At 36.7% G+C, this 61,555-nt stretch overlaps 4 protein-coding genes and 1 long non-coding RNA gene across 6 annotated transcripts; 2 read left to right on the top strand and 3 right to left on the bottom strand.

The window, feature by feature from the left end:
• Positions 1-908: 908 nt before the first annotated feature.
• LOC130747232 (serine carboxypeptidase-like 35) lies at positions 909-8,216 on the top strand. 2 transcript variants are annotated; one of them, XM_057600101.1, is made up of 8 exons: positions 910-1,211; positions 3,991-4,095; positions 5,895-6,083; positions 6,201-6,289; positions 6,565-6,846; positions 6,946-7,082; positions 7,473-7,565; positions 7,846-8,216. In XM_057600101.1, the coding sequence occupies exons 1-8, from the start codon at positions 938-940 to the stop codon at positions 8,102-8,104; spliced, it is 1,428 nt and encodes a 475-aa protein (XP_057456084.1). In that variant the 5' UTR covers positions 910-937; the 3' UTR covers positions 8,105-8,216. The 2 variants fall into 2 exon arrangements, with proteins under 2 accessions (XP_057456085.1, XP_057456084.1); XM_057600102.1 differs by lacking the exon at positions 3,991-4,095 and having other exon boundaries at positions 909-1,211.
• A 1,691-nt stretch (positions 8,217-9,907) lies between these two features.
• LOC130747230 (vacuolar protein sorting-associated protein 24 homolog 1) lies at positions 9,908-15,169 on the bottom strand. The gene is made up of 6 exons (XM_057600099.1): positions 14,834-15,169; positions 14,666-14,742; positions 13,760-13,862; positions 10,666-10,787; positions 10,374-10,568; positions 9,908-10,288 (listed from the first exon to the last, which is right to left on the bottom strand). Exons 1-6 carry the CDS (start codon positions 14,943-14,945, stop codon positions 10,208-10,210), a joined length of 690 nt encoding a protein of 229 aa, XP_057456082.1. The 5' UTR covers positions 14,946-15,169; the 3' UTR covers positions 9,908-10,207.
• Positions 15,170-22,444: 7,275 nt separating this feature from the next.
• LOC130747229 (xyloglucan endotransglucosylase/hydrolase protein 31-like) lies at positions 22,445-25,367 on the top strand. The gene is made up of 4 exons (XM_057600098.1): positions 22,445-22,746; positions 23,009-23,109; positions 23,197-23,414; positions 24,428-25,367. Exons 1-4 carry the CDS (start codon positions 22,452-22,454, stop codon positions 24,786-24,788), a joined length of 975 nt encoding a protein of 324 aa, XP_057456081.1. The 5' UTR covers positions 22,445-22,451; the 3' UTR covers positions 24,789-25,367.
• Positions 25,368-28,595: 3,228 nt separating this feature from the next.
• Positions 28,596-31,472, bottom strand: LOC130747227 (probable glucuronoxylan glucuronosyltransferase IRX7). Its single transcript, XM_057600097.1, has 3 exons — positions 30,645-31,472; positions 30,298-30,539; positions 28,596-30,207 (listed from the first exon to the last, which is right to left on the bottom strand). Exons 1-3 carry the CDS (start codon positions 31,212-31,214, stop codon positions 29,727-29,729), a joined length of 1,293 nt encoding a protein of 430 aa, XP_057456080.1. The 5' UTR covers positions 31,215-31,472; the 3' UTR covers positions 28,596-29,726.
• A 1,746-nt stretch (positions 31,473-33,218) lies between these two features.
• LOC130742987 (uncharacterized) lies at positions 33,219-34,387 on the bottom strand. The gene is made up of 3 exons (XR_009021316.1): positions 34,225-34,387; positions 33,781-34,001; positions 33,219-33,492 (listed from the first exon to the last, which is right to left on the bottom strand). It is a non-coding gene; the product is annotated as an uncharacterized LOC130742987 (long non-coding RNA).
• Positions 34,388-61,555: the final 27,168 nt, after the last annotated feature.

The following is a 61,555-nucleotide window of genomic DNA, read 5'->3' as shown; positions in this document are numbered from 1 at the left end:
ACTTTCGTTTCACTTGTTGTTTAAGGATGAGATACTTTCGATACATTACATGTGAACTCACACATGCAATGCATGGTTATTACTGAGTCATTATTGATGCTTGGTCAGTGACTAAAATTACAGCCCTACTAGGACACTTAACAATTCCTTTTCTTAAACATGTTGCCACAAATCCATAAAAACAACATTTATGTTCTGCGTTGTTTTTTTATAGGTAAATGTTAGTGGTTAGGTGTTAGTAATTACAAAACTATAGCTTTATAGTTGGAGTTTTGTGTCAAGATTCTTTAGCTTATATATAATTCCCAGATTCCTATAATATTCATATCATAAATGAGAAAAGCATGCGATTTCCCTTGCAAGAGAAACTAGACATTTTACTTTTTGATTGAACAAAGATGCAAGCTTTTTAGGATTAAATAAGAGTAATGTTACTTACACACCTCTCTTTTGAGGTGGAAGAGGTGGAATGATGAGAGAGATAGGAAGAAAAGAAAAAGTAAGATAGAGAAAGTATGAGATGTGATAGATGGTAAGAGGAGAGAGATAGAAACAAAAAGAGGTGAAAATGAAGTGTTTTAAAAATGAGGTGTGTATATATCATTACTGATTAAAGAATTATGTACATTTTGTTGTAGTGAAAATGATGATCTGAGATGACATTGATGTTGTTATCCTGATTCAACTTCTCAGTTGTGTCATAATATTGGTTCTCTTTGCATAATTTAATGATGAATACGCAAAGCCCTATTTTTATGGAATAATTAAAAATACGCAAAGCCCTATTTTTATTGTTTGTTTACATGTCAATATTAAACTTTATTCATGAGCATGTGCTGTATAACTCTCACTCTAAGTTAATTGGAGTATCCAATAAAGAAACACTCACATATATATAATAACACAACACCATAGCTACTGTCTACTTCACTTTCTCATGCTCCAACATCCAATGGTCACTTTTTGGACCTCACTCTTCTACTGTCTCCTCCTGGCAGCCGCCGACACTGGAAGAGAATACTCCGGTGAGGAGGCACGGCAGCAGGAGGCTGATAGAGTGAAGAACTTGCCAGGGCAGCCGCCAGTGAAATTCAGACACTATGCTGGTTATGTGAAGCTAAGGCCACAAGAAGAGAAGGCATTGTTCTACTGGTTCTTTGAAGCTCAAGAAGCTCCTTCACAAAAGCCTCTTGTGCTTTGGCTTAATGGAGGTATGCTTTCATCACTATACACTCTCTCATATCTTAATTTTCAGATTCAAATTTGTCTTCCTCCTTTTAAGATCTTTGAGTGCTAGCTAACAGTAAAGTAGTTAAAATACTTTTAAAAGCTTACTTTAACACCAATTTTCCAATAATTTCATATTGATGAGTTAAAGTTGATGTAATCATAGTTTCATAAAATTGAAAGTGAGATCAATATTTTTAGTGGAGCACAAATAAATTTCAAGCAATTGATTAAATGATTGGTGAGAGTTGAAGTATGTACTACTAGCATTTGTTATAAACTTATCTTATAAATGAATTATAAGCACAAAGCTCCTTAATTCCTATTGATTTCTTTTTTCTGCTAAAACCTAAAGCATATTCTAAAAAACAACTCATCATGCAGGCAAAGATAACTAAAGTTAAAAATTTACAGCTAGCATTTTCTTAACCTGACATGAGAATTGAGATAATAAACAAAATGGAAGTGGTGCTAAATTTGGTGGCAGAGAAATTGGCGTGGTTACGTAGTTTCAGAGTCACTGTTACCAATGCTCACATACCCCAAAGTTCATTTGTCTTCGTAGCAGCTATCTGATCCTTTTGGACTAACTTGTTTTGTTACTTAAAATTGGGGTAAGTCCTTTAAAAAGGATAAAACTTTAAAAAGGATAAAACTTAGCTGCTACTCCATCCGTTCTAAAAATATAGGTTGTTTTAGGTTATGCATATGTTTAAGAGCTTATTAATTGATAATTTTTTTTGATTAAAATACCCCTATTTAAAGTTGTGTTATATTAAGTAGAGAGAAATGTTATAATTGGTTAAGTGGATAGTGAGAGTTGTGATAAGTGAAAATTGAATGTGGTAATTAAGATATATAACATTAAATGAGGGTATATAAGGAAGAAAGAGAAAAAAAGTGCATTAGTTTTGCAAAATAACTTATATTTTGGAATATAGTAAAAATTCTAAAACAACTTACATTTTAGAACGGAAAGAATATATTTTAGGTGCTGTTTTTTGCTATTTACCAGTAAAAAAACTCAGTTATCCACTAATATACTTATAATAATTTTCTGAATAATTGTTTTTACTCTGTGTGCTATATTCTAATTAGACAATGATAAAAACCACACATATAATTAAAACTGTACTTCAGGCTTTTGTAATGAAAATAGTTTAAAAGTAGCTAGCTAGAGTGACATTAAATTATTGCTATCATTTATCAATTTTACTATAGGCCTTGGTTTTGGTTTGGCATCTGGAGTGTGGCATGTGTTGTCCAAAAAATCACCAATGCGACAAAATCATAAGACCTTTCTTTCTCTAACTTTAATTACATTTACAGACACCCGTGGCCCAGTGTTAGGTCTTAGGACTAAAGACCAAAGGCTCACTGTGAGATGATGTGTTCACGAGTGTCATTTAGTAGCATAATTAATCTTACACACGTGTAAAGACTAATTGTCACCGAAAAATAACGCAAGTAGTAAGAGTTAGAGACATAAGAGTTGGGTGGGTTGAAGGATGAAGGATCCCGGGTTCGAACCCGGATGAGGGACTAATTTACTAACATTTGCCTATAAAAAAAAATGTAAAGACTAATTATGGAATGAAGGTGCTTCTCCTATAAAATTACTAAGACTTTTCAAGAGAAAAATAGAAAATCCAACATTCACTAATGTGTAATTTGGAAGAGCATCTGATTTTAAATACTTATGCAATTGTTTAAAAATTTATGGTTTATCTATAAGCTGTTTTGATCTCATATTCATAAGTTGTTAATATTAACTTATAAATAAAGAATTTATGTTTACCCATAACCTATTTTAAACTTATCTTAAATTAGCTTGAAACGCAAACGCATGTAAGTACAATTTTTAAGTTTTCATCATTATTCATTGTTTCTTCACTAGGACCCTTTTTTGTTGTTGGAATTAGGGGTGCACATGGGTTGGGTTGGATGGATTTTTGTCAAAATAAAATTCGAACCGATCAAAATTGTCTGGGTTGGGTTGGGTTGAATTTCACGAATTTCTTCTTCGGACCCGATCCGAACCAACCCGACGAAGTTCGGATTGGGTTGGATGGATTGATTGGGTCATTATATTAAAATAGTAATATATCTGAAATATTAAAAAGTCTTGCAAAAATTATTATAAATTCAGAAAAAGTTATAAAAAATACTAAATATGTTATAATACTAAATAGCATGAAAAAGACACAAAAAGTCATATCAAATAGGATGAAATAGTACCACATAAATGACATATAGCCAAATATAATGAAAATAAAAAAATTCATTACTAAATGACATGAAACAATCTAACGTAAATAGTACCTAAAAAGTGAAAAACAACACTAAATGTCATGGCATGATACTTAGAACTTAGATAATAGATGTCTCCAACATGCCAAATAACTATATATAAACATGTAACAAATAACTACGAACAAATACTCTAAGTTCTAATATGACAAATAACTACAAATACTTAAGTCTCAAAGTTTCAAAAGTCATCACTCCGACACTAGCACTCCAAGTATAAGTAAAATTACAAAAAAAATTATTATTATATGTATGGATTCTGGGTTGGGTTGGATGGATTTGAACTGAATCCGAAATTCGATCCGAACTTGGTTGGGTTGTAGTAAAATCCATCCGATTAACCCGATTACCCGATCCAACCCGTATTTTTTCTATTGGATCGGATTGGGTTGGACGGATTCATTGGATCTACCCGGCCCATGTTCACCCCAAGTTGGAATATTGATTGAGTAGGACCTGGTTGTTCATCCATTGGCTATGGAGCTGCAAGTGAGCTTGGTCCATTTCTTGTGAAAGACAAACATGGCCTCAAACTTAACATGTTCTCTTGGAACAGAGGTAAATATTGCATTATATTCATTATTTTATTGAGTTTAATAGCAATTAGCAAGTGGAAATATATTTTATGTAGATGTTTAATTAGATTTAGGCTTATTAGCACTTTTGGTCCCTCAGGTTTCATAATTGTGCAAATAAAATCCCTAAACTTTAAAAATAGCATTTTACATCCCTGACGTTAGCCTCCATTAACAATTGTAGTCCCCCACCATAATTCCGTCCAAAAACTAACGTTTTTGGCTGACGTGGATTTTTTAAATGAGTTGGCCACAAATTAGGAGAGAAAATAGTAATTATGAGAGATAATCTAATTATTAAATTTATTCAATCTAATTTCTGATTTTTCAGAATCACGTGACTGAATCCATCCTTATTTCTCCGAATAATGTTATGCTCACACCTCTAAGATGAGGTGAAGAGAGGTGGAGGATGAGAGAGATAGGAAGAAAAGAAAAAGTAAGAGAAAGAAAATATGAGATGTGATAGATGATAAGAGGGGAAAGATAGAAATAAAAATGAGTGAAAATGGAGTGTTTAGAAAGTGAGGTGTGTATATATCATTATTGTATTTCTCCTTTCTCCTTCAGCGTTCTTCTCCATCACCATCTCTTCTCCCCCAAATTCTCCCAAACCTGCAATTTAACCAGATTGATATGATCAAACTTTGGTCTTCTAAATGCCTAATGGACCTTATCTTATGAAATAACAAAATATAAAATTTGTTTCTCCAACAATGCAGAGTGAGATTAACGACAGATTGATATAGTGGCCAGCAATGTTCTTCCCTTTAATCATGATTGTAATATATGTTGCTCATCAATGATACAAGAAGAGAAGCATCTAAATCTTAGATTGATTCTAACAGCAAAAAGTATTCATCTCTTCCACTTCATCTTTATCTTCAAAAGATCCCCATCTCCAATTTCTTGAACCCAGAAAACCTTTCCCCCTAATCTAGTGAGAAACCCAGAAATCGAACCCCAAGCCCAGAAACCCAAACCAAGAAATCAACCCAGAAACTGTTGAACCCCAAAACCCTAAATCCAGAGAAAACTGAAACTCCAACCTAGAAACCCCCAATCCATAGAAGTACTGAAGAAGGGTCTAAAGGGTCGTTGATTTGGGGATTTTCCAAGAGAGAAGATGGATCGAGCAAGGTAGAGGTGGTGGTTGGAGCAGGATTGAGCTCGGTGAGCATAGTTTGAACCCAGGAATGCAGATCGGTTGGGTCGTAGTGAACGGTGTCATAAGCTCCGCTGGAAACGCCATCGACACCCCTGGTGCTCCTCCGTCGCACCCCTCCACCGCGTCCCTTCTTCTTCTTCCCCTGTTCCGTTTTCCTGCAACTCTTCTTCATCTGTTGCATGAATTAGGGATTTAAGAGTTAATTGGGATTTAAGATTTTTTAATGTTTATTTTTAATTAAATTATGTTATTTTATTTTAATTTTTTAATAATTAGATTCTCTCTCCTAAATTACCTTTCTCTCTCCTAATTGGTGGCCAACTCATTTAAAAAAAAGTTCACATCAGCCAAAAACTAACCCAAAAACGTTAGTTTTTTGACGGAATTATGGTGGGGGACCAAAAGTGTTAACAGAGACAAACGTCAGGGTAGCGGAATGCTATTGTTAAACTTTAGGGACTACATTTACACATTTTTGAAACTAGGGGACCAAAAGTGGCCATAGATTTACTACCTTGTACTAAAATTTTGCTTGTTTAAAGATATTTAATTGGATAGAACTTATTAATTTGGGTACTGCGATTAATATTTGTGTGACATTTAAATTTTCCCAGTTGCCAATATCATATTCTTGGAGTCACCAGTTGGTGTTGGCTTTTCTTACACCAACAATTCCAAAGATTTACATGAACTTGGAGATAGAGTTTCTGCCAGTGACAACTATGCTTTCTTGATTGGTTGGTTCAAAAGGTTCCCAAGCTTCAGATCCCATGAATTTTATATTGCAGGAGAGAGCTATGCAGGTATCATCATATAATTTTGATCTCTAGACTCTAAAATGTTCTTCCCCTGTTGTAATTAATGCTTAGTCCAATATTTTAAGACACAATTTTTGTCACTTTTGAAATGATTTAATACAGGGCATTATGTTCCACAACTTGCTGACGTCATCTATGAAGGAAACAAAGCAACACAACAGGGCTCTTATATAAACTTCAAGGGATTTATGGTAATGATCACTATCATCCAATTATGTAAAAGATGATCCAAGAAAACATTAAAAAATGATCCAACTATTTGCATTACTTTTCAAAAATCTCCCAATTTTTAGACACTAAGACAGTAGTAATACCTCACATAGACACTATTTTTCTCTCATGTTTGTTATTCTTGATACATCACATCAAATTTCACATTTATCACTTTTTTTTTTCTATTATCTTACTCTCTTCTTATCACATTATAGCAATTAACAAATGATTTTTGTTTTTGGTAACAAATCAGATTGGAAATGCTGTGATCAATGATCTTACAGATGTAAATGGCCTGATAGATTATGCTTGGAGCCATGCCATCATCTCAGACAAAGTATATAATGGGATAGCAAAAAATTGTGACTTTGAAAAAGAAAACCAAACAAAGGCTTGTGCAGTGCATGTTGGAGCGTTATTAGGAGCTTACAAAGACATTGACATATATAACATTTACTCACCAATTTGCCTCGATGACTCTAAAAGAAGAGTTTCAACCAAACTTGTTGTTGCTCCTCATCTTCTCACCCAACATGTAACTGATCTTCTCACACATTTACAATTCAATTGTTAAATTGAATAAAAAGTCTGACATTCTACTTAAAATTAATGTTAGTGTTTTGTTGAACTTCAGGATTTGTGGCATACGCTACCATCAGGATATGATCCTTGTACAGAAGATTATGTAAGCAAATATTTCAATAATCAGGATGTTCAAAAGGCACTACATGCCAATATCACCAAATTGCCATATCCATATACTCCTTGCAGGTAATTAAGCACGCTATTCATCATTAATTAGTGTTAGAGTTTAGGTTAGGCCTAATTCTCATCTAAAAATTAGCTTGCGGGTAAGGGTTGCTCTACTACAAATGTATGTTTGATGTAATTTTCCATACCTTATAAGCTTTAGGATTAAAACTAAATGTACCTTAACACTCATTTTGAAATAAAAAGGTAACATAACTCTTTTTATGAATTTGGATGAAAATCAGTTCAAGCACATCCAACTGGCATATTTGGCTTTGCAAAACAGTTTTTTTTCAACTGATAAAAAGTTATTAGGATAAGAAAAAACACAATCACCTTTTATCTACAAACACACACTAAATGGTTGTGAGATAGAGCTTATGCTTTAACAAGTTCTTATGTTTTATGAAGCTCTGTAATTCAAAAATGGAATGACTCAGCAGACACGGTTCTACCAATCATTCAGAAGCTCCTAAATGCAGGTCTACGCATTTGGATCTACAGGTACTCCAAAATATATAACTTGTATAATTTAGATAACTTGTTGCATTTCAACTTCTACCAATGTTTTGCATGTTACTATATTTGAGTTAGAAATTTAGAATGACTTCAATCACATTTTCCTGTCTCACTAATCAAAATTTAGCACATAAGTTAAAAAGACATTCTTTATATTGATATGACACATTTTTATTAGTGAGAGACACAAATAAAACACAATTTGGGGTTACAGGATTTCTATCCGAGAAGATTTTGATCTCATTTATATGTCTGATACATGCAGTGGGGACACAGATGGTAGAGTTCCAGTGACATCAACAAGGTACAGCATAAACAAGATGGGTTTGAAAGTCAAGAAAGAGTGGAGAGCTTGGTTTCACAAGCATCAAGTGGCAGGGTGGGTGGAAGTTTATGAGGGTGGTCTCACATTTGCAACCATTAGAGGTGCTGGCCACCAAGTTCCGGTGTTTGCACCACAACAATCCCTTTCTCTCTTCACCCATTTCCTCTCTTCTCATTCCCTCCCATCTTCTCGCTTCTAGATAATTTGAAAAATGATGGATATCCATTAATTCTATCAAGGTTGACAAACTTGAAGCTTTGTAATAATTAAGGTTATCCTTTACCAATAAAGTGTGTTGTTCTATTTCTTCACCCGAGAACATTTTCTACATTTCTATGCCTACTTTCCCATTTTTAAAATTGATTTTTTCATTATTAAAAAACTATTAGCCAACTACCAATATATACCGTCCAACAGAAGATTTGCATGATTAATAATAATAATAATAAGTTATTGATAACCGTTTTATATTATTAGTTGTATTTTTTTTTCTGCTTCAGAAAATGTTATTAGTTGTATTAACTATTAATTGTAAATTTTTTTAATTTCTTATAAAAGTAATTTATCAAGTATTGAATAAAATTAGTTAGAAAGTTAGAATGTTAGTTATCAACCACATGTGAATGAAGCAAGATTTTATGGTTAGTCATTTAGCTCTACATTGAGAAGATTAGTTACTGTTATCAATGTTGAATATCATGCATGATCTGAAAAAAGAAACTATTATCTATTGTGTTTGGAATGAAATGTTTTCACTTTTCACTACGGATTTGATTTAATAGGAGTTGATATTGTTATGGACTTACCTCTTATAAACAACAAGCCTAAGAAGCGTCAACCTCGGCCCACATGCTCAAAGAATCAAAGGTTATCAATCAGCTCGAATATTTTGAGCTAGTGGCCATAGGTATTTCATCGCTAACAACCCATTATCAACTAATTTTTGTTGCCGACAAGTTTTCTTTTAATGTTAGTGTTTACGACAATGGAAGACGTACATTTACCGTAGTAGACAATGAAGACTATAGACACATCTATTACAATCAATGTGAAGATTGTTAGAGTTTTTTTTTTGTTAGAGTTTATTGTAATGATGAAAAATGTTTCACATCGCCTAATATGGTAAATGAAGAGGGGGGTTAAGGATTTCGGCGAAGTGTAACATCATTGCTTAGGATGTTGAAGGATAAATGAAGGCCAAGACAATATATTGACTCAAGTTCTTATAATTTGTTTCCAGATGCTCAAGTTGGAAACATTTTTAGTTTAAATTTTATTTTTATTTTTCTGTTGTACTCTTGTTTTAGAGTGTTGTGAGATAATGTTCAAATATTTGCTTTGAAGAGTATGAGTGTAATAGAGGCCAGCGACAGTTGAGAGAGTATATGTGTTGTAAAGGATGAGAAACAATTAGTCATGAGATCAATCAAAGTTTATAGTTGGTTACTTTAGATGTTCGATACATTACATGTGAACTCACACATGCAATGCATGGTTATTACTGAGTCATTATTGATGCTTGGTCAGGGACTAAAATTACAGCTCTACTAGGACACTTCACAATTCCTTTTTTTAAACATGTTGCCACAAATCCATAAAAACAACATTTATGTTCTGCGTTGTTTTTTTTTATAGACAAATGTTAGTGGTTAGTTGTTAGTAATTCCAAAGCTATAGCTTTATAGTAGGAGCTTTGTGTCAAGATTCTTTGGCTTAATTCCCAGATTCCGATAATATTCATATCATAAACGAGAAAAGCATGTGATTTCCCTTGCAAGAGAAACTAGACATTTTACTTTTTGATTGAACAAAGATGCAAGCTTTTTAGGATCAAAGAATTATGTACATTTTGTTGTAGTGAAAATGATGATCTGAGATGACATTGATGTTGTTATCCTGATTCAACCTCTCAGTTGTGTCATAATATTGGTTCTCTATGCATAATTTAATCAAATGCAGCTTTATGAGCAAGCGATAAGGTTTAAGACTACATGAGAAATCATGGTAGAAAGATTAATGGCTAGTGATGATGAACAATGACTTTTACAGAAAATCCAGATGAAAATCTATATATTGATGATTTGATACACCCCAAGATTTTAGTGTAATTTACATACAAACTGCCATCCCAGTCAGTTTTCTCTTTCCCATTAATAGGGAATTGTCTGTTCCAATCTGAATATTACAAATAGGATACAAACATGTCAACATCTCCCTTGCGATTTAGCGATTTGGTGATTTTGACTACCATGCTTAAAATATACCTGGGTACAATGTAGAGGATGCAAAACTGGGAACTTTTTTATGACCTAACTTTAGCAAGTCTGGCCCTTATTTCTTCCATTTCTTCTTCATCATCAACACCCTCAGCTATAGCCTCTTCCTACAAATTATAACAATGCATTCCATAATTAGTGTACTCTGAGACAGGGGTGAGACTTGTTACAAGGGAAATGAATTGCACATACCTCCTCTGCGGCTCTAACGCTTTGAGCAGGTTGCCTCACCTTCTCTTTCCTCACGGCTTCAGGAAGTTCTGCAGCTGTCTCACCAGCTATAGCAGTTAAGACTTTATCAACTTCTTCTTCTATCTCATCTTCAATGTCCTCGGAATCTAGTGCTGAGTCGACAGCATCATTCACCATTTCCTCAATAACGCCTGCCTGAAAGAGACAACATTCCCGATAACTACCATGCAACTATCTTTTGCAACCACCGAGAGAAGAGAGGAGAAAAAAGAGTGGTCCTATTGCAACATACCTTTGTCATTTCTTTGCTGAATTCTTGCATTGTCACAGCCATTTGAGGAGCCTTCATAAGGTCATTAACAAGCTTCATAACCTCAGCACTCTTAGATAGATGCCCCACAGTACGAGCAATTGCTGCAAAAGCAACCAAATCATGAATTTCCGAAGAACAAAACTGTAATAACTCATCTATCACGATGACTAATTGCAAACGAATCTGAAGCTAAAACAACAAATGATTGATCTAAATATTACACATAACTATTCAATAAAAACAGGTACAGCAAAAACATTACATAATATTTGTCACACTAGAGATATTGTGTCAGACTGTCAGGACAAGTAAGAAATACTGAAGATGAGGAAAGCTGAACAGGACAAAACATGACTTAGCTTAAAACCCTCAAACTCTCACTCCCTTTCCCCACTCTTACTGTTTTCATTTAAAGTCATCACTAAGTTTATAAATTGGAGAATACAATTTCCTCCCGACAGTATACCCATAATGATTCACCACCAAGGGTATGCCAATTACAACCGATATTGTCAAAATCGAGGTTTTACATAAAACTGAGAAGGGGGGGGGGGGGGGTACAAGATTATAATTTGCAAGATCATAGCACGATTGTACAACAATCATAACATAAATTGTAAGGTCCTACCAAGAATGCAATGTTATACTTAGTGTTATCAAATCGCGATCGCGGACCATCGCGGTGAGCCAAAAATCCGCTATTTCGGCCGCTATTTGGCGGCGAATAGCAGAAATAGCGGGAATAGCGGCGTCGCGATTGGCCAAAAATCCGCTATGGCCGCTATTTGATAACACTGTCTTATACTTAACATATACATATGCATACATAGATAAGGAAAATAATCTCTAAATCACATCATTAAATTGAAAAATCATAAGCATAACATCCAATACAACTCATGACCAGTCACAACATAAATTTTTCACCACTCAACTGAAATTCAAGTCTAGCAAATATCTAAGGCCCCAGTCACAATAGTCATCCTCCACATGATCTTTTATCTTGATTAATGGTACCTCCACCTTCATCAACTTCACCACCACCAGCATTAGGAACCTCCAAATCATCCACAAGTGCACCACCTCTACCACCACTAGCATTGACATCTTCAACTTGAACCAAATTGTCTTCAGTTGGAGCATCCAAATTCAAATCCAAGTTTTGATCACTCTACTAACGAATCGCCATTAGAAACTCAATGGTAAAGTTATCTTCTTTCCTAGGTTGCTCCTTCAGCACCAATTTTAACTTAGCCATTACAAATACAACATGGTTTTCTACTTTGTAAGGTTTCTTTTACTGGTGTGGTGGACCTAAACAATTACAAAATGAATAAACATATGATCCCTTTTACTAGGATATAGTTCATTTCATAAATCCAAATATTTTACCATCTCGAAGGCACTCCAATTACCCTTACAGCTGGAGGAATTACATGCCAAGCTCAATACACATATAGTCCAGCTTTGCAGCTATGGATGTTTGTCACCATAAGATTCCCATCACTATGGTGGAGTTTTGTTTTCAAGTCCAAGTGGAGCTACCACACAACCAAAAACCTTTGCTTGACTTTTGAAATCAGTAAGTTGACTGCCAATCTTAGCCACCTCTTGAAAGTGTACTACCATCCTTTCTAGACAATCATCTGGTCCTTCATATAAAGAAATAAACTAAAGGAAATAGTGGAAAAAAAATATGAAAAGGAGGGATGGCAAGTCTCCTACTATCCTTTCTTCTTGAAGACCAGGGAATGGTAGGCCTCTACTTCATTCATGACTTCACCCAGTCTCTATTCTTGTACTCAGGAAACGCAAGCTCCAAAGTCCTTTATTCCTTTCCAAAGATGTTTTGATCAATAAAAGCCGCCTGTTACCTCCTTTTCACAGTATTTACATTTGACTTTTCTTGCATCACCATAAACAGAAACACCATGTTTCTAGCCCACATCACTCCGCACTCTAGGAGCATCCAACATGAACTGAAGTCATGTTTTCTTGAAAAATAAAACATAAACAGAGAGGACAGAGACCACTGAACACTGACAGAGATGCAAGAGTTCCACGCTTTGTTGGGATGCACAGGATGTGAGACGACAGAAGGTGGATGACAGATTTATGCGCAAGGGTACTGTGAGCTGCAATTAGGGCTTTTGATTGGGAAAGACGAGAGGGTGGAGTGTTTGATTAGGGTTTGTAGAATGAGAGGGGAAGATTCTCATCTGAAGGGTTAAGAAGTTCCCCTAAATATCTGGGTTATCAAACGGGGTCATGAAATAAGAACCAGGAATTCAAAACAATGATTGCATGGCATTCCGATTTGGCAATCAAGATCAAAGATCTCAGATCAATCCCACTAAGTTTTGATCATACATGCGATCCGACACATAAGACGCCCCAAAAAACAATCTCATAATCTAGATCATGCAGTGATTAAGTTGAAGTTTTAATAGTTTTCATTTGTGATTGTCATATGAATTTATTTTCAGGGATTTAGTTTACTTGTTTAAAGAAAATAAAATTTAAGGAAGTTGTAGGTGATGAGTCATATCAAAGCTACATGGATTAGCCAAGTCCATGAAGATTGCTTACTTGCTAGTCAAGTTCAGTTATGCACTTATGATTATAAGAAGGCTTGATATTTGTCAAATAACGGATTTTTCTTCTTATTATTCCAATGTTTTGGTCATTCCTTGTAATTTATAAATCCTGGAGCTTCTACTGGGTTACGGTTAACACTACATGGCCCACAGGACAAAATTCAAACTTACCTAAATAGTGCATACCAAAAAAACACCCCAGTCAATTCTCCCCTCCCTACCCTGGGGAAAAGCTAAGGACCATGGCAGCAAATCGTCAGTTGATATTTTCCTCCAACCAAAAAATTGATCATAAACAAATCCAATGTTGAGCAGTTTACCCATACAATTTAGCAAACAAGAGGGATTGAAGCATATCAAAGTTTGAGTTAGGCATCAATTATCAAACAACTGGGATCAGGCACAAGCAGTCATCTTGGACATGTTTAATTTGCTATGTGGCTAAATTATGGTTAATAAAACACAGCAGAACCTACCAACACTCTCTCCAAGATGCATTGATATTGAATTCAATTGTGCCTTATTTTCATGAAGACGGTTCACCGTTTTCCTAGATCTCACAAGTTCCTTAGCAAGTGCCTGCAAGTTGCACAAACATCATAATAAGCCAAAAATTCTCAAAAGACTAACTTCACTCTTTCAAACCCTGATATCTCAAAGGCATAAAAAATAGTTGCCTAAAAGGTCATACACTAGGAAAAAACCACAAATAGCTTTATTGTTAGTTTACCGAGTACTATGACCAATCCTAACAAGAAAGAAGTCCACCCTAATCCACAGATTCTTTTAGCTCCATTACCATTCAATTCTACCTTAAATATTTTGACAACCCCCATCTAAAAATCGCTTACAATCAGCATATTCTAGGTTTATTCCCCCATGAACACACTATCAGCACCTTTTATGTTATCATCCTATCCTGAGCATCTGGGACTTACATTAAAATATCTCATAAGCAGCCAAATAATATCCAGCATACCCACATACACTAAACAAGATGAAAATGTATCCTACACATGAAGAAACCATTAAAACTTCTTCCTGCCTATAGGACCAAGACCAACAAAACTCACAATTGACACTTGCAAGTTCACAAAATCTTAGTTCAATTCCCTATGTTCCCCCTTCTATAAACATGCCCATCATGGCAATCACATTCGACACACATTTACCAATCCCTCAAAGTCAAAATTATTGCACAGCACTCCCCAAAAAAAGGAAAAATTAAAACAAAAAACTCAACCCAACAAGTGCATTCCGTTGGCTGAATGTGCATTGGAAATCGTGATCTCGAATTCCAATGCTTCAAATGGACTTCCTAACTGAAAATCAAACAGACACTCACCCGCACTAGCAAAAAGTAAAATCAAAAGCAAACCAACCTTTGCAGAGCCCATATCATTCCTCTTAGCAGCTTCTCTAATCGCTTTCTGCACACTTTTTTCTTCTCTCTGAATATCTAAACACAAATCCAAAATCACAAAAATCAGACAAAACCAAAAGATAATCAGAACAACAAGAGATTAATCAGGGGTTTAACAGAACATTACCGCGAATTTGGCGCTCAACGTTGCGGCACTCTTGGCGAAGCTTGCGTTGCCAATCCCTCAGCAGTTGCTGTGGATTTGGCTTTGGTTTCAGAATGTTTATCACCTTCTCCATTTACCACTGATCCTAAAACCAGAAAAAAGGGTTTGGAGAAATCGGAAAGATGAAAGGTGCCCAGAAATCAATCGATTCAAAAACGGAATCTTTTTGGGAAAATCAATGAAGATCAGATCGTATTGAGAGAGATTATTCGATTTCGGTGGTGTGCGTACAGAAAGTTTCCCCTTCCACCACCATCTTCTTCCTTTTTCCCCTGTTACGCGTGTTCCAAAAAAACGCATTATTCTCTCTTACAAAAAATTTATTATCTTAGGATTATTTTTTAAAAAAGTTATCTTTTTTTTTTTGAAAGAAAAGTTATCTTAATCACCAATAGGATTTAATATAAGTGGATAAAAAAATTTATAACTTTTTTTCTTTATTTTTTATAAATAATGTTGTTAGTCGATTAGGATTTCAACTTTCAATTTAGTTTTTTTTTTTAAGTTACGATTTTAAGTTTTCAAAAATTAAGCTTAAATTTTTGTTTTTAGTATAGCATTATTGAAAAGGGTTATGTTCGAGGTTCCTGAACTAAAGCGGGAAATTGGTTTTCGTCCATGAACTAAATTTCGTGGTTTTCCATTCCTTAACTTGAAAAACGGTTTGGTTTTCGTCCTTTTAGCGGATTAGGAGCTGAGTTGGCACTAGTGGTCATTTTTAGGGTTGGGTAGTAGGAGTGCGACAATTGTGCGGTTAAGAAGAAAAAAGAGGGTTTGAGGTGGGGGGGTGGTGGTGGAGATGATGGGCTTCTAGAGATGGAGAGTCTGAACAAACCTAAATTTCTAATTATTTATTTTTAATACTCCCTTCGGTCCCTTTTATAAGAAAAACGTTGACAAAATCACACAAACCAAGGAAATTAATATTTTTTATAAAATAAACTACTATGCTTAATTCCAATGATGTCTTTTCCTTTTCACAAAAACATACATGCTAATTACCATAAATGTTGACAATACCTATTGGGTGCTTGCAATTTCCCTCCAAATTTTTGTATGATGAATAGGGCTCTTTGCATTGGAATGAATTATTTGACTTAATTTTGTAAGAGTGTTTCTTATAAAAAGGATCAGAGGGAGTAATTGCTTAGTTTTTTTTTTTTTGGGTTTTAGGCCCTCTTTATATTACAGTGTAATTAAAATAATTAAAAACTAGGAATAAATAACACGTCAAGGTTTACTTACATGCTGGCATGCCAACCTAGCTCTCTATCGGGTAAAAGGATGAAAACCAAACAATTTTACAGGTTAAGGGATGAAAACCCACAAAATTTTAGTTTAGGGACGAAAACCAATTTCCCACTATAGTTTAGGGACCCAAAACATATTTAACCCTATTGAAAATTTCTAACCTTAGTTTCACTTGCTTTTACTGAAATCTAACTATTTAAAATATACAGGGATTGAAGTCAGAAAAAATAAAGAGAAAAACAAGAATTTTCAATAATATAGGAACCAAAGTATATTTAAAGCTAAAATAAATTTAGTTTTCAATTATCAATTTTTTTCCCAATTTAAAAAAATATTTATTAGGGATGGAAAAGTGAGTTAATTGTTGTGATTGTATGTTTGTATCCATCCCATCGATCCAACCTAAGATATCAATATAATAAACTTAAAATAATAATGGGTGGTGAAAGTCTAGGTAGTTGATGGTTAGGGGTGAAGATTGTCCATGCATGGACATGGTGGAGAAAAATAATGGTATATCAATATGCGATGACTTTTTAACACTAAAGTATATTTGAGACTTTTTTTTTGGACAATTGTATATTTGAGACTTGAGAGTATGTAAATTGCAAACCATTCCAAGAGTTCCTTGTTATTTTCAATAAGGGACACCATGTGTTATTATCTTAAAATCGGATTTACCCAGGAATCAGGATCCGATCAATGCATGCTTCTAAGGGGAGCTGCAGAGTGGACAAGCTAAGTCCACATTCTCTGCCCGGGGGGTTAAGCTTTATTCAGCTCAGAAGGGAACGCATAACTAGACATTACAAGAAAGGATGGCCGTATAAAATCAGGTTTTAAGTGTACCTAGAAGCAAGTAGCTATAGTGCTAACAAATAAAGCTTACAAGTTTATGTTATTGTCACTTGCAAGTGTATTGTCAATATGTCATAGATCTAATGGCAATAGCAATGATCTATAATGAATATGAGCTATGAAACGAAAGTAATATAGAAGAAATCACAAACTTGGAAACAAATTGAAGAAAGGAAAAAATGAATCATAAAATGGTGAAAACAAAATTAGGTTGAGAATGTGGGAAGATAGACAAATCATAATGCTATCTATTTCTTTAAATCTCATCCATCCATCGCTTGCAAGTCCAGAATTGCTTAGTTGCATCCTGCTATCCACTATGATTTTCTTGTTAACCAAATTAAAGAGGCTATTACTAGTTATTTTCACTCAAGTGATCTCAATACCATGTGTATCAAGCATTTTTCAGGTAATGAATATTGTTAAGTCTTCCTAAATCAATTCGTACATCCATGTCCTTTTGCTTCGAGGATAAGTCTAGGGAGATCCTTACACATCACCACTTATCAGAAGAATATATAAATGGAAGCATTTCTATCATCTTGCGACCACAACCATGAACCACCACTTCAATATTAATAATTAAAAAAATGGAAAAGAAACCAACCACATTTGTATAGTTATTATTAAACAAAACAAAACTCTGACAAATTGAAATTTTGATGAGAAAGCTATCAACAAAACCTCATATAAGCCAAAGGATCATAGCCTATTAACCTCGCATTGGTTGCAATGGCACAATCAAATGTGTCGGTAGAGTAGCTTGCTATGTGTATAAGTACAAAAGGGCATTTATCAAGTTGTCCATAGCAAAATGGCATGAAATTCTATAGGATATTAAGTGTTTGGAATTTGATCACTACATGTGTTGAAAATTTGCTTGAGTTTATTTTTGTCATAACAAAGTTTAGAGACTAATCTCTTACTCTCACTGTCAGCACACTAAGTGGTATGATGAGTTGATTAAATGATTTTTTTTTTTCATTCACAAAAGTTAAGATTTAATTTGAACATACAACTACATGTTTAAGGGAAGATGTACTAAACCATTACGCCAACTTATTGGATTAATTTTGCTCGAGGTTTTAATGGATGCAATAATGCAATAGCATGACATGTTATAATACACCAAATATATGCATAATCATATGGATCCAGCACCTGGAGTATACTTATTAACATTCAGGACATTAATTTGTGTTCGTAGATTCTAATCCTGTCGCCGGTTCTAGTCCCCAAATCTCTACAAAAGATTATGTGAAAGCAATGTATTTGACACTAACGAAATTATGAAAAAGTATAAATGGAAAATTTTCTCAATGATATATTAAAGTGGTGGTGGGGATATTATTTTAGGTAGGCAAAAAAGATGTATTTTATGTGCAATAATTCATACCTGGTCTTCATGGATTAAAGTTTGAATAATATATCATGGGGCCATGAGAATCAAATGGCCCTACAAGTAGTTAATCTACTTATGCATTAACTATTCTTCTTTGACTCTAAGCCATTGAGAAACCTACAAGATTAAACTGATAATCAATACATCATGAAACGTGATATTGTTATCTTGAAGCTAAAATTTTCATATATTTTGATAACGTAATTTGATGCATATGTATATGATCATGGTGCTTACAAAGTCCTTTATGGAAATATTTCAGGAGTTTTTGTTGCGTTTTTGCTTCAGCAAATGAAAAAGAAAGTTAAGTGAATTGAAACACAGAAAAGTTTTCACTTACATTCATTGTTATTTGGGAGACGGTACGTGAATAATTACTTTCTACTCAAATTACTAAAGTGGGATGAAAATCTTTTGTACTCATTTGCCAATATAATCTATATAAAAACCATCTATCCATGTATACTTATTTACTCGGCAGTAGTATTAGTCGGTCCTTGCTAGAGGTGGCTCCAACAAAGCCTCGCGCGTCTCCTCCGATTTCTCCTCCGCGGGATGGTCGATGGGTTCTGCCTGGTGTTGGTTTGCTGAAGGTGAATGTTGATGCTGCGTTTGATGCTTCTCGAGGTGCTGGTTTGGGGCTGGTAGTGAGGGACGGGGAAGGAAGCTTCGTAGCTGCCTCTTGTGGACCGATCACTGCAGTTACATCACCTCTCATGGCTGAAACGGTTTGTCTTCGTTGGGCGCTTCAGAAAGTTCTTTCTCTTGGCTTCAAGCGTGTGGTTTTCGAATATCATTGCCAAGTACTCGTTAATGCATGGCATAGGATGGACAAGGAAATTTCTTATTTCACTTCTATTATTCACGACTGCAAGATTTGAGCTTCTTATTTTGAGTCTTTTTGCTTTCAGTTTTGTTAGGAGGAAGGGTAATCAGTCAGTTGATTTTGTTTCAAAGTTGGCTTACGATTATTCCAATGTTGACGGGGTGGAGAACGCTCCCTCAGGTTTAATTGCTTTTATTCAGACGGATGTACTGAGTTCTTTGAATTCTTAATATAAATTTGTTTTCCCCTCAAAAAAGAAAGAAAAAAAAGTTTACAATTACGTTGTTGGTTTGTTGCTAGTTATAAAATTTTACCATAACGCTCCTGGAATTTCTAACAATATATATATGAGGGTAGTGGTCTACGTCTACACCCATAATTTTAGTATTTGGTTTTTTATGACAGACAGAGTAACGTGTTATAAGACTTGCAGATAGCATCTTGTTTCTGACCAGACCATAAGGATTTCTGCACTAAATTCATACTCTACACACCACAAGCTTCCAACAATAAGCCGATAAATACGTATATTTGATTCATCTTTCAGCAGAGTCCATAAAAGGGGCTAGTTGATTTCAAATAATTCATTCAAAATTAATTTTTCTACAAGTTATGGCCGTCCAATTAATTCCAGAATTAGTTGAACAATGAATTAGCATTCTTTTAAATTGGATTAGCATCATCATACTAGCAACTAGTCTTTTCATAATCAGAATGCATTTCCATGCAGGGGGAGGGTTGACAATTATTTTGCTCCACATCCATTAATCATGGAAGCAGAATAGCGTAACATATGCCAGATGCAATTACTTTACAATAAGTTCCTAGCTGAATTGTTTTTCTTTTCATTACTTTTTAAAAAATTAAATCACCTTCAAATTATAATATAGATCTAAACATAATTGATTCACCAGAGGTACATGTCTCAGGTTCGAGTCTTATACCCAAACATGGTATTAATGTTCCCAACTCGAAAATTGTTGTCTTTCTTGAATATCGGTAATGATACATGTGGTTAGACAAAAAATATCACTTAACTTATATATGTGAATTTGCATTCGTCAGGCTAATAAATACTAACTACTTGGCTAATACAACCTACTAATCTTTTACGATGATGATGATAGTTGGACATACTTTTGCAGCAACACTATAATTTGTGGCACTTAGCTATCACAAATTACATAAATTTTGCCGTTTGTGGTGGTTAAAAACACTACAAATTAACATTTATAAAAGTGTTGTTAGTGTCACCACAAAAGTAGTTTCCATCAATAGTGGTTGTATCTTTTACATATGCTTCCTAGAGTGTTAGTCAGTCCTAAGAGGCTAATTATATGTGCTATTTATTTCAAAATTTTCAGCAATCTACTTGTTTTTGTTATTGTTACTTCAAATTATGCATCTGAAAAGAAGGGTGTGCTTCCTATAAAAGAGCAATCTTCCTCGGTTCATGAACTTATAAGAACTTTCTTTTTTAAAAAAAATACAATTGGCTCAGGCACAGAAGTGGTTACTTCTAGATATTGCCGACAGACTCAAGATTTAAATTAAAAATGACACTATATGGTATTTGTCAACGCCCTAAAAAATATACATTGGTAGTTATCAAGTGCATTCACATAACCTCCACATTTGGCTATCTACTTTGAGTCTAGTTGTTGAGATATCAGTGTTTCTTTACCATATCAGCACAAGACCAAGATCAGTTTCATAATAATTATACAAAAAAGAGTCAAAAAAATGAACCTATGGTTAAATAGTAAATTTCCAAAGTTGCTGATATTGCAGAAACACTGAAACACTATGAAGAGTAGATGTGGTTTCAGCCTGATATCCCCAGTTTCAAAATAGTGAGAAAGCATATGTAGAGTGGAAAATCGGTTTTGGTAGTTATAATATCAATTCCTCTACTAGCTGCTAAGTGTTGACTGAAAGAGATCCATCTATTATTATTATTATTATTATTATTATTATTATTATTATTATTATTATTATTATTATTATTATTATTATTATTATTATTATTATTATTATTATTATTATCATTGTATAGTTCAAATACAAGTCATGCAAGGACAGCCATTTTATAAAATCTAAATGCACTTGATTTTGCTTTATTGGGTAGTTATGATATTTAAGTTACTAACCTCACCACTAATTGTGGCACTACGTCTACATGCTAACAAAAAAACTAGTAAACAATAATTGAGTAGACACCTTAAAGTAATAGTGAGAAAAGAAGAAAAAATAACATAACTTATAGATTTATATATGATGTTTGTGTGGGGGTAAGAAAAAGAGAGCAATATGAAGCATATGAGAGGTAGAATTTGGATTCTCTTAGGGAAACCTCAAATTTACACAATTAAAAAATATGAGTCGCTCAATTAAAATTGGAAGCTCAAATTTTGAGTTTATCTGAACCGTTTAATCTTGAGAAAATATGAGTTGTTCGATATTAACTTATGACTTAAATTTCTTGAATACGTGAATTTATGATTATGATTGTTATTATTGAAAGAAATTTAGATCAATCAAAGTAGAGGTACTATTAGGATGTTTAAAAAAATGAGATTTGGCCAACAAATTAAATTACTTTTACCGCCAGCATTCAACACTAAATCCCATGTTTTTATCAGCCTAATTACTTGATATCATCATAACAACCTTGATTGCATAGTTGCAAGAAGAAATTGAATGAAAGTGAGAGAAAGTAGCACAAACATCTCATTCATTGCAAAGTTATCCCTTACCATCACATTTCCCAAAGAAAACATGGTGATACATTAGTTTCCCACCATTTTATCTACAATATATACCTTGTTCAAGTGTTCAATAAAAATGTTCTATGATCTGGTAAGGGTAACCATACATATCTAGATTTATCCCTGCTCTCTCTGTGACAAGGTCAGAGGTAACCAAATCAATGTCATCATTCATCAACAAAACTAACAAGTAGACATTCTTTAGTTCCTCCTCCATGTTTGTTCATTAAGTGATGCAATGGAAGTGTACAAAAAAAATAGTTAATTTACTTGATATGGAAGTTCCTTCCCTTGAAGAAATTAAAAGGAAAAAGCCAAGACCATAGCCTAAACTATTTTCCCTCTATTGTTTATCACAAATGTGATAATTTTTTGTCTTCATGTGTAACTTCCCAATCAACTAACTTATCACCTTTAGGTGCTGTAGGGCCTCTGAATCCTATTATAAATCCAACTCTGTAGCCATACAAGACCATGCATCAAACAACTAACCTCTTATCCTCTGCCCCCACCCTGCATTATAGCAGAGTCACTCTGTTTCCTACAATGCCATCATCATCCTCTTTGCTCAAAATGCTTCATCTCTTCTCTCTTCTTGTCCTGTCACTCACCATTTGTTCTTGTGCTCAGGGTCCACCTTCAACTGGCTACTACCTCAGTTCCAAGATTATTCCTGTTAGCTTTAGTCAAGGCTTTAGAAACCTTTGGGGACCTCAGCACCAGAAGCTGGACCAGGGTTCATTGACAATATGGCTTGACTCTAACTCAGGTATTAATAGCACGTTTGGATCAACTTATTTTTGCTCACAATTAATTCTGGTACCTAGAAATTACTCACAAAAGCTTTTCTCCACAATTGATTTTGCTTTAGAAACAATTTATCCACTAAATCATTATATCTCACACTCACATGTAGCTCCTTAATTTCCCTTAAATTCACCATGTATGGTTTTTTGACATTGCTTAACATCCCATTCTTCATTTTTTACTATCTTGGTCTTTTTGGGCTTAAACCATTCGTGAAATCACAGGAAGTGGATTCAAGTCACTTCAGTCTTATCGATCTGGATACTTTGGTGCTGCAATTAAGCTTCAACCTGGTTATACTGCAGGAGTCATTACATCTTTATATGTGAGGATTACTCAAAAACTTCTCCTAATATTGAATTCTTCCAAGTTCAATTTTTCATTTCTTTGCTATGTCATTTGAAAATTGCAGCTTTCAAACAACCAAGACCACCCGGGAAACCATGATGAAATTGACATTGAGTTCCTTGGTACCACACCGGGGAAGCCATATGTGTTGCAGACAAATGTATACATAAGAGGAAGTGGAGATGGGAACATTGTAGGAAGAGAGATGAAGTTTCACCTTTGGTTTGACCCAACACAAGATTTTCACAACTATGCCATTCTTTGGAAACCCAGTGAGATCATGTAATGTTTCCATGCTCTCTCTTGCTCATAATTTGATGAATTTCAACATCTTCCATGACATACACTTTAGCAGTGAATTTTAATCACTGTAAATATTTACAGCAATTAGAAATCTCTGTTACTGTCAATGCAAAATGTGTGTTAAAACATTATTTTGGTCAGATGCAACTTTCATTTTTTTTACACTCACTAGTCACTATTTTCCAGAACAATATGTTGAATATTTATTTTAGCTGAACCAGTGGTAATAAAATAAGTATATCAAAAATTACACTAACTTTTTTAACTGATTCACCTAAAATTAGGCTATTTAACCTATAAGGTAAGTTAGACACGTTCTTAGAGAAATAAATGTGATAAAGTGTTAGAGAGACACAAAAATGTTGAGTGTAAAAATGGAGTGTGAAAAGATAAAGATTGTTTGGTGCTTTTATTTGTCTACATGCCCATAGTCCATGCCTAAGTTATGGTACACATGAAATTTGTCTTTTACCCCAAAGAATGTACTTTACCCTGATTTCAAGATTTATGTGAATTATGCTTTTGTGTGTGGCTCAACCACCATCACCTATACGGAATTGATTATTAATTGCTCTTTACAATAATTCAGTTGAAAAGACCATTTTATTTTTATAATAATATATGATCCCTTGTCTAATAAGTATATTAGCTTTTTAAGACATCTTTGAGATACATCATACATAAAGTGCATGTTTGAATTGATAAATGGGTAAAACATTACGATGAGTTAAAATCATGATTGATAGAAGTTGATTTTCTTAATTTTTTTAGTTGTTTATCGTAATTTTAGTTTCATCGTATTTTTCCCCATATATTCAAACATGCACATAGTACCCATGTTATGGCTAATAATTCATAGGGCATTATGGGATGACATGACTAGGATTCTTCATGAACACTAGATATTCACGTGATATGATGATCTTGCTTGTGGATATGGGTTTTGTATCTTAGTTCAAAAGTTTGTCTTATAATGTAAATAAATCGTGCAGATTTTTTGTGGATGATGTCCCCATAAGAAGGTATCCTAGGAAGAGTGATGCCACATACCCCACAAGGCCAATGTATGTGTATGGATCTATATGGGATGCATCTTCATGGGCAACAGAGGATGGAAAATACAAAGCCAATTATAACTACCAACCTTTCATTGGTAGGTACAAAAACTTCAAATTACAAGGTTGTACCGCTGAAAGCCCTGCCTGGTGCAAACCACCCTCAGCCTCTCCATCTGGCTATGGAAGCCTGAGCTCCCGACAGTTTTCAGCCATGCAATGGGCCCAAAACAACTACATGGTCTATAATTACTGCCATGATCCTAGAAGAGACCACACACTCATCCCAGAGTGCTAGGTTAAAATGAATTTTATATATATATAAATATGCAGTCAATTTTTAGTCCCGTCTATCTGCAATAAAATAATTTCAGTCACTAGATGAAAATTGAACGGTTCGGATGAAATCAGAATCGTCTCATCTTTATTCTACCGCTGAGATTTTTTAACTGCAGCAGTTGTACTAAAAGTTGACTGCAGACGAGCTAGATATCTATCATTCTTAAAGCTTGATATCTACACACTCTTTAACAAATTGTTTATAATTGGTTTATTTTTCAAAAATGACAACACAATTGTCGCCTAAATTGATCATTTAAAAAAAAACAGGTGTTGACTTTATGAAAAAAATAACCAATTATATAGGATGTGATTAAAAGAGTGTGTTACTAGTATACTTTATCATACTTACAAAATAGTACATTCAGGGGGTGTTTTTTTGTGATGGTCCCAGCTTGCTAAGTGTAATTGCAAGAGCAGTTGAACGTCCAAGCACCCCCACAATGATTGGAATGTTTTTGTTGGTTGTGTGTTAGTGTTGTACTGTCCTATATATATTCCTGTTTCAAATAAATTGATTTGGATGCTTTCCTACAAATCTGAATACGTGTTACATTGAATGGATCTGAAAAGAGAGGAAGAAAGGACATGTTCCTTTACAAGCACCCATTTGAAAGAAATATTTCTTGGAGTTTTGCTGCTTACATTTTTGGACCACCATAATCATTATTGTTCACTCCCCAAAGGCCAAAGAACATTTTTTTTTTAATTTCACATCTATTTTATGCGAACTTCTTTACTAGTGTGTTGTTAAAATAAAAAACATATGATTTTTAATCCGAAGAACTTATTAGGAATTGATATTCAACCAGATACTATTATATATCTAACGATGTTATGGTGTAGGCCTGTGGGGATATCTCTCACGATTGTAGGGCGAAAGTTGCAAAGTTAGCTACTAGTGATGTTAGCGTCTAGAACGACCATTGGCTGGCTAAGGATATTAGGGGAGTTAGGTTTGCGAGCGAAGGTTGTGAAGTTAGCTACTAGTGATGTTAGCGTCTAGAACGACCATTGGCTAGCTAAGGATATTAGGGGAGTTAGGTTTGAGAACGAAGTTGTGAAGTTAGCTACTAGTGATGTTGGCGTCTAGAACGACCATTGGCTAGCTAAGGATATACATAGGGGAGTTAGGTTTGCGAGCGAAGGTTGTGAAGTTAGCTACTAGTGATGTTAGCGTCTAGAACCACTGGCTAGCTAAGGATATTAGGGGAGTTAGGTTGGGGATGTTAGTACAGACTTACATAGTTACATCTACTTATACTCCTAGATAACAACATGGTAGTAGATGAGTTGGATTGACAAACTCTTAAAAATAGCTCTCCTTTAAGAATTTGGAGGTTTCCCATCTTCTAATATTATTCAACATCTCTGTAAGAACTTATTATACTGTAATTTCTTGTGTTATTTTTCTGTGTAAAAAGATTTTAAATTTTGAAATATTTGGGCATTTCTTTTGGAAATTATGATAGTATTTAATATAATGAAAAGTGTAGATAATTCATGTAATTCATGATTTTATATAGTATCAATTATCAAATAACTAAACTGAAAAGATTGGCTCACTTAATAAAGATGAAGTACTTCTCTTCAAAAGATTGTATATTCGATTCATGTTGTAGATGTGAGAGTTGTGTTGGTGAATCATTTGTATGTATAGAAGTTCAACTCATCCAATAAAAAAATTAACCTAGAATAATGTGCCATTCTTGAAAATATTCAATTTTGCTATATTGTATTCCTTATCCTCTTTTTTTTTGGTCGAAATATTCCTTATCCTCTTGTCATTTCGGTGCTTTACGACTTGCACATTTTTTGGGTCGAATTCATTTTTAAAACAGGAAAACATGTTTTTTTCTTCAAAAAAACATATACCTTTTTTTGGTCAGAAAAACACATGCCTTCTTTTGGGCCTTTGGGCCTCCTGAGTATCCAAAAAATAAAGCAAAAATCAATGGGCAAAGAGTGTCCAGATTCAGAGAGGTCCATTTTTTTGGGTCTGTTGATGGAGTTCGGTTTAGAAAAAGGAAACAGATAATCAGATTGTTGATGAAAGAGATTACAAATAAATACACAAAATGAGTGTTACAACTTACGAGCATCTTAAATGTTAGGTTTTTAGTTCTTAATTTTATTACTATTAATGTGGCTTCATACTGTCACATGTGCATAAGCAATTTTTGGATTTTGCTCCAACGTAACCATGAGTTCTTAATTCTTAATTTTTAGCACTATTCATCTGATCTCACCATATCACATTATTTACTTTAATTCGCTTACTATCTTTTACTTTGATTCCTATCACAATATTTATCGTATCTTTTAATTCCTATCAAGTCACCATGACCTATGTTTGAAATGGTAGAAAAGGAAGACAAGATAAAATGCACCATAAAAAACAAACATTCCAATGTCTTTTCTCCAATTTGGTAGGCAATAAAATGTAGAGAGAAAATAAGAATTAAGGTCAGACCCACTCAAATTCTTCTCCCCCGTGATGTGAGAATAAAACTTGAAGAGAGTGTATCAATCAATCAATATATATTAGAAAAGAATAACTTCTATAAGATTGATTTTGTGAGGTGGCAACTCTTGGTTCAATCTCATAAGAAAAAATTCACGTGTTAATTTGTTAGATAGCAAATTCCACGTGTCAATTTGTTAGAGAGTTTATCTTATGTTGTGTTATTTTATCTTGAAACCAAAATTTAAAAGATTTGCCCTTATTACCTAAGATTTACCTAGATTACTCCTTACTAAATTTATTTCCAAAACAAATTTTGAAACCGTTTTCATTATCTCTTTAAGAAAAGTCGCAAGACTAATTTACTGCATATATTTACAGGAATCCCATGTTTATTCTTTTATTCTTACTCATAATCTACAATATATAAATAAATATGTAGTGCTCAGATTATAATTCATTAAAATTTTAAAATATTTTCCCTAATTATCTAAGATACTGCATATCTAATATTTTCACTAATTTGCAAATTGGGGACGAGAGAGAAGAACAGTTAATGGGCAAAGAGGAAAAACATATAAGGAAATTTAAAATTTAAAATGTCAGATTAAAGAAAAGATAGGAACGAAATTAGGGGAGAAAAAGGACAACTAAGGGGGAATTGATGGAGAAAGAGAAGAGCACATATTGGGAACAACTTAAAAAAAAAGATTAAAACATAGATAACTTAGAATTTAAAAAATAATAACTGAAAACGAACTCGCATAACGTTCATGATTAATTGATGTATCAAATACAATAGACATATTTCACGTGCAACGCACGGGAAAAAAACACTAGTTTTATGTAATTTGACTAAAATACATCATCACTTTAGATTAGCAATAATTAAGTAATAATAATAATAAACACAATGATGAATAATTTTAATAGTATCCCTAAAATTATTATTATTTTAAACAAAATTTGATTACCAAATTTGATTTTTTAATAAGGGTATTCATGTCATTCAAAAAACATTCACTTTTCTTTTCTCTCAATTGTTTTCCAATTTCATTTCAATCAAACAATCTAAAAATCCATTTCAAAAAATAAAAAAAAATCTAAAAATCATCTTATTTTCTAAATCTTTTCTTTCTTTTTTCATTATTTCTTTTTTATTTCCTTTTCTTTTACTTTTCGTACATACCCTATGTCCCTATGTGTGAATGTGTTTTGCATATGAATAAGATTATTCCTACTTTGATGCTGAACAAGAACCATTGTAAAAAACACGAGACACCATGTCATTACATTTCCTACTTCTTTCTCTCTCTTTTTATATATTTTGGTGTCTAGACTAAAAACAATTGTACCAGCTTTTGTAAATCAAATTAACTACAATAATGATATATACACACCTCATTTTTTAAACACTTCATTTTCACCTCTTTTTATTTCTATCTCTCTTCTCTTATCATCCATCACATTTCATATTTTTCCTCTCTTACTTTTTCTTTTCTTTCTATCTCTCTCCTCCTTTCACTTCTTTCCACCTCAAAGAAAGGTGTGAAGATAACCCTATTCAATTAACTATGTGCTGCCATCAAACCCCATGGTTGTATTCTCGGTCCATTGATTTCGACAACCATACCGTACCCGTGACCACACACCCCATTACCTTGCAAATATTCAAATTAAACAACCATCATAAATCTTCTGACACACTAGCTAGCACCACCATGCATCTTTCATCCATCTCCATTCTCATTAATCATTTCACCCACTATACACAAAATCCCTTCCATGCACCACTTCCCACATTTCCCCATTTTCATATCTGTTTTTCCAGTCCTTTTGTCAGCACACTGACACAGCCTTTCCCCATTTTCGAGTTAACAAATCCATACAATAGTAAACAAATAGCAAAATTTTGAAATTTGTGTGTATATTCCTCATGAATTATATTATTTTCACAAAAAAATGATTTCACAAAATTTAGCTTAGCTAAGCTTCCACTGCATTTGTACTTGCATGAAGATTAATGCTATGTTTAGTAGGAGAAAGGGGAAAGGGAAAAAAACACGGAAATTGAGAAATAAATTTAGACTAAGGTTTAATCCAAGTTCACTCCTCGATTTCCGTGTTTTCTTTCCCTTTCTTTTCCCCTCCCTCCAACCAAACGAAGCCTAAGATATTGATCAGGCCACAATGCCACAAAGACATTACCCTTTTCCAAACCGTACGGTCATTCAATCAATGCCAGCCACATCATCCAACCACGTCACCATTAATATACTCGAAAAACATCTTTAAGATCCCACCAAACAGCTCCATCGGGCCCCACCATGACCCTCTAAAAATTCCATTTCTGAAGAAAATTCTTAAATTCCAGCTGTACTCCACTAATTACCATTTATTATTTTTGCCAACTTGGCGCCCAATTCAAACCCGCTACGTGTCCACATCCAATTGGCGTGAAACCCTCGAACTCCTATAAGACCTGTCCACCTTTTCACTCAACCCTCGCAGCACCTGCCACGTGGCGTCCCCTTCCTGCACCTCGCTGTTGAATAGCAAAGCCCTCCTCGTCCGCGGGTCCCACAGGTTCCTCTGAATGGAACTCAGGTTCGTCGCCGCCACATGTTCCAGTATCTCCGATAGCTTCCCCACGTCGTGCTCCGCCACCGTCACCGATATATCCGCCCACCTCACGGCGGAGGGGAATGGCAACCGGATGCCATCAGCTATGATAACCGGCACGCAGCCTAATGCAACCGACTCCACCAGCCTCGGACTCCACGGGGCCCACCCCAAGGGACATAAACAGAACACCGAGCGCGCAATCTCTGACTGGTAACCGGCAAATCTATGCCTCCGGAGGTAAAACCTCCGGTCACCGTTGAATCTCCGCCATATCATGGTCCTCACTTTCCTTCAAGGACAAAACAGTAGATTAATAAAAAAAATTAACCAGAGATTAACCTTTTTAACTAAGATTAAAGCGGTAACTAGTTATATTTACTTGCTGTAAAATCTTCCACTAACGTTCTTCGGATGAACCTCCATTTTTCCCCGGAAGAAAACCCATATATCTCGCCGTCCGTTCGCCGGGAAATTCCTCCGGACACTCTCCGGTGAGATGTACGGCGGAATCACCACATGCTCCACCCTCTGGCATGGATGATCGTACTTTACCCCAAACGTCTGTAACACGATTGAGTTCTTCATAATTTCTGGTACCCCATCTTCCATCGCCACGTCCTCCTTCACAAACCAAGCACAAACAAAACAAAAATTTCAATATACAAGAACAGAGCCTTTGAAAGCAACGGATGAAAAAAAAAACAACTCGTGTTCTGTGCTATGTACCAGGGTGTGGAAGCAAGAGCCGAAGTCGTGGGAAGCGACGAAGACGTGGTCGGAGCCTCTGCTTCTGTTCCAGAAGGGGTAGTCGTTGGAGATGAGCTTCACGGCGGAGCTGATGAGGGAGCGGGCGTGGCCGATCGCCGGGAAGCCATTGATGGTGCTGAAGTTGCAGGAGACGTAGACAGGGACGAAGAAGAAGTCAGCGTCGTAAGGGTCAAAGGTGCGAACCTCACTGGTCAACAGGGCTCTGTGAATGGCAACTTCTGAAGCAAACAAGTGGGTGCTGCACCTCTCGTTCGCAAGCCAATCCGTGTTATACTTTGGTGGAAGATCGTAGACGAACACCTTCAAGTTCTTCAGTGATGGGGTTGTGGCGTTGGTGGGTGTTGATTGTGAGAGTGCTCTTGAGACGTGGGTTGTTGTGTCTGGTTTTGGGTGGTACTGGCGGTGGTGGTGGCCGATGAGGTAGGAGGAGGAGAAATAGAGGGTGAGAGAAATCCATAGGACATATTTGTAGTATCTGTAGAAGAAGGTCTTTTCTAATCTGCCATGTTTGTTGTGGAGGAGCTTCATTCTGACATAGTAACCCCTGTTTTTTTAGGGTCTTTTGCTCTGTTCCGCCATTTCATTTAAAAATGGAAGAAACAATCCAGAAGCAGGTGAAAGGAAAGGTAGTTGATGGGGTGCTTTCAGGTTCTGGTGAGGCTGGGAAGAAGTGGAGACGAAGAAACGTAACAGTGATGGGAAATGTGAGAATTTTTGCTAGCACTTCGTTGTTTTTGCAACAACAAGTGGGGGTGTTGTGTATTTTTAATTTTTAATTTTTAATTTATGAAAAATGGGAGTTTGATTGATTAAATTAATAATGGACTTTTTGATGAAAGTGGAACAGAGACAGGAGATGAGATGGATTGTATCTGAGGTCACATGACATGGTGAAAGGTAGTGATGGATCAGAAATGAGATGGGCGATGGTCTCGGTAAATATGCAGCTTTTGACAGGACTGTCTGGAGTCCCTGTTTTGTCTGAAATGGTTTTGAATTGAAAGAATCCAATAATCAGAAATCAGGTTTTTGAATTTTGGGAAGAATCCAATTATCATAAATTAGATTTTTTTTTTAATTGAGAGAATCCAGTTATTGACAAAGAGAATCCAGTAATTGACAAAATTATATTGGAAAAAAATTGTCTATTAACCCTTATGGTTTACAATTTTAATTTAGTGAGACTCATATTCCAATATTTTTATTGTTTAAAGACTTAATAGAAAAAGTTGAGGTTAAATATTTCATCGTTCAATCACATTGGTCATAGGGATAAGTGAGTTAGAATTTCTATATTTTATTTATTAATTTATTTATAAAAAAATTATTGGTTTATTTGTGTTAGTAATCCACATGAGTTATTTAGAAATAAAAAAATTTGAGTGTTGCATGTTTATATAAGTGTTTGGAATTGTATGAATTTTGTGTCAAAAATTAAAATTTTCAATTGAACGTAAATCAATTTCAGTTAAGTTAGAGTAAATATGACTTGAATGAATTCATTAAATGAAATGATACTAGTGTTTTTTTTACCCGTGGGAATATATCTATTGTATTTGATACATCGATCATATTATAAATTATAAAAAAATTTAAGATACTAAGAATGTAAGAATAATCATAATGAAGCAGATCATAAACACATATTAATCATGGGGAAAAAAAATAATGTGTCTATTGTATTTAATACATCGATCAATATTTTAAATTATAAAAAATTTAACATACTAAGAATGTAAGAACAATTATAATAAAACAAATGATAAACACGTATTAATCATGGAAAAAAAAGAATGTGATAGTAGCATAAATTAGGCTTGTGAAAGATAAATCATAAAATATGACATCATTTTGTTTATTTGAAGTCATCCAAGTTTGAGACAATATTGCAGGGTACCTACAAAATTTATGAAATATATCAGACTTTGTACAAAATTTACGAACCTTAAACCGACAAAAATAATTTTGCTTAGATTTCAAATTAGCCAACATAGATTTGTTTTAGTAATAAATTTTAGGTGCATAAATTTCTCCTCTCCATTTATAACTGAATGCATTCGGTTGGTATCACATTTGATTTTATTTGAAATTTAACATAATATCAATCAATTAGTTTATAATATAATGATTGTTTAAAAAAATATAATGATACTTTTTATATAAAACAAAATCTCACGTTACATATACATAAAGAAATCTCTAAAGTTAAAAAGAAGATTTTAATATTTTATGAAAAAGTTTCGCATATTTAAAATTTTTAAATTAGCCAACATAGATTTGTTTTGGTAACAAATATTTGGTGGAGAAATTTCTCCTCTCCATTTATAACGTAACTGAATGCATTCGGTTGGTATCTCATTTGATTTTATTTGTAATTTAACACAATATCAATCAATTAATTTAGAATATAATGATTGTTAAAAAAATTATATAATTATACTTTTTATATAAAACAATATCTCATGTTACATATGCATAAAAAAATCTCTAAAGTTAAAAAGAAGATTTTAAAATTTTCAGTGTAACACGTGTCAAAATAGGAGAAGCATTTACTTATACATAGGTGGCAACACCTTGAAACATCATTACAGCAAACATTGATATTTGCATGCTCTTTTTTGCCACCATTTATCAAGAAGTGTGGTCCCTTAGAGCTGTATAGTAGCCACCAACTGTATTTAGAATAACACATTTTATACTATCATTGGTGTAGAACTCAGGCTCCTTTTCTTGCAAATCCATCACAGATCATCAATCATCGTCATGCTTCTTTGGTATTTGGGAGCATCAATGTCTTTCTTTTATTCTACATTATTGGGAATGATCTTAAATTGTGCAAGATGATGCATCTGTTATAGAAAAAAAAATGCAAACCAAATTGCAAACCAAGCAAGAGCTTACATTGCACATGTGAGATGGACAAAACAGATTGAGAGGAACAATGAAATAATGTTTAGGTAGTGGAAAACAATTGAATTATCGAAAAAAGGTCAGCAACAGACATGCAAGTCCTTAAAACCCGGATAAGAGTTAATAATCTTTTTATACTAAGCAATCAGAATGTGTGAAGGTTATAATAAACTTATTCCCTTACCTAAGTTTGGGATGAGAAGTGATGTCCAAAGAGCTCAACAAAGTCCATATCCTCATTAAATGAACCCAGAACTGTTCATTCTGCCACAAATCTTATATACTAACCCCATTCCACATAAAGATGCAGCTATGAGTACAACTAATACTCATGCATGTGACAGGTATAAGGATGCAGTTTCCGGACCATAACCCCAAACATTCTTGAGCCAAATAAGAAACTGCCTGAAAATCAAATAGAATCAGACCTTTAGTTAAGCAAATTTAGAATTTTAACCCATGTACTAATTGAAAAAAAGCTTCCACTATTAAGATAGTAAAGCAAAATAAAAGAGATTATAGCTATGTCTAAAAGCGATTTACAATTGACCACAAAAAAAAGCTATTAATTAATAAGAAAAATAGCAAAATCTGGAATTGAAAACAATCATATGAATAAGTATCTTACCTAAATCTCATTTCCTTAACTGGGATCCTGAGTCAAATTTGTTGGACGTCCCTTCTTCTGAAAGAGTTTCTCTACCTTCATTTTTATGTTATTTTTATTGAATTTTTGAATATTTTATGTTATTTTTATTGCATTTTCGAATTTTTATTTAATTAAAGATTTTATGAGTTTTTATTGTGATTTGGTAGTTTTTATTAATTAATTTTTAAGGTATTTTTAGTTTTTTATTTAATCTAGGTAAATCTTAGATAATTAAGGCAAATCTTTTAAATTTTTAATATTTTATGAAGAAAAAATTCAGATTTAAAATTACCTTTAAAAAATCCTAATCAAATCTAAAATTTAAAAAAGGTACTAAATAAATATAGATAAAAACTATCAAAATCTAGCAAATCACAATAAAAACTCATAAAATAATGAATTAATTAAAATTCCGAAAATTCAATAAAAATACCATAAAAATTAATTAATACTCTAAAAATAAATCAAAAATAAATTAAGATAAAATCGAGAAATAAAAAACCTAAATCCTAATCAAATCTAAAATTTAAAAATGTATTTTTTTTATGAGAATGACACGTGGATTTTTTTTTATGAGAATTAACGTGGGAATGACACGTCACTAAATCAGCCTGATATGAGTTCTTCTTTTCTAATATATATTGATATTGATATTGATATTGATATTGATATTGATTGATTATATACAGGTTTAATGGAAATAAACTTTTTTTTTACATCAGAAAAATCAAAAATAAAATAAACTTATTTTGTTACCACAAAAAACTAATGAAGTTTTAAACAAATTTATTTTATCAAATCCGTGGTCTAAGAAAATAGTTTGATGTATGGTATTCGATGCTCAATAATGTTTTGTTCACCAATCAATTTCACCTCCACCTTGAGAGGTGGTGAAGAAATGAGAGATAAATAAGTGATATGATATGTGATGTGACTGAAAATGTAGAAAGAGATAAAAAGAAAAAATGTGTGAAAATGAGATGAAAGAGAAATAAGGTGTGTATAAATCATGACTCATTCGGTGCTGGAGTTGTTGTGAGTGCTACTTGTTCCAACCAATTTTTGTGGATATATGATAACAACGAATTAAGATAAGGATCCCTTAAACATGGTTTACAATCAGCATCAGGCTAAGTAGTGACAATATTTAAGATAAAGACTGACAATATCTGTCTGGCGATCATTCTTGAGGAAGATATATAATTATATACAGCTAACTTCTGTACTAAACTCAGAACGCGTGGTTCTGTATTCAATTCTTAGATTTTATACGTATTCCGGAAACATTGTTTATGAGATAACTTGTTTTAATTAGTACTCTAGAGATTCATTTCTTATTTATGGATTGATCTATATTTTAGGTTAAAAAATATTCAATTATCAATTTTAGATCTTTATCAGTATATTAGTATACAGCTAGCTTATTAACTTAATTTAGCGATTAGACGTATTTTACATGTCTTATGAAAAATTCTCATAAAGATAATATTGATCAGTCATCAGTAGTGCATCACATGAAGACAAATGAAGTCATTAATTATTTTTTGTCTTAATTTGCTAAGGGTTTCTCTTCTATAGTGTGAGAGCTATCTATTCCCTAAGTATGATTTTTCTCTTTTTTTTTTAATCTGGTTATTTTTGTTAGAAGCTACAAGCCTACAACTTTAACTTCTGAGAATTCCTTACTAGCTGACTCAGCTTTTTCAGATTAATAATATGATGAGCTTCCCTTAAAAAAAACTTCTGAGAAAGAGTGTGTCCTGTTATATTCAAATGAATTAAATCTTGTAAATGTGAGTTTTAATAGCAATTAAACACAAGTGAATTTTATCACAATTTATAAAAAGAGTATATACATAAGCTATTAAAACACTTTGTGATAAATTAATTACTAACCACATTCAATATGCTTAGTAGTGGCCACAATGAAAGGTGATCATAGCTATAGGAAGATACTATCTGTGTGTGTGTGGGTATTTAAAAAGCGGAAGTATGGGACATGATTTTTCTATAATTGCGAAAGTCTCGTAGACGGCAAGGCAGTATTTACTCGTTTAGAAATTGATTAAAGTTGGGAAAGAATAATGAGAAATAGGGAAAGTGTCAAATTAAATGGTCTATAGATGAGCTCAAATAATTTGAACAGATCAAAGAAGCAGCATTTATACGATAAAGTTGACGTATGGGAACACAAATTTATTCACCGGCCAGGTTGGTTCTATGAATTATATACACGCATTAAAGAATAAGCAATGTGGTTGTATAATGTCTTGAGGTCAAAGGCAAAAGGATTAGTATGCCTCACCTAAATTGAAATCCAACAAAGACATTCTATGATGCCATTGGAGGAATTTTCTGGTAGGAGTTTTGGTCACAGAAGCATTCAAAATACAACTAGATTACTTGTTTGAGCAGCCAGCCACACCCAAAAATAGTCACAAAAATGCTTCTGGCCTACGTTGCCATCATTGTTTCTCTAATCAAAATATAGATATTGATAGACATACTAAGCCACGAGTAATGGCGTGGTAGTTATTCACTTCATCACTTCAAAGTTAAATTTAATCTCTGATCAAGATATTATAATAAATTTTGTGGTCAGTCATTTAAATGCAGTGGTTGATTGATATTTTAGTTTTAAAAAATATAGACGTACCAATATGGTAGCAACAAGTGTCATATACAAAATATTAATCAATATTTAATAGGTACTTATGAATTATGATGGTATATAGTAGAATATATGGCAGCCGCCTATGAAATCACAATTAACCGCCATAGAAACGTCCTTGGTTTTCTCTCTTTCTTTTCCTGTATTACAGGTCTATTTCTATCAAGAAGGATTTGTTTCCTTTTTTATTTGAAAGTTTGAGATTTTGGCTCATAAGTGTTATCACTTTCCGTTCTATATCTTCTTTCTTTGTGTCAAGTCTTTTTCCCTTGCTGATTAAGGAAACAGACAAGGTACAAGGGATAATCTTGTACATAAGCTAAACAAATTAAAGTTTTTTCACGGGCAATTATATGTTGCCACACACGTTGTATTGGCCCACTAAACATTTGTCTATATATCATGGTTAGGAAAAGAAAAAACACCAATGGCGAAAAGTCCTTCTATTTGATGGTTTGTGTGTGTTTACATATTTGGTACAATTTCATAAAGTGAAGTAATTCAAGTGGTAATTATTAAAAGTAATTTTGTAAAAGAATAGGTGCATCTTTGGATTGAAGTTAAAATTACATTAATCTGTGTTTTACAACCTTCTTAGGTTAAGGTTACCTAAGAAGGGTGATTTAACCAAAAAAATTTAGGTTCTTTAAACATCTATTTTTTTCTCAACGTTTATTAAATTGTATATGTTTCCAAATGCATCCTAAATAATTGTGAAAATTTTAACTGTAAAACTATATGGATTTGACGAATTTAAATTTAAATAATGATATAGTAAGTTATTAAAACTAGGCTTAAATAAGTTTTTGGTCCCTAACCTTTACTAAATGCTTGGTTTTCGTCCCTCGCCGGAGTAAAGGTGGGTTTTAGTCCCTAAACTTTGCCAAAATGTTTGGTTATCATCCCTCCGGAGCTCTGGGTCAACGCCGGAGCTTCGGTGGCCCATGTGGCATTGCCACATGAGATTAATGAACATGATGTGGAAATTTTTTTTTTAAGTTAAAGAAACTTATTAATTTAAAAAAAAGAAATCTAATTTAATTCCTAATCCCCTTTGACTACCTGAGCCCTAAACCTAATTTCTCATTCCCCAACCCTTCTTCTACCAAAGCCACCACCACCACACCGCCGTTACCTCCAAACGGTGCAGCCATCGACCATCACCGCTCCTCGCCATCATTGTACCCGTCATCGAACCACCATCATCTTCACGTTGGAGATCTGGTTGGGTTGCAACTCCATAGTCTAAATCCCCAAATTAGGATCACCTCAGTCGCGCTCGGAGGCATGTCTGGAAGCCTTTCTGGCCACCACTTGCACCGCTGCACTCGCCTCCTTCTCAGGTTTCCAAATCTGGCCTTATTTTGTCTTTATCAGATCTGTGGTGTTCCAAATCTGTGGCAGAGTGGCTTGGAAACCCAATTCTTTGTCTGCAGTGTCTATAATTCTGGATTATTGCTTTGCAAATTTTCGATTCTCTGTTGGGAGTAGTGCTTTTGGAGGGTCTCGAATGATTTCTGATTGTGTGATGGGAATACTTCATGTGCCTTTTGATGTGGTAGAGTGCTCCTTTTTTGGATGCTCTTGTCGAGTTTGGTACATCTTGAATCTGGTTTATGAATTTCTCCCTCTGGTTGTTGTTTCGTGAGGTCAGATTTTGGCAGGTTTAATAAGATGTGGTCCTGTTTATTTAATAGGATGTGGTCATGTTAATATCATCTGGAACGAGGAAATTAAAATGTTGAATGGAATTTTTTTTGTTGAAGGTGGTGATGAAAATGTTAAGATGGTGAGGAATATGTTGAAGATGGTTCTGGGTTGGGGTTTTTTTTTGTTGAAGATGATGATGGAAATGTTGAAGATGGTGATGAAGAAGGGTTTATAAAAAATTTGTTAAATTAATTTTTTTCGTTGGAAATAAAAAAATTTCCACATCATGTTCATTAATCTGATATGGCAATGCCACATGGGCTACCGGAGCTCCGGCGTTGACCCAGAGCTCCGGAGGGATGATAACCAAACATTTTGACAAAGGTTAGGGACTAAAACCCACCTTTACTCCGGCGAGGGACGAAAACCAAGCATTTGGTAAAGGTTAGGGACCAAAAACTTATTTAAGCCTTAAAACTACTCCCTCCGTCCCTAATTATAAGCTAACATTGAGACTTTTTTTGTGTCACTAAATATAAGCTAACCTTGCAAAAGTTAATATTTCTTTCCATATTCACCCTTGCATTTATTGGTAGTGGAGCACCACCATTAGTAGTACAATGATGAAAAAGTGTTATCATAAATAGGGGTAAACATAGAAAGTTGTACATTTTTTTTGAAAACCAATGCATCAATTAAGGCTTTCTTAATAAGTGTGATTTTTACAACTTTAACTTATAATTAGGGACGGAGGGAGTATTAGTTAAGAAATCAGTAGTGATTATAATAACATATTTACATATGTACAATAAATAGAAGTGTTCTTTAAATCACATCAATTGATTTTAGTCAATAATTTTAAATGGTAATACAATCATTTGTTAAAAAGTTCTCGTATGATAGATCAAGTGGAAGACATATGAGTTGGATAGGAACATCGGAGGTTAAGAATCGATTCCTGATTAGTGCAATTTATCTTTCCGATATAAAAAATTAATTAATTATAAAATTAACGACTGTGATCGTAATTATATACTACATATAAACTGTTCTTTAATTTAAATCACAACAATTAATTGTGATAATTTACTTTATTTTCTTACACATCCATCACAAAAAATGTTCAATTGACAGAGTGCATAGACTTTTTTTTTTTGGTCAATCAGAGTGCATAGACTAGAATTAATAAGAACACAATTCAAGCAATGATTGCATGGGCTGATGGGGTCCCACTATATTTGCACTTGGGCTACCCTAGCCTAAATCATTATGCGTTACTTATTGTTGTGTTCCCTTTGCAAGATGGGGTTGGTGCCCATCACAAACCCTCATGCTGTGGCCTCAACTGAGATAACCCTTTCCACTTCCATCATGAGTTTAATGACTTAAATTGTAAACAGAGCATTCTTTTCACTTTAGATCTGACTTCTGAACATCATCACAACAAAAGATGGTTGGGTAAATGGTCACATTGGTCCCTGAATGTTCGCACCGACTTCAGAATCGTCCCTGGATGAATTTTATTAGGCTCGCGGTCCCCAGATGTGGCAAAAAATAGTCATATTAGTCCCTGACGTTAAAATCCCCTAACGTCCGTTAACCCAATTAATAAAAGTCAACATTATCTTTCTAATTTTCTTTCACTTTGGTCCCTTTCTTCTTTCTTCCACCCTCTTCACCCCCTGCTTCCATCATTTTCACCAAAACCCACCCCCCATCATGCTTCAGAAACCCAGAACGTAAACCCACAATCTTCACCTCCTTCATCTTCATCTTGTTCATCTTCACTTTATTCATCTTCATCCCCTTCTTCCATCATCTTCACCAAAAACTCCTCCCCTTCTTCATCAACCCATTCCCTTCTTTTTTTCTTTTTTTTTTCATATCATCATCATCAACACTCTTCTTCTCCTTCTTCAACCAACCATGTCCAAACCTTCTCTCCCAGATTTAACACAAACCCAACTCAGATTTAACACCAAATTTACCTTGGTGAAGTGTATTGCCAAGTCTTGTTGATTCCTGAAAGTGAGGTGAGGTTTTATTTATGATTTATGAACATCTGATCTTTACTTTTGTTCTGTTTGCGTTGGGAGAAATTTTTGAGAAAGAAAGATATCTCTAAGCTTCTGAGATTGTCATGTCTCCAGATACCATGCTAGAGAAAGGTGAAAGTGAAGTGGATAAGCAATTTCTTTATTAAGATTGAAAGTGAAAGGAAATAGGCTTATTAAATGAAGTGTCTTTATTAGATGATTTTAATTTTGATTGTATTTGAACTTGGCCACTTGATTACAGCAAGTGGAGAAAAACTTAGGGGAAGGGGACACTGATGCTGATGGTGAAGAGGATACTGAAGCTATGGTGAAGTCAACAACACCTCACATGTTCTGCAAGACTCTGACAGCTTCAGACACTAGCACTCATGGTGGATTCTCTGTGCCTCGTCGAGCTGCTGAAGATTGCTTTCCTCCCCTGGTAATTACGAAATATGGCATGATGGGGGGTGGGTTTTGGTGAATATGATGGAAGCAGGGGGTGAAGAGGGTGGAAGAAAGAAGAAAGGGACCAAAGTGAAAGAAAATTAGAAAGATAATGTTGACTTTTATTAATTGGGTTAACGGACGTTTGGGGATTTTAACGTCAGGGACTAATATGACTATTTTTTGCCACATTTGGGGACCGCGAGCCTAATAAAATTCATCCAGGGACGATTCTGAAGTCGGTGCGAACATCTAGGGACCAATGTGACCATTTACCCAAAGATGGTTCTTTACAAACTTTGCTTTTAATAGGTCAAACTCTATGTAGTTCTTATACAAGATCACCTCAATAGACAATATTACATGCATGTTTCGATACACAATACAAATTATGGTGAAGTCAAAATCACGACAAACAACCATAACAGTTAAAGAAAGTAACTTCTATCAACCATGATTTTAATTCATTGTGGCTAATGCAATATAGAAGATGAGTTGTTTCTGAAATTGAAAAAAAAAACTTTTGATTGAGTATGAGAAAGGCCCCAGAATTTGCTTATGCACTGATGAGTGATGACCCTACTGCAATTGTGATCTGAGCTGTGTTATCACATGCATGCCGCTGATACAAAAGACAGGACATGGGTCACTAAACACAACGAGTGGTGTCCTCCCTGTCCTAAAATATAGAATCTTCCAAATTATTGGAGAAGAAAGTTCACTGAAATTTGCCTTTGGCTAGGAACATGTTCCCATGTGGGCATGTGAGACGCGGGATCGGAAAGGATAACAAAGCTGAAGTGGAATATTAATGGAATTTAACTAAACACTAGCAATTGGTAACTCTGTCATGGATTTAATCTATGTGGACCTGCAAAGTCAAAGCTTTTATTTATACAGATCGACTAGTTCAATGTCAAGTATCACAGAGCACATACAGGAGTCATGAGTCCACATGATTACTTGTTTTGTGAACTTTCATAAGTATTTAAGACTTTTGACACTTGTGATGGATTTTTATATTAGAAATTGGAAGGCCTATACTCAACCACAAAAGCCAGTTCAAGAGTTGAGGTTTGTACTACCCTTATAAAGGCTATCTATGCTCTATCTCTAGCCAATGTGGGACTTCTAACACACTCCCTCACGTCCAGGACTGAACAACCTGGAACGTGGGATCAACAACAACGGGTGCCCCGAATATGAGAAGTCTCCACAACAAACAACAAATGGATCTAGGATAGGCTCTGATACCATATTAGAAATTGGAAGACCTATACTCAACCACAAAAGCTAGCTCAAGAGTTGAGGTTTGCACTACCCTTATAAAGGCTATCTATGCTCTATCTGTAGCCAATGTGAGACTTCTAATATATATGGTGGATTAACTCATTGTTATCACTGCAGCTTGAGACCATATATATCCTCATCCTAGCTATATGTATTGTAGTTGCCCCATTGAGACCACATTGGTTTGTTATTCCATACATATATATGAGCGGGGGCGAATCTTGGAAGGGAGTAGGGACATATAGGGGTTAGGGGAGCGGGGCCTCCTAACCTTACGTGTGGCATTGCGGGTCAACCCACACGGCAACGCATTTAGGACCCGTTTGGTGGTCATGATATGATATGATATGTGAATATGATAGCAACATGATAGGATAAGAGCAAGATAGATTCTTATCATATCCTGTGTTTGAGGTGTACATGATAAAAACAGGATATGAAAAGGAAAAATGTATCAGATTTATATTTGAATAAAAAATACATTTAAACATTGTTCATTCTATTAAATTTAATTTCTTTAAATTTTCATGAATGAGTGTATATTTTAAAATAACAAAAATTAATTTAAATTTTATTAATTAGTCTATTTTATTGCTTTGAATATAGCCTATATTTTAAATAAAATTATACAGTTAACCAATTGGTTTTCACTTAGTTGTGACACGTGATAATTAACAATAAAAGTTAACTAAATTAAGAATATTATTATTTCAAAAGTAATTTATATTTAAATTATAAAGTTTTATATAAGTAGATAAGTAGTTTTAAATAATGGATGAAAATAGAAAATTAATCTATTACTATTAAAAAATCAATATTTGTAATCAATGGTTTTCACTTAGTTGTGACACGTGATAAACAATAAAAACTAACTAAATTAAAAATATTATTTTTTCAAAAATACTTTATATTTAAAAATTATTATATAAGTAGATAAATAATTTTTAAATAATAGGAGATGAAAATATTAAATTATTCTATTATTATTAATAAATAAATTATTTACTTTTAATAAAAATTATTATTTCAGAAAATACTTTATATTTTTTTTATTTTAGTTAAATTAATTTTTTATATTTATTAATTCATATTATTATAAATTATATAATATTAAAATAAATTAATTTGGAGTTAGGATATGGAAAGAAAATATATAACTGGTATCATATCCTGTTATATCCTATCTCCCCCCTCAGGATAACTTTTACACATGATTGACAGGATAAGATAGGAGACATAATAATGTTATCCTATCCTGTTGGCGCAACAAACAACAGATAACAACAAAATATGATTATTATCGTGTCCTATCCTATCCTGTCCTAGCCACCAAATGAGTTGTGTGCACATTAGCTGCTTGGGAAGCAAAAATGATTCTTTCTAGCAAAGAAACTGAAGGAGGATCAATAGCGATGATGCTTCGCATTAGAGGAATTGAGCATGCTTGGGGTTAGCAAAAGAGGTATACAAAGTATTTTAACAAACTCAAGAAATAACCCAATCTTTATAGAAAATATATCTATTAGTTTAGTTGAAAAGATGGGATGATTTATGCTTCTCCAATTCATGATTTCCAGCTGTTTTCCTGTTAATATAGAAATCCAATTCATATTCCTATTGTTAAGGGCTTTACTCTGACTTATATTGGTCTATTTGGAAGAAAGTGATTTTTTTCTTTCAAATGTACTTAGATTAAAATCTAAAGGGTTTCACAAATAATACTTACATCAAGTGATAATACTTACATCAAGTGAGAACAAAAGTCTCAAATACTCATACTACAATGCAATAAAATAAGCAAATTAAAAACATATGCTCACTTAATTGTTACATAGATGATAGAACACAAACACTAAAAAAACCACACAATGCCTATCCAAGCCATTAGTGAAATGAAACAAACTATTAACTTCTAAACAATTTTTTTTTCCTATTTTAAACAACGCTCAAACTTTACAACACTTATGGTTCCGTCAGAGTTGCAATTCATTCACCTTCCAGATGACCAACATATGCCACTTCAACAACACCAAATAAAGTCAAGCTTGCATCAATTAGAACATGGAAAGGAAGAAAGGCTATGATAAACTCAACGGTGGAACATAAACATATGAGATAGAAGAAGATGGAGGTGGCAACGGCGGAATCTGTGAATGTGGTGGTGGTGACTGCAAAATCCCACCTCTAAAATATGAAAAACCCTTACTAGTAGGAGACAAACTCAACTAAGGTGGGTGAAAAAATCTCCAAAAGAGGAGGATCACTTACATGGTAGCCAGAAGATGCACTTGGGAGAAGGAAGCAAAGGACCCCCCACCCCTAATGGGGGGTGGGGGTTGTAGTTGATTTGCTTTGTGACTTTCACACACTACTTTCTGCTAGGATCTCGAAATTCACAGGAGTTATTTTTATTATTTATTTAGGTAAATAAATTAAAGGAGGCTTCTTTGATGCATCTCTCAGGCACTAAAAGATAAAAAATTATGACTTGTAACTTAAAGTATAGTAGAGTGAAACAAATAATAAATAGTCAAAATTAGAATAAGAAAACTTAAAATGACTGACAACGTGGAAACGAGATAAATATGACACCAATTGTCATTTAAAATTCAGTAGTGGAAGAAGCCCCCTAAATTAAAATGAAACAAGTTTGTATGAAAATTAGCCCAATGCCAAGCCCAACTAAAAAAAAAACCTATACATAGGTAAGCCCAATTTCCTAAACCCTAAGCAATATATATGTGATATCTTCGTTGTTCAATTTGAAACACACAACATTGCGGATCGCAGCCGCTGCTTCTAGATTTTGCACTCAAACAATTGTTGTCTCATCCCTTTTCATTCCCCCATTTTCTTATCTTATTCTATCTATGTGTAGAGGAAAATGCTTATTCGAAGTATGATCCTGAAGAGTAGATAAAATAATGATGCAGGCGGATCAACTGCAGTGGCACCGCTAGAGTGCTTCAAGCATAATCAAAGGGTTTGTAGTGATCTAATGCCCAATTATGTGTGACCTTATCTTTTAATACATTTTTTGGGTTTTTTAGTTCAACCACGTTATACTAGTTTATTTCTTTCATGAAAGCAATCAGTTATTATTGGTTCAACCTACTCATTTTCATACATGTATGGTTCAAAATGTGGCTCAAACTGAGTATTGGTTTAATTCTCAATCCGATTGGTTGAACTGATCACTGATTTTTATAATATCATATAAAAGATAAGATGATTTAATAATAGATAATTCAACCACATTATACTAGTTTTTTTTTTAACTCACACCTATTCATTTGCATGTCTGATTTAAAAAGTGATCACTCAAATTGACCATTGGTTTGACTATGACTCTGATTAGTTAAATGGACTACTGATTTTTGTAACATCACGTAAAAGTTATGATGGTTTAATGATTTGGATAGTAATTCTGAGTGTTTCTCTTTTAATGAATATGTCTTAAATTCTTAATTAGTTACATGATTTAATATATTATGATGGAGCTAACATTACCCTTAATTATGAAATGATATCGAGTATGTTTGCTTATTGTTGATTTATAAGGCACAAAACTTGTATTAAACCTCTTTTACTATTCATTTATTTTATTTTATATTCTACCTTAAGGCTTTCCTCACCACTGATTTTGTTTTTCATCCAAAGGTGGTTATTACTTTGTTTCTTTTCAGTTTTGAATTTTTACCTACTCCTCTCCAATGATGTCAATTTTTTTACTTACACTGTACAGGTTTCTCTACTCCACCAAGGCATCACCTACTTCAATCCAATAACATGCATGTGCTTCATCACAATTGTATTACATTCAATTTCCATGCCTTCTTCAGATCATGAGGCTTCTTAATTACAAGTGGAGGACTCAAATATTTTGCAGAACCCAATAATTGAGTCCATCGTTTCTCATCCCCTTTAAACCACCATGGGGAGGAACACCACCCTCCAGAAGGTACCTCCTCACGGGTGGATCACAGCTCTGCATCAGATGACATATGTGGCCCATGCTATATATATATATATATATGACATAAGTGCCCTAAGCTTAATTATCTCAATTTCAATGCACTTACATGGCTAACTAAACCAAGCTTTTGTTGATTTGTTTTGTTGTGGTAAGCTTCGTGGGTTGAGCAGGGAAGTGGATGATAAATAAGATTAAAACTGACCAGTTTTTAGTATAAGTTGTGAAAATAATGGATACGGTGCAGATCAAGAGGTGGCTTTTGAAACATGAGAGAATGTGTGCGCAATTTGCTTGCACATTGCCTGAAAATTAGATACCTAGTCTTGACAATGGAAGAGGTTACTATCCGAACTCTCAAACTTTTTGCTCATTCTATGTTCCTTATGATCCATAAATAACAATACCTTATCCCGATTTATGTTTTATTTTTCCGAGACTATTTCTCTCATGCACAACCCTCTAAGTAAAGAACGCATGAGAGAGGTAGCCCAAAAAATATATATATATAGGATTTGAGGTATTGTTATTTATTGATAATATGGAATAAATTGATGACATCTACATATATTGATTCATTCATCACACTTCTATTTCTCTTTCATTTTATTTCCACAATTTTTTCCTTTTTTCTTGCTTTCCTATTACTATCACATTATCTGTTCTGTACTAGGGCAAGCTTATGTAAGAGAAAGACAAAAAGTAAACCCTAGCAGAGCACTAAAATAGCAAAACTACCATAAAAGGAATATTCTCATTAATGCTGAAAAGTTGGTTTCGTACAAGTGGATGACCTCCCCTTTTATAGAGGGGGTGGTCATGATATGGATCTTTCCTATATTTGGGCCTGACAATCAGGGCCCAAATCCCCGTACACATAAGACAAATCCAAAGGAATCTTCCAGCTGGCTTGTGGGTCCATCACCTAAGGGAGGGCAATGAAGCTCGTCATGTTGCCTTTCCCGCCTTGGCTATCGTCAATGGTTTATTGTTCATTTTGGGCGGGACATAATCTTCTTTATGTCCCGCCCAGTCCACATGCCCCCAAGACATGAGACTCGAGTAAAGAGTTGAAATGTCTTCATCATGTTACCTAGTAGTTCGCCTCTATTGTTTATTCGTTCATCGCCATTTTACCTTCGTTGTTACATCGCCATTTTCACGCTTCGCCACCTTTGTTGCCGTTTCAAAGATATGTCGCCATTAATCATAACCGTCAACCACGTCTTTTCAACTGACGCACGTATCCTTATTTTCCGGGATTTCGTCATCATTTGTTATAAATGCAATCTTCAGTTGCGCGTCTCGAGGAGTAATGTCTTTTCGCTTCCTAACTTTTCGAATTTCAAATCCCACGATCCCACGATCTTCCCCCACTCATTCTCTCTCTTCCTTTCTCTCTATAAAATCCCCTTTTCACTTTTCATTTTTCACTTTTTTAAAACTTTTGCTCTGAAAACCCTTTTCACCGCAGCTTTCATTCTCTTCTTTGAACTCCGGTGAACCTTTTCTTCCTCCGGCCGTCGTCATTGCGCGGTGCTCCCCTATCGCCGACGTTCTCCTTTCTCAAATTCACGTTTCTCCCTCTGGTTAGTTTTTCTCTTTCTTGAGACTCTTCGTTTACTTCTTTTTTCTCTGACTCTGTTCATCTTCTTTCTTCTTTTAACTCTGTTCATCTTCTTTTTACTTTTAACTCTGTTCATCTTCTTTTTATGAAACTGCCTCGCATGTCTTTACCAAACGCTAGCCTTTCTTCCCTAGAACTTTCTTCACCCTCCACGGAGGAGGAAGTTGTCGCCCCCTCTATAATTGAAATTCATTCCTCGCCTTCTACCCATGATGATTCCGGTCCCGCCGGCTCTGTAGACTCAATTCTCTCCTCTAATGGAGATTTGTCTTCACCTGAATGGCGCTCTGACGTGCATTTAGTTGAAGATAAATGTCTGTTGCATTCTATCTGGAGCAGCGTTGGGAGCATTAGTTCGCTTCGAATTTCTGCTCAAGGGTTCACGAAGATAGATCCCGCCACCTCGAATAATGAAGATCATCTGTTGAATGTCCTCCCATGTGGCGAAGATGACTGTGTTCTGTTGCGTAAAGAACCAGACGATGGATCGCCCGATTTTTTCTTTGTTTATGGCTATTTCTTCTTAGATTTAAACATTAAACTTCCTTTCTCGCCGTTTATATGTCACGTTCTTTCTTTTCTGAATGTGGCGCCTTGCCAACTCCAGCCCAACGCCTGGGGTTTCCTCCGCTGCTTTGAAATTCTTTGTGAACACTTGAGTTTCACTCCAACCTATCCCTTGTTCTTCCTTTTCTATAAATCAGTCACCACTAAACCTACTTCTGTGAAATGGGTTCCACTATTAGCCCGTAAGAACATGAGTCGGTTTACCGCCCTTAAAAGCCATTACAAAGTATGGCAGAAGAAATACTTTAAAGTTGTGGAGTCGCCCGAAATAAAGAACTTGTTCCGAGATTCTGACAATAACCCCCTCTTCCCTTTTTACTGGACAAAGAACCCTCGCCGAAAAATATCTGTTTCATACGACGCCTTGGATGAATCTGAACAAGGCGTCGCCGATTACCTCCGCACACTACCAGTAATTTCCGGTCACGACTTGATTGAGGCGTCGAAATCCGGCACTTTAAATCAATTTTTTAGTAAGTTTATAATCTTTGTACGTAACTTCTTTTTCTTTTTGTTCATTGGACTGGGCGGGACATAAAGAAGATTATGTCCCGCCCAAAATGAACAATAAACCATTGACGATAGCCAAGGCGGGAAAGGCAACATGACGAGCTTCATTGCCCTCCCTTAGGTGATGGACCCACAAGCCAGCTGGAAGATTCCTTTGGATTTGTCTTATGTGTACGGGGATTTGGGCCCTGATTGTCAGGCCCAAATATAGGAAAGATCCATATCATGACCACCCCCTCTATAAAAGGGGAGGTCATCCACTTGTACGAGACCAACTTTTTCAGCATTAATGAGAATATTCCTTTTATGGTAGTTTTGCTATTTTAGTGCTCTGCTAGGGTTTACTTTTTGTCTTTCTCTTACATAAGCTTGCCCTAGTACAGAACATTGGCGCCGTCTGTGGGGAAGACTCAGCTCTTCCGGTGACAGAAGGAGGAATCGCGAGCCATGGAGACTCGTTCATACGGCGTAGGTCGGCGCGATCATCGCCGGCGCGGTGGTGGTCGACACGGCGGTCGCGCCGGCGGACGAAACAACAACCGTCCCGTACTGGACGACCAAGAGCAGGAAGCTTCCTCGGAGGGGGTCCACTCAGTGGCGCCGTCGCCGGCGTCATTGGTGAATGCAGCTCCGGGAAGACCTTCAGATCTGATCGCTAAATCAGATCCAGGTGTTCGGCGGCGTTCAACGCCGCCTGACTACGTGAACTTGGAAGATCTTAAAACAACTGCTCCACGGAGAGCGCAAGAGGCAGTGACAGGTATCACGCCTGCGGCTTTGCAACAAATGTTAGATACCTTGCAGAAGGTGCAGTCCCAAAACGAGCAGTTGCAAGCCCAAGTTGAGTATCTTACTCAGCGGCAGAATTTTAAGCAAGAACAACGCCTGGAGGCGGAGGATGTAGTTGAATTCCAACCTTTTGTTCCAGCCATCACTAGGGTGGACATTCCAAAGCACCTGCAAACCATGGCATTAGACGCCTTTTCGGGCGAATCTGATCCTATGGAGCATCTTAGATACTTCAATACTAAAATGGTGATCGGCGGGGCGTCGGATGCGGTAAAATGTCGATTATTGCCTTCCACGTTCAAGGGCATGGCGATGCAGTGGTTCATTCGACAACCGCCCTTCTCCATTGATAATTTCACTGATCTGTCCACTAAGTTTCTGACTCAATTTTCCGCCAATAAAACCACAAAAGCAACAATGTTTGATCTTATCAGCATACATCAGCAACCAGGCGAGAAATTAAAAACCTACATGGCACGCTTCAGCAAGATGGCGGTGCAGTTGGAGGATGAAAATCCAGATGTCTGTTTGGCGTCATTCAAAAATGGCCTTCGGGCGGGAGATTTGAATAGAGACTTAACAAGGCGACCGGCGAAGGATATGATGGATCTTCGCGCTCGTGTTCAAGAGTTCATATTGATTGAGCAAGATGACCAGAAGAAACAAGAAAGAGAGGAAGGACGTAAGCAGTCTCAATCTGGCGGTGTTTCACAAGACAAATCTAAGGCGGGGAAGGAAACCAGGATAGCGCAAACCCCCCGCGTACCAAGACCGGGACCATACCACAACTCTAAACCTGGCTTTCAAAATACATGGCACAGAAATTCACAAGGTCCCGCTGCTGCCACAGCTGGTCAGCCTGGTGCTTCGCCAACGCCAATCCCACTTACTAAGTTGAATGCACCCTTAAGTACCATTTTAAGGGCGGTTGGACAGACCAACGTTGTGCAGTACCCACCACCCCCACGGCGGCCGCCAGCTAACGTGGACACCAATAGGTGGTGCGAGTACCACAGAGCGTTGGGGCATACGACAGATAATTGCTGGAATTTAAGGCGGGAAATTGATCGCTTGATTAAAGCTGGCCATTTGGTAAACTTTGTCAAAGACACAGCAGCGCCGGAGGTAGCTAAAATCACTCAAGGGGACAAAGGTAAAGGTAAAGAGATAGTTGAAGAGTTGGGCGATCCTGCTGGGGAATGCTCATCTATTGCAGGAGGATTTGGCGGGGGTGCAATTTCAAGTAAGGCTAGAAAACGCTACGTAGCGGCAGTACACTCAGTACAGGAGTCGAACGAAGGCGAGTGTTGGGTGAATCATTCCCCTATTATATTCACCCCTCAGGATTTTGCGCATGTAATTCCCCATGACAACGATCCAATTGTGGTAACAATTAGGGTTAACAAGTATGTGACAAAGAAAGTATTCTTAGACCAGGGATCTTCGGCAGACATCATCTATGGAGACGCCTTTGATCGCCTGGGACTAAAGGAATCAGATTTGAAACCATACAGGGGAACTTTGGTGGGATTCACAGGAGACCGTGTCAGTGTGCGGGGATACGTCGAAATTCCGACTGCCTTTGGAGAAGGAGAGTTTGTCAAGAAGTTTCAAGTAAAGTACTTAGTATTGGCGTGTAGAGCCAATTACAACGTACTCTTGGGGCGAGACACCCTCAATAAGGTCTGCGCGGTCATCTCAACTGCTCATTTAACTGTTAAATATCCCGCCTGCAACGGGAAGGTCGGGATATTGCGTGTAGACCAGAATGCAGCAAGGGAATGCTATTTGAGGAGCGTGGCGCTCTATGGGCGGAAGGCCGCCAAGGAGAGCCACCGAATTACAGAAATCTTCCCACAAGAAGGATTTAGCTTGGACCCAAGAGATGATGCTGATGATTTTCGCCCACAACCGCTGGAAGAAACCAAGCAGGTGCAAGTCAAGGACAAGTTTCTAAAGATTGGCAGTGGGTTGACAACAGAACAAGAGGACAGACTAATCACCCTTCTGGGTGATAATCTAGATCTCTTCGCATGGACCATCAATGATGTACCAGGGATTGATCCCAAGGTGATCACCCACAAGCTAGCCATACGACCAGGGGCGACCCCGGTCATCCAACCAAGGCGAAGAATGAGTGAAGAAAAGAACAAGGCTGTACAAGTAGAGACTGAAAAATTGATCAAGGCCCGCTTCATCCGTGAGGTACAGTACCCAACGTGGCTCGCCAATGTTGTAATGGTCAAGAAGGCCAATGGGAAATGGCGAATGTGCACGGACTACACGAGCCTGAACAAAGTGTGTCCCAAAGATTCGTACCCACTTCCCAATGTTGACAAGCTTGTGGATGGAGCTTCAGGGAATGAACTTTTAAGTCTCATGGACGCTTATTCGGGCTATAATCAGATTATGATGCATCCCTCGGATGAGGAAAGTACAGCATTCATGACCAATCAGGCGAACTATTGTTACAAGACAATGCCTTTTGGTTTGAAGAATGCAGGAGCTACGTACCAACGGCTCATGGACAAAATTTTTTCAAAGCAAGTAGGCAGGAATATGGAGGTGTATGTGGATGACATGATTGTAAAATCCGCCAGGGCTAGTGATCATGGCGGCGACCTTAAAGAAGCGTTTGATCAGTTAAGAACATATCAAATGAAGTTAAACCCTGAGAAGTGTTCTTTTGGGATCCAGGGAGAAAAATTCTTGGGATTTATGTTAACATCAAGAGGAATAGAAGTAAACCCAGATAAGGGAAGGGCGATCTTGGAAATGAAAAGCCCAACAAGTATAAAGGAGGTTCAGCGTTTGACAGGGCGAATGGCCGCCTTGTCACGTTTCTTGCCAATGGCGGGTGACAAAGCGGCCCCGTTCTTCACGTGTTTAAAAAAGAATTCAAAGTTTCAGTGGACAGAGGAATGCGAACAAGCTTTTACCAAATTGAAAGAAACATTGGCCACATTACCGGTACTCTCCAAGCCAACACCAGGCGTTCCATTAGTGCTCTATTTGGCGGTTACTGACAAGGCGGTAAGTACGGTTTTGCTCCAGGAAGAAGGAAAAAAGCAGAAAGTTATATATTTCGTGAGCCATACTTTACAGGGGGCAGAATTGCGGTACCAAAAAATTGAAAAGGCGGCTTTGGCGATTCTGAAAACTGCAAGGCGCCTCAGACCTTACTTCCAAAGTTTCCAAGTCAAAATTAAAACTGATGTTCCCTTAAGGCAAGTACTTCAGAAGCCTGATTTATCAGGGCGATTGGTTAGCTGGTCGGTTGAGCTGTCAGAGTATGACTTACAATATGAGCCAAGGGGCCAAGTCACAGTCCAGAGTTTAATTGACTTCGTGGCGGAATTAACACCCACTGAAGGAGAGAAGACTCAAGGAGAATGGGTCCTGTCTGTGGATGGATCCTCTAATAACACTGGAAGTGGGGCGGGAATAACAATTGAAAGTCCAGATAAAATGATCATTGAACAGTCTCTCAAGTTCGAGTTCAAGGCGAGCAATAATCAATCTGAGTACGAGGCTCTAATTGCCGGCTTAAGGTTGGCCATTGAATTGGGAGTCCAGAAGTTATTTATCAAAGGAGATTCGCAGTTAGTGGTTAAACAAGTGAAAGGTGAGTACCAGGTGAAGGATCCGCAACTGTCCAAATATTTGGAAGTGGTGCGCAGATTGATGATGGAGGTCAAAGAAATCAAAATAGAACATGTCCCGAGGGGACAAAATGAGAGGGCTGATGTGTTGGCAAAGTTGGCAAGCACAGGGAAATTGGGCAACTACCAGACAGTCATTCAAGAAACCCTGCCTCGCCCGAGTATTGATTTGGTAGAAATAAAGTTGAAAGCTGTAAAGTCAGTCAGTGAGGGCGAGGTATCTTGGATGGAATCGATTAAAACCTTCTTAGAGAACCCACCAAAGGAGGATGATTTGAACACGAGAGCAAAACGAAGGGAAGCCAGTTTTTACACACTGGTGGGTGGAGAGTTGTATCGGCGAGGAATCATGTCTCCTATGCTCAAATGTGTCGATATCAAGGACGCCCTCGGAATAATGGCGGAAGTCCACGAAGGCGTGTGTTCTAGTCATATTGGCGGGCGATCCTTGGCAGTTAAGGTGATAAGAGCAGGATTCTATTGGCCAACGATGAAGAAGGATTGTTTGGAGTATGTTAAGAAATGTGAAAAATGTCAAGTCTTTTCTGACCTACACAAGGCTCCACCAGAAGAATTAACAACCATGATGGCGCCTTGGCCGTTCGCCATGTGGGGGACCGATATCTTAGGACCATTCCCTGTGGCGAAGGCACAAATGAAGTACATCATCGTGGCGGTTGATTACTTCACTAAGTGGATAGAGGCTGAGGCAGTAGCAACTATCACGGCCGCTAAGGTCAGGAGCTTCTTGTGGCGAAGGATTATTTGTAGATTTGGGGTTCCCAGGGCATTAGTAATGGACAACGGAACACAATTCACAAGTAGTGTTACCCGAGAATTTTGTACAGAAATGGGAATCGAGATGCGATTTGCCTCTGTAGAACATCCACAGACCAATGGGCAGGCTGAATCGGCTAACAAAGTTATCCTGAAGGGTTTAAAGAAGAAACTGGATGAGGCAAAAGGGCTTTGGGCGGAGGAACTACCAGGCGTTCTTTGGGCATACAACACCACGGAGCAGTCAAGCACAAAGGAAACCCCGTATCGTCTAACTTATGGAACTGACGCCATGCTCCCAGTGGAAATTGAAAACCAAAATTGGCGAGTGGCTCGGTTTAATGAAAATGACAACGGAGAAAACTTAATAGCAAATCTAATTATGCTGCCCGAGGAACAACGAGAGGCCCACATAAGAAATGAGGCGGGAAAAGTGAAGGTGGCAAGAAAATTCTCAACAAAAGTGGTGCCAAGAAAAATGAGGGTAGGAGACTTAGTGCTCCGAAAAAATACAATGCCCGATAAACACAACAAACTCTCACCCAACTGGGGCGGGCCTTACAGGATTATTGGCGATGTTGGAGGAGGAGCTTATAAGTTGGAACAACTAAGCGGTCAAAAGGTTCCACGAACATGGAACGCCTCTCATCTAAAGCAGTATTTTAGTTAGTAGAAACAACAAATGTGAACGAAGTCGCACTCTTTTTCCCTTTCTTTGGAAAGGTTTTTAATGAGGCGACAATTGTAATGAAGGGACAATTGTTCCCATACGAAAGAAAATTAATGAAAAGATCATTTCAACAGAATCATATATGTTTTGAATTTTTATTACGAGTTCATGCAATGCAAATCGTATCAAGGTATGCAATACCGCGAGTAAACCTTTCGGAATAAGAAAGTATCGCCTTCAAAAGTTAAAAGCCTTGGCAATTCTAGTGGCCACTAGAAACCAAGCCTCGTCGAAAAATCGGCTAAGGTATATAACAACGAAAGTTGGGAACAACTAAAAACAACGAATGAACTTAAGATGATATCCATTTAAAGTAGAAAAAAGGGGGCGATGCCCATACATGATTTGGAATGAAAATAAAACAGGGCAATGCCCAAAGAAAAATTTCAACTTCATAAAATAAAAACAAATTCAAGCCAGGTTCTCGTTGTTGGCGTTGTTGCCCTGGCTTGTCCCAGCTTGAGGATCTTCCTTCCCTTGATCCTCATTCCTGTGCTGCTCATTCCCATCCTCGCCATCTTCTTCAGGCTCACTCTCATCATTGAATTGGGGAAGGAGATCGAGGCTAATGTCATCATCACCAACTACTTGACCATCCTTGATCTCCTTCAGCCACCCAATGCGGGAAAGATCAAAGCCCGGCTCAACTACACTGATCTGCTCTTTGGCCGCCAGAAAGCCTTGAGCATATTGGAGAGAAGCACGCCCTAGGATGGAAGCATTCAGGCGATCATGTTTCTTCTCCAACTTTTGATATTTGGCCTGAATGGCAGTGTGCTTGTCATTTATGGCTTCTTTAAGAGACTTGGTCTTTTGAAGAAGCAGGTCCGAAGCAGCCAAGTCTTCAGTTAATTTAGCACACTTCTCCTCAGCAGATTTCAGCTTGTTGTTGGCGGTCTCAGCATCAGTTTTAGCCCGTTCATAGGCTGTCTTGTAATCAGCTGCCTTCTTCTCAAAACGGTTTTTGGCTGAGATCAACTCTTTCACACACTGAGCCATTCCCGCTACAGTACTGGCGGCAGACAGCGCGTGATGGATCGCCATGGAAGCAATGTTGGGGGGACCCTGACCGGAAATGTCCTTGTGAATCCGGTTGTCAAAAGTACGGGTCATGAATTCCAGCCCATTGAAGTGAGGATCCGACAAGCTCAGCAAGGGGGGAGGAGCTTCGCCACCAATGGCTGAACTAGGCCCAGCCTGGCCAAATGGAGTTGATGGGCGGTTGGTCAGCGTGCTTGAATCTTGTTGAGGGGGCGGGACATTGTCATGTCCCTTCTTTTTCTCAGCGGGACGACTTTTTGAATCAAGAGTTGATTGGTGGAGAGGCTTACCACCAGCAGCACCTGAAGTTTTTTGACGTTTAGGGTCCCTGACGTTGTCAGAACCCGAGGTACCTTCATTCTTCTTCTTCTGCTCAGTTTCGGCGGCCCTCTTTTTCGCCGCCGCTGCAGACTGGGCGAGGTACTCCTTCATCTTGAGTGGGTTCGCGTCAACCTTGCCTTTTCCCATCGTAGCTGTACGGAAAACATCAATTAGACGAGATACATGAACAAAAAGAAAAAGAAGTTACGTACAAAGATTATAAACTTACTAAAAAATTGATTTAAAGTGCCGGATTTCGACGCCTCAATCAAGTCGTGACCGGAAATTACTGGCAGTGTGCGGAGGTAATCGGCGACGCCTTGTTCAGATTCATCCAAGGCGTCGTATGAAACAGATATTTTTCGGCGAGGGTTCTTTGTCCAGTAAAAAGGGAAGAGGGGGTTATTGTCAGAATCTCGGAACAAGTTCTTTATTTCGGGCGACTCCACAACTTTAAAGTATTTCTTCTGCCATACTTTGTAATGGCTTTTAAGGGCGGTAAACCGACTCATGTTCTTACGGGCTAATAGTGGAACCCATTTCACAGAAGTAGGTTTAGTGGTGACTGATTTATAGAAAAGGAAGAACAAGGGATAGGTTGGAGTGAAACTCAAGTGTTCACAAAGAATTTCAAAGCAGCGGAGGAAACCCCAGGCGTTGGGCTGGAGTTGGCAAGGCGCCACATTCAGAAAAGAAAGAACGTGACATATAAACGGCGAGAAAGGAAGTTTAATGTTTAAATCTAAGAAGAAATAGCCATAAACAAAGAAAAAATCGGGCGATCCGTCGTCTGGTTCTTTACGCAACAGAACACAGTCATCTTCGCCACATGGGAGGACATTCAACAGATGATCTTCATTATTCGAGGTGGCGGGATCTATCTTCGTGAACCCTTGAGCAGAAATTCGAAGCGAACTAATGCTCCCAACGCTGCTCCAGATAGAATGCAACAGACATTTATCTTCAACTAAATGCACGTCAGAGCGCCATTCAGGTGAAGACAAATCTCCATTAGAGGAGAGAATTGAGTCTACAGAGCCGGCGGGACCGGAATCATCATGGGTAGAAGGCGAGGAATGAATTTCAATCATAGAGGGGGCGACAACTTCCTCCTCCGTGGAGGGTGAAGAAAGTTCTAGGGAAGAAAGGCTAGCGTTTGGTAAAGACATGCGAGGCAGTTTCATAAAAAGAAGATGAACAGAGTTAAAAGTAAAAAGAAGATGAACAGAGTTAAAAGAAGAAAGAAGATGAACAGAGTCAGAGAAAAAAGAAGTAAACGAAGAGTCTCAAGAAAGAGAAAAACTAACCAGAGGGAGAAACGTGAATTTGAGAAAGGAGAACGTCGGCGATAGGGGAGCACCGCGCAATGACGACGGCCGGAGGAAGAAAAGGTTCACCGGAGTTCAAAGAAGAGAATGAAAGCTGCGGTGAAAAGGGTTTTCAGAGCAAAAGTTTTAAAAAAGTGAAAAATGAAAAGTGAAAAGGGGATTTTATAGAGAGAAAGGAAGAGAGAGAATGAGTGGGGGAAGATCGTGGGATCGTGGGATTTGAAATTCGAAAAGTTAGGAAGCGAAAAGACATTACTCCTCGAGACGCGCAACTGAAGATTGCATTTATAACAAATGATGACGAAATCCCGGAAAATAAGGATACGTGCGTCAGTTGAAAAGACGTGGTTGACGGTTATGATTAATGGCGACATATCTTTGAAACGGCAACAAAGGTGGCGAAGCGTGAAAATGGCGATGTAACAACGAAGGTAAAATGGCGATGAACGAATAAACAATAGAGGCGAACTACTAGGTAACATGATGAAGACATTTCAACTCTTTACTCGAGTCTCATGTCTTGGGGGCATGTGGACTGGGCGGGACATAAAGAAGATTATGTCCCGCCCAAAATGAACAATAAACCATTGACGATAGCCAAGGCGGGAAAGGCAACATGACGAGCTTCATTGCCCTCCCTTAGGTGATGGACCCACAAGCCAGCTGGAAGATTCCTTTGGATTTGTCTTATGTGTACGGGGATTTGGGCCCTGATTGTCAGGCCCAAATATAGGAAAGATCCATATCATGACCACCCCCTCTATAAAAGGGGAGGTCATCCACTTGTACGAGACCAACTTTTTCAGCATTAATGAGAATATTCCTTTTATGGTAGTTTTGCTATTTTAGTGCTCTGCTAGGGTTTACTTTTTGTCTTTCTCTTACATAAGCTTGCCCTAGTACAGAACATTCATGTATCTCGTCTAATTGATGTTTTCCGTACAGCTACGATGGGAAAAGGCAAGGTTGACGCGAACCCACTCAAGATGAAGGAGTACCTCGCCCAGTCTGCCGCGGCGGCGAAAAAGAGGGCCGCCGAAACTGAGCAGAAGAAGAAGAATGAAGGTACCTCGGGTTCTGACAACGTCAGGGACCCTAAACGTCAAAAAACTTCAGGTGCTGCTGGTGGTAAGCCTCTCCACCAATCAACTCTTGATTCAAAAAGTCGTCCCGCTGAGAAAAAGAAGGGACATGACAATGTCCCGCCCCCTCAACAAGATTCAAGCACGCTGATCAACCGCCCATCAACTCCATTTGGCCAGGCTGGGCCTAGTTCAGCCATTGGTGGCGAAGCTCCTCCCCCCTTGCTGAGCTTGTCGGATCCTCACTTCAATGGGCTGGAATTCATGACCCGTACTTTTGACAACCGGATTCACAAGGACATTTCCGGTCAGGGTCCCCCCAACATTGCTTCCATGGCGATCCATCACGCGCTGTCTGCCGCCAGTACTGTAGCGGGAATGGCTCAGTGTGTGAAAGAGTTGATCTCAGCCAAAAACCGTTTTGAGAAGAAGGCAGCTGATTACAAGACAGCCTATGAACGGGCTAAAACTGATGCTGAGACCGCCAACAACAAGCTGAAATCTGCTGAGGAGAAGTGTGCTAAATTAACTGAAGACTTGGCTGCTTCGGACCTGCTTCTTCAAAAGACCAAGTCTCTTAAAGAAGCCATAAATGACAAGCACACTGCCCTTCAAGCCAAATATCAAAAGTTGGAGAAGAAACATGATCGCCTGAATGCTTCCATCCTAGGGCGTGCTTCTCTCCAATATGCTCAAGGCTTTCTGGCGGCCAAAGAGCAGATCAGTGTAGTTGAGCCGGGCTTTGATCTTTCCCGCATTGGGTGGCTGAAGGAGATCAAGGATGGTCAAGTAGTTGGTGATGATGACATTAGCCTCGATCTCCTTCCCCAATTCAATGATGAGAGTGAGCCTGAAGAAGATGGCGAGGATGGGAATGAGCAGCACAGGAATGAGGATCAAGGGAAGGAAGATCCTCAAGCTGGGACAAGCCAGGGCAACAACGCCAACAACGAGAACCTGGCTTGAATTTGTTTTTATTTTATGAAGTTGAAATTTTTCTTTGGGCATTGCCCTGTTTTATTTTCATTCCAAATCATGTATGGGCATCGCCCCCTTTTTTCTACTTTAAATGGATATCATCTTAAGTTCATTCGTTGTTTTTAGTTGTTCCCAACTTTCGTTGTTATATACCTTAGCCGATTTTTCGACGAGGCTTGGTTTCTAGTGGCCACTAGAATTGCCAAGGCTTTTAACTTTTGAAGGCGATACTTTCTTATTCCGAAAGGTTTACTCGCGGTATTGCATACCTTGATACGATTTGCATTGCATGAACTCGTAATAAAAATTCAAAACATATATGATTCTGTTGAAATGATCTTTTCATTAATTTTCTTTCGTATGGGAACAATTGTCCCTTCATTACAATTGTCGCCTCATTAAAAACCTTTCCAAAGAAAGGGAAAAAGAGTGCGACTTCGTTCACATTTGTTGTTTCTACTAACTAAAATACTGCTTTAGATGAGAGGCGTTCCATGTTCGTGGAACCTTTTGACCGCTTAGTTGTTCCAACTTATAAGCTCCTCCTCCAACATCGCCAATAATCCTGTAAGGCCCGCCCCAGTTGGGTGAGAGTTTGTTGTGTTTATCGGGCATTGTATTTTTTCGGAGCACTAAGTCTCCTACCCTCATTTTTCTTGGCACCACTTTTGTTGAGAATTTTCTTGCCACCTTCACTTTTCCCGCCTCATTTCTTATGTGGGCCTCTCGTTGTTCCTCGGGCAGCATAATTAGATTTGCTATTAAGTTTTCTCCGTTGTCATTTTCATTAAACCGAGCCACTCGCCAATTTTGGTTTTCAATTTCCACTGGGAGCATGGCGTCAGTTCCATAAGTTAGACGATACGGGGTTTCCTTTGTGCTTGACTGCTCCGTGGTGTTGTATGCCCAAAGAACGCCTGGTAGTTCCTCCGCCCAAAGCCCTTTTGCCTCATCCAGTTTCTTCTTTAAACCCTTCAGGATAACTTTGTTAGCCGATTCAGCCTGCCCATTGGTCTGTGGATGTTCTACAGAGGCAAATCGCATCTCGATTCCCATTTCTGTACAAAATTCTCGGGTAACACTACTTGTGAATTGTGTTCCGTTGTCCATTACTAATGCCCTGGGAACCCCAAATCTACAAATAATCCTTCGCCACAAGAAGCTCCTGACCTTAGCGGCCGTGATAGTTGCTACTGCCTCAGCCTCTATCCACTTAGTGAAGTAATCAACCGCCACGATGATGTACTTCATTTGTGCCTTCGCCACAGGGAATGGTCCTAAGATATCGGTCCCCCACATGGCGAACGGCCAAGGCGCCATCATGGTTGTTAATTCTTCTGGTGGAGCCTTGTGTAGGTCAGAAAAGACTTGACATTTTTCACATTTCTTAACATACTCCAAACAATCCTTCTTCATCGTTGGCCAATAGAATCCTGCTCTTATCACCTTAACTGCCAAGGATCGCCCGCCAATATGACTAGAACACACGCCTTCGTGGACTTCCGCCATTATTCCGAGGGCGTCCTTGATATCGACACATTTGAGCATAGGAGACATGATTCCTCGCCGATACAACTCTCCACCCACCAGTGTGTAAAAACTGGCTTCCCTTCGTTTTGCTCTCGTGTTCAAATCATCCTCCTTTGGTGGGTTCTCTAAGAAGGTTTTAATCGATTCCATCCAAGATACCTCGCCCTCACTGACTGACTTTACAGCTTTCAACTTTATTTCTACCAAATCAATGCTCGGGCGAGGCAGGGTTTCTTGAATGACTGTCTGGTAGTTGCCCAATTTCCCTGTGCTTGCCAACTTTGCCAACACATCAGCCCTC

The sequence above is a fragment of the Lotus japonicus genome, chromosome 3 (genome assembly GCF_012489685.1).
Source record: "Lotus japonicus ecotype B-129 chromosome 3, LjGifu_v1.2".
NCBI lineage: Eukaryota > Viridiplantae > Streptophyta > Magnoliopsida > Fabales > Fabaceae > Lotus > Lotus japonicus.
This window is presented reverse-complemented; position numbering and strand designations above follow the sequence as displayed.

Bases quoted from the DNA above. Each gene is read 5' to 3' on its own strand.
- LOC130747232 (XM_057600101.1), top strand. From the start codon at position 938: ATGCTCCAACATCCAATGGTCACTTTTTGGACCTCACTCTTCTACTGT. The intron at 4,096-5,894 runs GTAAATATTGCA...AAATTTTCCCAG, and splicing joins CATGTTCTCTTGGAACAGAG to TTGCCAATATCATATTCTTG. The intron at 7,566-7,845 runs GTACTCCAAAAT...TGATACATGCAG, and splicing joins CTACGCATTTGGATCTACAG to TGGGGACACAGATGGTAGAG.
- LOC130747230 (XM_057600099.1), bottom strand. From the start codon at position 14,945: ATGGAGAAGGTGATAAACATTCTGAAACCAAAGCCAAATCCACAGCAA. The intron at 10,788-13,759 runs GTAGGTTCTGCT...TTGCTTTTGCAG, and splicing joins GCATCTTGGAGAGAGTGTTG to CAATTGCTCGTACTGTGGGG. The intron at 10,289-10,373 runs GTATGTGCAATT...TATAATTTGTAG, and splicing joins GCGTTAGAGCCGCAGAGGAG to GAAGAGGCTATAGCTGAGGG.
- LOC130747229 (XM_057600098.1), top strand. From the start codon at position 22,452: ATGCATCAAACAACTAACCTCTTATCCTCTGCCCCCACCCTGCATTAT. The intron at 23,110-23,196 runs GTGAGGATTACT...TGAAAATTGCAG, and splicing joins GAGTCATTACATCTTTATAT to CTTTCAAACAACCAAGACCA. The intron at 23,415-24,427 runs GTAATGTTTCCA...TAAATCGTGCAG, and splicing joins TGGAAACCCAGTGAGATCAT to ATTTTTTGTGGATGATGTCC.
- LOC130747227 (XM_057600097.1), bottom strand. From the start codon at position 31,214: ATGAAGCTCCTCCACAACAAACATGGCAGATTAGAAAAGACCTTCTTC. The intron at 30,540-30,644 runs GTACATAGCACA...TGGTTTGTGAAG, and splicing joins GCTCTTGCTTCCACACCCTG to GAGGACGTGGCGATGGAAGA. The intron at 30,208-30,297 runs GTAAATATAACT...TTGTCCTTGAAG, and splicing joins AGTGGAAGATTTTACAGCAA to GAAAGTGAGGACCATGATAT.